General features: G+C 35.8%; 3 protein-coding genes across 9 annotated transcripts; 2 read left to right on the forward strand and 1 right to left on the reverse strand.

Moving 5' to 3' along the window:
* Positions 1-2,662: 2,662 nt before the first annotated feature.
* LOC114270286 (putative calcium-binding protein CML18) lies at positions 2,663-5,796 on the forward strand. Its single transcript, XM_028211735.2, has 2 exons — positions 2,663-3,487; positions 5,584-5,796. Exon 1 carries the CDS (start codon positions 2,972-2,974, stop codon positions 3,464-3,466), a length of 495 nt encoding a protein of 164 aa, XP_028067536.2. The 5' UTR covers positions 2,663-2,971; the 3' UTR covers positions 3,467-3,487; positions 5,584-5,796.
* Positions 5,797-11,076: 5,280 nt separating this feature from the next.
* On the reverse strand, positions 11,077-16,591 carry DPMS2 (dolichol phosphate-mannose biosynthesis regulatory protein-like protein). 2 transcript variants are annotated; one of them, XM_028211733.2, is made up of 3 exons: positions 16,374-16,591; positions 11,586-11,700; positions 11,077-11,499 (listed from the first exon to the last, which is right to left on the reverse strand). In XM_028211733.2, the coding sequence occupies exons 2-3, from the start codon at positions 11,673-11,675 to the stop codon at positions 11,347-11,349; spliced, it is 243 nt and encodes an 80-aa protein (XP_028067534.2). In that variant the 5' UTR covers positions 11,676-11,700; positions 16,374-16,591; the 3' UTR covers positions 11,077-11,346. The 2 variants fall into 2 exon arrangements, with proteins under 2 accessions (XP_028067534.2, XP_028067535.2); XM_028211734.2 differs by lacking the exon at positions 16,374-16,591 and adding an exon at positions 14,606-14,749.
* Positions 16,592-45,779: 29,188 nt separating this feature from the next.
* LOC114270283 (F-box protein CPR1) lies at positions 45,780-52,404 on the forward strand. 6 transcript variants are annotated; one of them, XR_014344809.1, is made up of 4 exons: positions 45,786-47,064; positions 48,517-48,599; positions 51,277-51,384; positions 52,074-52,404. XR_014344809.1 is itself a non-coding variant. In XM_082895887.1 (3 exons), the coding sequence occupies exons 1-2, from the start codon at positions 45,920-45,922 to the stop codon at positions 48,554-48,556; spliced, it is 1,185 nt and encodes a 394-aa protein (XP_082752013.1). In that variant the 5' UTR covers positions 45,780-45,919; the 3' UTR covers positions 48,557-48,599; positions 51,277-52,404. The 6 variants fall into 6 exon arrangements, 4 of the variants coding, with proteins under 4 accessions (XP_082752013.1, XP_082752016.1, XP_082752015.1 ...); XR_014344810.1 differs by having other exon boundaries at positions 45,801-47,064; positions 51,260-51,384; XM_082895887.1 differs by having other exon boundaries at positions 45,780-47,064; positions 51,277-52,404.
* The last annotated feature ends 19,685 nt before the right edge of the window (positions 52,405-72,089 follow it).

Here is a 72,089-nt window from a genome sequence, read left to right on the forward strand (position 1 = left end):
TGATGTTTGTTATGTGTTAAGCCTGGAATATAATTTTGATTCTCAAAAATGATTTTGTTTTTATTTTGATTTTTTTCACGGTAGGTTTGATATTAAAAGTATGTTAAATTATCTTGTTCATTGATAAAATTTCACAATATACAAGCAAGGGAAGGAAGGATATATGGTGTGTTAAGAGCCTATCATGTGATCCCAATTCATAACCACAGCTACACAAATCTTATGTTACACTGGAGGCGAGAAACGGTTAGTAATGGAGACGGATTGTGAGGGAAAAAAAACAAACATTCTTAAGGCCAAGTTTGGCTATTATAAATAAGTACGCACTTTTTATTTTTTTATCTTTTTTTCATCACATCATCTCTTTACTTTTTTACACATCTTTTTTGTAAAAAGACAAAAAATGTACTTATTTAGGTCATTTTAAACAACCCTTAAAACTCATATTTTGGTGAGAAACAAAAGCATAAAAAATACAAAATATTAAAAATTGTCTAAGGTACTTTAAATACAAAATCTTAAAAATAAAATGACACATCTGGTTTCTTTTTAATGTTTATAATATACAACACTATAAATAAGTTGTTTATTGACTTATTTTATCACACCACCTCTCTACTTTGATGCATTGTTTTTTTGGAAGAAGAAAAAAAAATTAATTTATAAACTATATCCAAAACAATTCATAATAATAAAAAATTATAATTATTTATTTTCTTCCCCTAAACTAAGTGGAGAAATATATATATATATTTTAAAAAAATTTCTCACCTACTTTACAAAACGGATTATAATATGAAATTTGATTTTTCTTTTTAATTCTTTCATATGTTTCGTTTAGCTTATTTTTATTTTAAATCAAATATTCATCATAATAATTGATAATAATTATTAAATCATTCAGCGCCGGTTGTTGTGAGGAGCACAATGAACCCTACTGGACTAACTTTAGTTGAGTTCTTTACTCAATAATAGTCACTTTTAAAGAATTTAATTATTTTTAATAATATAATTATTATATTTTAAAAATATTAATTTTTTAAAATAATCCTTTACTAATACATTTTTTTTGAAATATTAATTATTTTTATATTATTAATAAATTTAAAAGAAAAATATAATAAAAAAATTTATATTATTTTTTAAAAAGAATTTAATATTTTGAGATAATAAGAAATTAATATTTTAAAAGGAGGGGTATGATTTTTGAATAATTTTTGCGATAATTATATGCCAGCACGACAAGACAACCACCGTCCCTTGTGGCTCTACTTCTCTGCGAATCCTTTTCTGTGTACCCCCCAGGCCTTCGAATATTCCCCAATCAATCCACGTCATCGCACGTCACTCTCCTTGAGAACCGTCCTTTCTAGGATGTGGCAGATTCTGATTGGCTAAACAACAGGATTAATGATAAATGAAAAGCAATTGCACATAGCCAATTCCCACCCAAAAATTTAAAAAACAGTTGACAAAAAGTCTGAACGGTGACTGGGACCAAATAGGAACTTAGGTAGTAGGACGGTGCTTGGTTCATGGAATTCGCGCCTCTTTTGTCGCATCATTGGCCTTCTTTTTGGTATTTTCTCGCGAAAATATTGAAAGAAAAAGAAAATTTCACGAGTCAAGGTTTCTGACCCTAGAAAATAAAAAATAATTTTTTTTTTTAATTTTTTATTATTACGTTATTGATGTTGTTTTTGGTTTTGGTGTTGGACTCACATATAAATGATGCATGGTATTAGGTTAATACTATTAGAAAAATTAATTTTTTATTTTAAAAATTATATAGAATGATTTGACTATTTGTGAAACACTCCTCATTGTATCAATGCAACATTTTCATGTTGAACAGAAATCTGTGTCTGAATAAGTGTTTTATCCTGAGTCATATTAATGATTTAAAGTGGTCATTTTATAAATTTTGTATAACTCATATGTGACAATATTTCAATTGATTCAATAATTATAATCATATAACTTTAATATATTTATTCTTAAAAAATGGACAGCCATTTGTATCTTATTTTCCAAAAAAAGTTTTTAAAAATTATTTGACTACACTAATCTATCGAATCAATTTGGACTTATACAATATTGTTTGGTTTGATTTTTAAATTTAATTTTTAATTTTTTAAAATAATAGAAATTAATTTAACAAAAATAAATACTAAAAAATTGAGATTTTTAGTTTAAAGTTTCAAATATTAAGATTTTATAAGATAAAGAATAGACGATATTTTTATAGTAGTTGGAATCCTTCAACATTTTCACAGACGTAAATTTTTAGTTCTTCACAAAGAATAACTCTTCAGAGAGAAATTTCACAAAAAAAATCAACTCATCACAGAAAAATTCAAAATAATTTAAATTTCGAGTTGAATTTTTTTTAATAATATTATTAAGAAATCTTAACTAATAAGAAAAGATATATGGACGTGTTCTACTACCCAAATTAGAGAGGATGTTTTACCAATTTTTCCTAAAATCTATTATCACCCAAAAATAAAAATCATGAGTGTTTTTTTTAAAATTTTTGTAACATTTTCTTCAAACTAATTTCTAATTCTTTTTTTTTTTTAAATAAATTTTGAAAAGGAAAGCAAGGGAATCCCAATTCCTCAAGTTGAGTAGAAAAAAGTCTCTTCAAGCCCCCCAGTCCAATTCCTCATTTCCATTCCTAATACTTCGTCAAATCTTTATTAATTTTCTCTGCTTCTACTTCGGATCTGTCATTTCTCTAAACAACAAACAATCATTACAATACTAATCTCACCGTGTCTCTCTACATTGATACACAAGACAAAGAGAGGGTGGCACGAATCCAATTGTTTGTTCGGTCTAATTCACTGACTGTTTGGAAGCCGAGAAAATAAATACAAACACCCATTTTCTTGGATCCACCGCCAGAAATTGATGAGAAAATACAGAATTACATGATTGAAGAAAATTTTCTTTTTGTTGATAGAAAATGATGAACAGCAAGGAATCAGCGACACTAGACGACGAACAGCTCTCGGAGCTCCGAGAAATCTTCCGATCATTCGATCGGAACAACGACGGAAGCCTAACTCAACTCGAATTAGGCTCGCTGTTGAGATCGCTAGGTCTGAAACCGAGTCCCGATGAGATCGAAACCCTAATTCAGAAAGCGGATAGAAACAGCAACGGTCTCGTGGAGTTCTCAGAGTTCGTGTTACTGGTGGCGCCGGAGCTACTTCCGGCGAAGTCGCCGTACACGGCGGAGCAATTGAAGCAGCTGTTTCGGATGTTCGATCGGGACGGGAACGGATACATCACGGCGGCGGAGCTGGCGCATTCGATGGCGAAGATGGGACACGCGTTGACGGCGGAGGAGCTCACTGGGATGATCAGAGAGGCCGATACCGATGGCGATGGAAGGATTAGCTTCCCGGAGTTCTCTCAGGCAATCACTTCGGCGGCATTTGATAATTCTTGGGCTTGAAATTTTGCTTCTCAATCTCAGGTATGTTTGTTAATGATTCATTTATAATTAGACTACTGCTACATCACTCAAATTTTCTCCGCCCGAATTGTTCAAATTTTTACCGGGTTGACATGAATATTCACTGAATTGTCTAAATGAATATCTTACATCTAATATAATCTTTACCAGGTTGAATGAATATCCACCGAATTTTCCTTTAACCGAATTGGCCGAATGAATATCTTACTGTTTCTTTATCCAGTTGAAATGAATATTCACTAAAATTTTCTCAGCCTGAATTGCTCGAACGAATATCTTACATGTAAAATATCTTTACCCGGGTTGAAATGAATATCTTACACGTAACATATTCATTTAGATAATTCGGGCAGAGCAAACTTCAGTGGATCAAATATTTTTTTTTATAATTATAGATAGATTTAGGGATTTCAGGTATATATTTGTCTGGTTTTGGATTGATGATTGATGAAATATTGGGTCTTTGTTTATGTTTTTGTAAGGTTTGTGATCAAAACCAGTGACTGAATTTTGCTGCTTTTGTATCTTATACCTTGGGGACCCTGTTCCAGAAAGTTTGTTCGGAGTGTAAGAATTTAGTCTGGTGCACATAAGTTAGTTCAGAATACGTTACATAATCAAAAAAAATAAATTTATTTCCGATGTATTGAAAAGAAAAAAAAAAAAAAAGAATCTTATAAAATTTTTAGAGAGATTCATGAAGAAAGAAAAAAGGAATGAGAAAATAGAAATGAATAATTTTTCTCTTTTCACTTCTATTTTACTTTTCAAAAATCACTCACTGAAAAAGAGTTCACAAATATTCATATGGTAATTATTTGAGTCGTTGAAATTATTTTGGTTTCAATTTTTGAACTTAAATTTTTTGAAAACTAAGTTTTTACTTTTTGGATTTTTTTCTTTTTATTTTAAGTGAATGTTTTTAATATTTTGAACAAAATTTTTACTTTTTGGATGTGTCTAATCTAGATATATTTAAAAAGTAAAATATTTTTTTAAAATTAATAAATACATAAGAATATGAAAATTTACAGATTTTTTTTTTTCTATTTTTAGTATTTAGTAAATTTTTAAATTTTTTTTTTCTACAAATATTATTTTTTTTAAGTGTATTCATGTTAGCTGTATCTAAAAATTAAAAAAAATGAGAAATCAAAAGTAGGCCATATACAATTAAGTATGTGATAAATTAGAAATTGTCACATCATTGTAAATTAATTTGTGAAAAAAAAAAAATTGTGATTCTTTAACATTTTCTGCAATATAACAGGAAAGTAATGATGGTAAATATTGGTATGGTATAATGATTGTAAATATTAGCATTGTAAGGGATGATGTTGCACAAATTAATGGTCTTGATGAAGTAATGATTGTGGTTGAATCTTGAATTTGAGGAAGACTTTGTTAAAAGAAAGAAAAAGGAAAAGTGACAGAGATTTAACTCCAATTTTTTTTGCATTTCCATCCTTTGTTTTTTTTTTTTTTTCAAGTTCCAAACACAGGCATTAAAAACTACTACTAAACTTTGGCATGTTTTATGTATGTTTTACTTACTACTTTTGCCTCCGAAAGTTCAACGTTGAGCAAACACATGAGAGCTCTTTTAATGACTAGTTAAAACACTTGCTATTGCTAAAATTGTAGATTGAGTTTTCAAATGGCTAGATAAAAAGGTTGCCAAATTTGAAACAAAATTTAAGAATAGGGTAAAGTTTCTCTCAAGTTCAAAATTTAACTTGAAAGAACTTGAGAGGCCTATGGGGACTACTATAGTTCTCGTTTTGATAATTTGAACCGTTTATTTTATAGAGTCATCTGTATATATTATCCTTGAACAAAATAGTCGATTTGATAATCGTAGCACTTGTGTTTTAGCGTGTTTGTCTCTAAAAAAATAGATGGCGTATTTTCAAAAACATACTTGTCTATATTTTGGAGACAAACGTGATAAAATAAAATGGTTATGAGTGCTTTATAAAATAAATGGTTCAGATCATCAAAACGTGATTCATGGTGAACTTGAAACAAAAACTAAATTTTGGCAAGATCTCTTCTCTTTTTCACTCATAATTTTGAAACTATGCATTCTTTTGCAGATTTCTATCTTCCCAAACACAGTTTGCCAACAGATAATTCTGTTCTGTTCAAGACATGCACATAATGCAGAAGTTTGATAATGCAAGGATGGAGTTTCTTCCTGTACTCACACACATAATCCAATTTTCTCATCTTCTGCATTGCAAGACTCAAAATCATTCATCCGTGAGCCATTTTTCTCCTTGTGAAAATTAGATTTTCCTTCTTGGTTATCCGAGTTTTTTTGGGTTTGTCTTTGTATTTTTCTTCAAATCAGATAAGAACATCCTTTTGTTTTGAGGTTCTCAGTGCTTTGAATGTCCCAGCCACCTGTTTATAGCTTTGATTTTATTGAGGCCGGTCAATCAATTTTTCACAATGGACCATTTTCAACATCTTGTGTGTGATCTTCTTATGCTTCTTGAACACAGTTTGCCATGGCAATTGGCAGGACCCGGATCCACATCAAAAATTTTGAAGTCCCTAGAGAGCTGAAATTACTTTTTGTCAAGATATGCATAGGGTGAAAGGTGTTTTTATCCAAATCTTTTCTATCCCTTGTGCCAAGTCTTCTCTAACCACATGATCAGGTCCGAAATACCCATATGATAGAGATGTGATTTGAGACAAGGGGACAAAAGAGGATCCAAATAGAGAATCCACGCTTGTTTTGGGTAACATGGATCTTCTGTCCGCACCTCTCCTATCCCAAGACCCCATCTATCTCACGATTAGGCTAAAGAGACTCATCATATGGTAGATAAGTGTTTTGAGACAAAAAGGACCTAGACACAGGATCCAACCTCGTTTTGGGTGGTAGGTGTTTCTCTGTATCAATTTTTGTTGTTCCAAGATCCTTCTACACCACACAATCAAGCCAGTGAAACCCATCGTATAGTAAAGATGGTTTGGAATGAGGAGGAGACAAGGACCGAACGGAGGATCCACCCTCATTTTGGCACTAATGGAAGCCTTCTATTAGACCAAACTCTCATTGTATATCTAAACTAGTTCCCTAATCAGATCCTAACAAGGTTTTTTTTTTTTTTTTTTTTTTTTTTTTGGCAGAAATAAAAGCACCATTCATTCATAAGAAACAAAAATACAAAGCATCATAAAAATTATCATACAAGCCAACAAATAAGAAAGCTAAAATTTGGGAACAAGAGATTGAAGAAAAAATAGTGCTGCCCATCTGCAGAAGAGCTTGAAAAACTTCCAAAAGTTTTCGACAAAAAAATAAAATAAAAAGATGCTCAATTCACTTTATTAAAGAAAAGGGGAACAAATAAAAACAATTTTGTTGTGGTCATAATTTTTAGCAGTAGATGCTTTAGATGACATGATGGATATAGAAAAATGAAATGTAATTTGAATCCATTATGTTGCTTGTTGATGGCCTTTTATCTATTTCCAAACCAATTGCGACTTGAATCGATCCACTAAAATTCTCTCTCTGGATTTGAATTCAAATCAAGGGATTTGTCTTTGGGATGAATAATAAAGCCTTCATTCTAGATTCGACTTCTGCTAATGTTGTGTTTTGTTTTAATTGATTCACATGATTTATAAATAACGGGAAATATCTAAAGTTTACTCTACAAAAGTGAATAGTGTTTTGAGAAGTTGGTAAAAAAATTAATTTTTTTGACTTTTTTCTGACTTTTCTAGCTTTTTGTGTAAAAAAGTTAGAGAGGTAATGCGATCTAATTCAAAAAAGCTAAAAAATCAAAAATTTAACTTTTTACAGACTTGTCAAAACGCCACTCAAACCAAACAAGCATTAGAAATGAAGTAGCCCAGTGAAGGATGGACAAGAAAATGTAGAAGAAGAAGACAGAGTGGAAGGAAGACCTCTTTTCTCTTGCCTTCCCTTTCTAAAATAGATTGGCGCTGTTTGGGAAGCTGCCAACGAGGCTATTATAGCCTCATTTGATAAATAAGCCAAAAAGTGGCACTGTTCACAGTTTTTTAAAAAAAAAAAATTAAAAAAAAAAAAAAATTAATCACTGCGCTGGACAGTGTAGGCTGTGCCTACACTGTCACAGCCGAAATTGATACATCAATGGGAAAATTACCATTTTACCCCTTTATATCAATTTAAAAAATAAAAAGTTAGAGACAAATTTGTCATTTTAAATTTAAATATCATTTCAACACACTTTCCAATACAAGAATCCAACTAAAAACTCATCTCATCTTCCCAAACACAAAACTAAAATAGTCTAATAAAATAACCAAAAATCAAATAGCCTACTAAAATAGTCACTTTCCAAACGAGGCCATTGCGTGAGTTTCTTCATCAGATAGACCCCCAAGTATTCATCAATTGTTTGGTTGTCTCCATGTATGAAACAAATTGTAGTGTGGTGGTCATAAAGATACAGCATAACTAAAAGCAAGGGTCAAATAATCTGTGTCCCAAGTCTCTTTGCCCCTTGTCTCAATACATTTCTAATATTAGAATCATATATGAGAATTTTAAAACAAGTAAATTTCGAGACATAATTTAATGGTGAAAAGTGTATTGATTCGGGGTTGTTTGGGATGAACTACATAAATGTATTTTTTTGATTTTTTAATTAAAAAAATAGAGAAAAAAAAATGATTGTTTGGGATAACTTTTTAACTTTTTATAAAAAAAAATGTGTATTGAAATATTGTATGAAATATCAAAATTACCGAACTACCCTTCTAACATGCACATTTGCTTTCGTGCATGTTAGTGAATTGTGTCCATCACTGTTCAGTGCACTCTGTTTTTTTTTTTTTTTATAATTTTTTTCACCTCTACATATCAAAGGAAGGGACAAAAGCAAGGGTAATTCTGCCTTTTTACCCTCTGATTTTAAGCCACAGTTTCTCGCCCAATATTTGTGAATAGCATAAACTTTTTTACTTTTTTAGTGACTTTTTAACGTTTTATCTTTTTTAGATTATCCCAAACAAGCACTTAATTGGGAACACAAAACCCTGTGTCAAGCAGGGTCGGTTTGAGCACAAGGCAACTAAAACTAGTGCTTTAGAGCATCTTCAATGGTTCAGTATTTTTTTAATCAAATCTGAGTAAAAAAATGGCGATTTTCTCAATTTGATATGAGTTGTTCCAAAGGTGCACTGTAGCTTACATCAAAAAGGCAAGGACGTCCAGCAGGACGACCGTACGATCGACCAAACAAGGCACTGAAATTTTTTTTCCCCTTCCATGAGCAAGCTCTCATCACTGCTTCATATGTGTGTTTCTCTTGGTAATTCATGTCATGGATCTTAATATGTTTGATTGAATAAATATATTATTAATAGCAATATTTTGGATGTGAAAACGATGAATAAATGAGATAAATAATCACAATTAGAGAGGAATGAATAAATTGAATTTTGTATCCAGGCTTCTTTGTAGGAAGAGGGAATGATTTCTTTTCAAAGCTTATGAATGATGTTCCTGTGACTCTCCAATTATTTTAAGCATGTCCTTCAAAATGGATGCAAGCTCAGATGTTTGTCCCTGAAGCCGGAGTCTGTTGCTTTTGGAGGTGAAACACTAGGGAAGAAAGCAAGTAAGAAACAAAACGGGGAAAAGACAAAGGTAGTCGACAGGGTGGTCAACCTCCTAGTGTAAATTTTTTACAAAATTTTGCTTGAAGTGGTCATCCGGTAGGACATCCGACCAGACATTCGGCCGATTGTCCAGTGGGTCCACACTCAACGGCTACACGCAGTAAATTGGTGAAAGGAGCCAGAGATCTTTAGTTTGGTGAAAAGTTTTGGACGTTCTCAATTTGATACCATTTTGCTGAAACTGTTGAAGCATAAAAAGTGAAACTTTTTCACAAAATTTAAATTTGATGATAGATTTGGTGAACAGTTAGAGATGGTCTTAGGCTTCAAACTTTGGAAAGGCCTCAAAATTTTGGAATATTTTTAAAGGGCCGTAAATTTTTAAAAATTAAAATTTTTTACTACTAGTTGTAATTCAATAATCTATAGAACTTATCTTTATCTCATCAACCAAAAAAAGCAAGACCATCTAACGTATCAAATATAATCAATTTTTTATATTAACACTAAAATCCCTTTTTTAGTATAAAAATTGAGCAAACACTATTTTATCTCTTATAATTTATTTCATGTGTGGTTTGCTTCTTATTAATATTTGAAAATATTGAAAATATGTACATGACTTCCTATGGCTAGTATACTGAAGTGCACCGTCATTAAGGGGTTGTTTGGGGTGTCCTAAATAAGTACACTTTTTATTTTTTTGGACTAAAAAATTGAGGAAGAAAATATAGATGTTTGGGTTAAATTTTTGACTTTTTATGGAAAAATGTGTAATAAAAAATTGTAAAAATTGATTTATAGGAAAAAATTAGAATTGAGAGTTGTGCAGCCGTAATTGTTGACTTTTGGTGAATAGTGTTAACTTTTTAACTTTTTGAGTAACTTTTTAACTTTTTGATTTTTTTGTAATATGCCAAACTTGACCTAAGTGTGAAGCACGTGCCTCGACATAGAAGAATAATTTACTAATCTCCAAAAGTCTGGATAAACCACATGTAGAGTAAAACCACGAGTGGTATAGTGCATTTTGAATTCTAAAAAAAATAACAAAAATAGCCATAATTTCAATAATAATGTTACTTATATATAAAAATATTTTAATTTTTTCACATAAGTTGCTAACGGTACAAATAGTACATATTAGTCCACACACCGTAAATGTTACGTGCTTATTTTTAAATGTCAAATGCCAAGGAGATGATCGTACATAGAGATAAAGTGAAATTTGATTGTAAAAATTCATCGACCTCAAAAATCTAATATTAATGAAGAAAAAAGTGTTGGTTCTATATTTTTCTTCTTTTTTTGGTTTTTTGATATAAAAAAAAAAAAAAAAATGAATTTGCAATTAGTCTTACAATATATCTTCTAGTTTTACTAATGCTACGTGCTTATTAGTTTTATCCCTTAGGCCCCAAAATCTCTTGAGCCGCCCCGGTCCCAAAAGTGAATATTAATCCCACCAGCCCCATATGGTATATTAGCCTGATGAACTTGCCTCCTAACTTCGCACCACCCATTTAAACTAGCCAAGACATTTGAAACAAATTTGCATCAACACCCATGCGTGATCCTTGCTTGTTAATTACATTCCTGCATCAAGATAATGCAACTATTTGCAGAGTTTCATGGTAAAGCATGTGAAGGCACAATGGGTAGCCTAATTCTCAAATAAACCCAAGTTGTGAATCTTATGACATCAAACTAATCAGACGAATTCCATTCAAGTATAGTACTATCCTATAAATACAGAATTACTCAAATCAAGCATTTGATTATATCTATGCTCCAAAATCTCATCAAAGTTGGTCCTTGTCAAACTAATCTGGAAGAGCTATCCGAGTTTGAAGTAGAAAACCATACTGTAACAAAAAACAAAAACTAACAAAAAGTAGAAAACCATACAACACTAATTCTGATCCTGAACATGCATGTTCAACTAAACAGATAACTTTGAACAGGAAATAAGAGTGATATGCTATCACAAATCATAATGATACATAACAGTCAGAGTCACCTACACGTCAAAGTAACTACGACAACTGAAATAAAAACAATTCGAGAAGACTCAATGGTACTCAAGAATCAAGATAGTATATGAGGAAAAACACATGCACTCGCACACACACATCCTAGGAGCTGCTCTCATCTTAAAACTACAAGATGTCAGATAGCTAAAAGCCGTCTTCAAAACCAATTAAAAACTGCTGTCATAGTAAGCATCATGCCGCCTTCTTTTTGGACTTGAGCATCACAAACCCAACAAAGACAGACAAGAAGCAGAGAAGTGCCACACCAGCAAGTACAGGAATGAGAATGGCAAATTCTTGGGGAAGAAAGTACTTGTGGATAAAGTGATCGTCGTCAACAAATGGCTGAAATTGCATAGAAATAGAAAGTAAACAACAAATTTATTCAAGTTTGAAGCATAAATTTTGAACTGGATGGAATGTAAACTGACCAGGATGATGACCCAAAAAGTATAATAAGTGAATATGGATAGGCTGACAACTGATAACAGAAACCCAACGGCTTTGTCTGCTAATTCCATTACAATAATTGTGGGATTTTGCTGCCTGTAATAGAATTCAGCGAATCAGCATCTAAACTCTGTTTTTTATTCAATTGGTACAAAAGAAACTGTTCCATACCATCAGCATGCTGCTTAAGTGTGTGAATCAACATGAATCAAATAAAATTCACTAGTAAAGCAAATCCCAGTCATATATGTATATTAGTCTATAAATGACAAGTACCCGAAAAAATAAAGAATAGGCATTTACCACTGCTATACAATGGAATCTAAGCACCCTAATGACATACTATTCTGCTTCCCCAACCCCACTAGTCAACAAAAACAAGTAATAAATTTTTTTTTCCACAAAGTACAAAACTATTGTGCATAAAGAACTATCCAGCACTGCAGTAAACAGAGAATTTAGCCCATTATAGGACAGGGAATTGAACCTTGCAAAAGGAAACCTCATTCAGATTCCAACCACTGCCTTCCCATCATAACATATTGGATCCAATCCAACTACATTATAAACTTTTACTTTCTTGAGAGCATAGCAAAACTCCCCTAATGAAAAAATTTATAAAATATCCAAGCATCACATAACATTCATCCTTAGCTCAAGTGTCGTCTTACTAGTCATGTGAAATTATTCACCCTTCACCTGTACAAAAGAGCATGATATTACTAAACATTATGGAGAAAGATGCCAAATATCCTTTAGCTTATCTTATTTTATTTTATTTTCTTTCCTTCAATTGAGAAATCTATCTCCTAATCAAATATTCTACCATTAAAGCATGTGTAACATTTTGTTCTAGGTGACCGCTCGAGCGGTCATTCGGTCGCTCGAGCGTAGATGCAAAGCTCTCAGTATCTTGCCTGTTTGCAGGCGAGACCACTTGAGCTATGAAGTGGTTGCTCGAGCATAGAATTTAGGCTCCCCGTATTTTCACTGTAATTCTACAAAGCTTCTGGAACCTTGCGTTTACCGCTTGAGCGGTGAAAAGTTTGCTCGAGCGGTCTCTTTGTATTGTGTCTATCACTCAAGCGGTCTAGTCGGGACAACACACTTAAAAGTCCATCAAACTCTTTTCTCTCTCACTTTTTCCAACCCCTCTCTCTCTCTCTATCACCCTTTTCCGAACCCTAACCCTAAAAACACTTGATTTCCTCAAGTTTAACTAAAAGATTCATCTTAAATCCTTCAAGAAAAGTGAAGAGCAAGTTTGATTCAAGATTCTCACCGATTGGATCGTGTTTTTATCAAAATTTTTTTGTTGGGTCTTCAACTCTTAGCTATCATTTCGAGGTAGAGGTACTTTTAACTTGTTATATTCTTGATTTGAGATACATATGTGGTAATATCCTAGTTATAATAATGCATGAGATCTTTTTGTTAAATAAAGTGAATTTGTTAAACTAATGGGGGGGCTTGTGCCTAATGATTTTGAGAAAGATTGTAAATGTTTCTTGTGGATTTTGATGTTGATGATGAATATTGACTTCCTATATGCAAATGAAAGGAAAGCCCGAAATTTTATGAAACCCTAGTTTTCAAATTCAATTGATAAAGGGGATTGTTCAATTGACTCTTGAATAGTGAAATTGAATGCATTGAGTTTACTTTGGTATTGAAATATGGACTTTTGATAACTTGTAGAAAAAAATCCTTAAGATTGAGAAATGATGAAATTGAAGAATTTATAATGTGATAAATATTATTATGTTGTTGCGAGTTGAATAAACCATACGGAAAATGTATTTGGAAAATTTATGCATTGTATGTAGCATAATTTTTCTTATGATCCAACGATTACATCAATAAGTGGGAAGTTTTGGAAATGGGGTAAATAGCGTATGAGTTTGGATAGTTGAGTTGGGTCGTTGGTAATGGGTTGTGTGTTGTATTTGGTACCCAGGCGGGGAGTCAAGATGCCCAATTGCCCTGTCTTGTGCATATCGCCGGACAAATGTGGAAAAGATTTTAGAGTGTCCATGAGCCTACCGTTTTTAGAGTCGGCGAATGTGAAAAATGTGATTTTGGGTGTCCATGAGCCAGCCGTTTCTGGAGTCGGTAAATGTGGAAACGTAAAATCTTGGGTGCCCATTGCCCCGCCGTTTCTGGAGTCGGCAAATGTGGGATAGTATTTCTAAATATATATATAGATAATTAAATGAGTGTGGGTTATGACTTGGTATCGAGACGTCATAACGTATTTACACTCCGTGTTTTGGTTGAGAATTGTTATTATCCTTGCCTGCTTTGGCATTTTGATTTGAAAGGAAATGGACTTGAAATTTTCTTTTCTTTCAACACTTGCATATCATGATCATATGTATTTCAATTGATTATATAACTTGTTAAATGTATTTCCTACTGAGCACTAGCTCATCCAAACTAACCACCTTTTAAGAAACGATGTTGACACGCCACCTCAATGATTGGCTTGGAAAAAGATTTTGGATGGGGCCACAGAGGCTCTCTTTTGATGTTATATGTTGAAGCCTCGGGCTATTTTTGTGTATGGGAATTTAGAATTCCATTTTTTTGTATTCAACGACAGACCTTGAGAAAATGTCTGCCTTTTTGGCCCTTTTGTTATATACTACCTCCTGTCTTTTGAACTATTTTATTCTATTGATGAATGTGAACAAATAATGATGTAATTACTGGAATAGTTCAATGGGGAAGAGGTAGTCTTGGAATTTATTTATTTATTATGGATTCGCTTCTCTCTCATATATTTCTACATTGGGTAAAAACCCAAGTAAACATGATTTAGAAGGTTGATTTGCGGGGCGTTACAACATGAGATTTTAATTTTCTAATAAGTATTCTAATTAGCATCTGTTTTACCATTTGATTATTTGTTTAGCATTGGTACTCATAATGTGTCATCAACATCATCAACTTTTTAACTTCAAAAAATAAATAAATAAATAAAATAAAATTCAGATAAAACCTGTGCCAAAAGATACTCCTAGGGTTTGCAGTACAGGTTCCCCATGTAATCTTTCCCTTTCTAGTCTTGTCATTCACTATTACACCATTAATTATGCATTCTTCAAATGTACACTTACATGCTTTAGTATCATTGCCAGCGCCCCCACTTCTATAAAAAAGAGAAAAGAATAAAGAAAAGGGCAACAAGTGAAAAAGAAGTCAAAAGGGAGAAACAGGACAATGAAACCCATACTTTCAATGGCTATGCTGCTGATAAAATCCAGTGAAAGTAAACGATCCCTGCCCCAAAAATTCTCAAAAAATAGCCCATACTCCAAAGGTTGAAAAAAATAAATAAAAATGATAACTATAATGACTAAAACAGTAGGGAATAACTCCTTGGCGATGAAGGCCTGTAAATGTTATTTACTCTACTCATTCTTTTTCCTTTTGTCACATTTAAAGATTCAACAGAATATCTCAATGACATTCTATAGATATGTTCACTGAAAAACTAGCGAAAGCAGCCATATCAGCTGTCTTGTAATAACGCTTTATCCCAACAGTGAGATGAAGACGACTACCCGTGCAATTTGGTTAAAAAATCATTGGTTTGGAGGACAACGGTGAAGCTCAGACGATTGAAACTTTTGGGGTTTTAAACAATTTGTAGCATCCTTTCAGCTTCTCATTGATTGGCACCACAATCAGAAGAAACTATGCCATTAATTGTATGACAAAGTTCCATCACATCATGGTGATAAAACTTCCAACCCACCCAATAACAATTTTCCAGTACATAGTAAGCATGATTATATGACGCAACAATCATATGTAGCACTATCAATTAGGCATCAAAAACAAAATTAGCATTCAAATGCCTGTAACCAAAATTTCAAGCAACCACAAAGAAAATTGTCAAAGCAAGATACTATAAGACTGTATTGACAACTATAACTAAAAATATTATAACATTTAGCTAATGTTTGGTTCACGAGAATAAGGTGGAATAACTTCCCTATGGAATGATCATTCACTTACAATAATGAATTATGATTTCATTGGAAATGCATTTTAAATTTTTTACTGGACAAAATATTATAGCGGACATTCTGATCATTCCATTCCACTCCATTCTCATTCGAGTGAACCAAACACTACTTAAGGGCCTGTTTGACTAAACGGATTACGGAATAGGATTGGGATTTTTAATCAATGGGACTCGCATTCTAGAGTTTGGCTGCAAGTTTTGTTGTCCGGATTAAATGTCAATAAACATTCTATTCAACAAAACTGGTGAATTTTTCAATTCTACAACTAAAAATGCATAACAAACCTATAGTAGAAATTATATATTTCCATATCTATTGCAAAAGAAACATGAATAAGCGTGGATTATTTATTCCACTAATCCAGTTGGATAATCAATCCTACACTAATTCTATAACTTATTAATCCCCTCACTATTAATTCTGCTAATAAAACAAGGCGTAATTCTCAGAATTTTGGTATTAAAAAAATAAAAACAATTGTAAAAGTGTGTGCTTACGTTTCTTTTGTATACAAGTAAACTCGGTGGAATCAAGTAACATTCTATTGAATCAGTAGCTGATATCAGCTTCTATCTATCCACCATCAATCATCCATATCAAAACATATATGCATGTGTATAGAAACCACAAGGTTAATTCAAGTATCTTGCAATTTATGGAATTCGAATCGCATTTGGTCAATCAAAACCCTAATTTGAATACATCAATTGTGCTTCAATTGAAGGAATTCGATACCTTTTTGGGGCAATCAGAGGATGGTGACGACAATCCTTTGCTGAACGCTTCAGCCCCTACAACTGACCTTTAACTTCGTTTCGGGGATTAGGTTTTATCCGTAGAGATAGAGTACTGGGGAAATTTACCCTCCGTTTGGATTGTGAAGGCATCTGAGAAAGAAACGACTGTGTTTCATATTTAGGTGAGAAAGGAAATAAATGATTATGTTTCTCATCAAGAAAATAAATGATTATGTTTCTTATCATATATTTTGATGAATAAAAGAAAAAGTGAATGTGATTTTTTATTTATTTTATTTGGATAATAAAATAAATTTGTTTTGTTTAATTTTAGAATAATAATTTGAGTGTGAAATTGTATTTTGAGTTTTGAATTTTTTAATTATGATTTGAAAATAAAAAATTTGTTTGGTTATAAGTTTTGAAAATAGTTTTAAAATGATTTGTAATTTTTATTATTTTTTTTTTATTAATTGATGTTGTACGGGGAGCAAATATTCCGGTAAGCCCGTACTCCTTTCTTCCGAGCTCCGTTTCCGTCCGATTACCTGCGAGCAAATAACGGTGAGCTACCCGGCGGTGTGTGGCCGGAAAAACCCTCCGACGATCAAGTTAGAACACACACCAGGGGATAGATAGAGAGAAGGGAGAGTGTTGAGTGTTTAGTGTATGTCTCACCAAATGTTCATCTGTCCGCGTATGGGGGCGCAGATGTAACAACCCTCGTTACTGTTTACCGAATAACCGCCGATTACCGTTAAACTGGACTGATTATGACTGATGATTGAACTGATTAAAAGTACTGAACCGACTGACTGAAATTGAACTAAATTAGCCAAGTATATCTATTGTGTTGCATATTCTATCTGTTTGATTGATTAATTATCTGTTCATGTCTTTGTGTTTAAACCGCTAATTGAATGCCTTATCGACGGCCGAATTAGAAACCGATTGGTGTCCTATGATCGTCATAATTAATGTGATTTTATGGTATAATTATTTGAAAACTGATTAGGTAAATTAAATTAGATTAAATATTGATAAAATCAGAGTTGGCCTTAATTACAACCTTGCCCTTGAGTGGGCCACTACCTATACACTTTTGAGTTCATTACACTTGAGCCAAAAATGTTTACCTCAGCCTTCTTCCTTGCCTTGCCGACTAGAGAGAGACTAGAGGAGAGAATTGAGTTCATTTTGTTGAATTGGCTTGAATTGCTTGGTGTATTGCTTGCTAATTGAAGTGTGGATTGCTAGATTGAACCCCTAGACTTGCATTCAAGGAACTTAGGTATGAATTTCACCTTCTCATTCTTGTGTTTGAACTAATTCTTGCATGGTCCATGTTAAATTGTAGAGCTAAGTCATGTTTTAGTTCATACATGTTGATATAGGGCGTAATTCATGCTTGCATGTGTTCTTGGTTGAATTTGGAGTTGAGTTCATGGCAAAATGGTGCATGTATGTCCATAATTTTGGAATGGTCCATGTTTTCACCTTGTTTTTGGATCAATTGGCTCCTTAGAGCATCAAATTAGAGCTTCAAAATGGTTTGAATTCATGCATGTTTGCATGTTCATCTTGTGCTTGAAAAATGGTTTAAATTGAGTTTGAATTAAACACCCTTGGGCTTTGATTTCTTAAAATTGAGTTTTGAAACATGTTATTCTATGTGTTTATAAATGTTTTCCAGAAAATGGGCCCAAGAGGATCGGTTTTGATGCATTTGAATGCGAGTTTGAGCTTGGAGGTGCAATCTGGAATTCCCAGATTCTGCACTTCCGCTCGAGCGGGGGAAGTGCCGCTCGAGCGTGGAATCCGAGCATCCTGTATCTCTGCACTGTTTTACAGTCCGCTCGAGCGGAGGATTGGGTGCTCGAGCGGAGTCATGTCTCAAGCTCGAGCGGGCGTCGAGCGGAGATTTCACCCATCCAGTACTTTTACAGTACGCTCGAGCGGGAAAGTTGACGCTCGAGCGTGTACCTTTGTCACATGACCGCTCGAGCGGGGAAACCTGCGCTCGAGCGGGACCCTGTTTTTCTGAAAATCTTGAAACAGTCTTCTGATCACATCTTTGCATCCTCATTCCATTCTAGGCATTCTTAGGCCTAGTTTAAGACATCCTGTTGAGGATAGATGTAGAACACACCGAGGCATTAGGGGTTAAATTATGTTATCTCCCAACTGTGTAGCTTAGTGTTCAATCTGTTAACTGTGTAAGGTTGGCGACTGGGGAGGCACGCTTTAGCATACTGTAACCCAAACTCTGTGAGTAACAACTGTGTAAAGATATGTTCAAAATGATTATCTTCTGAACAATTGAACTGCACTGCTTTCTGAACTGTTACTGTTAATTGAATGAATGTATGTCCTCTATTCTGAACTGTATTGTGGCATCCTTAGCAACTACTGTTACTGACTGTCACTGTTACAGAGATCTCTGTCGGTTCCCTCGTGGAACCACTACTGTTTACTGATTGATGGCCATCATTTACTGTTCGGTCTTTTAAGACCTACTGTTTACTGTACTGTTATGCTAATGGATGTACCACATATGACTGTACTGACTGAAATACTGATTTGATTTAATGGGCTGTTTTCATTACTGTAAGGACATTCATTCTTAAACCCTATACACATCATGTTATTCACTGGGCTTTAGCTCACTGTTTATATATATATGTAGGTGCTCAGCCACCAGATCGGAGCTAGGAGCGCGGGTTAGACTCCAGTTTTGTCAAGCCAGCCTTTGTGCCTCACTGCGAGGTTCCGAGCCTATCGTGCTAAGGCTTCGGGGTGTTTTACAATTCCCCCTTCTATACCGTCTACTGTTCTGTATAGACTGAATGTTTACTGTACTGTTATCAAGGGATTAGGTCCCTGCACTGTGTGACTGTAAATTATTGTATAGACTGTACTGTTGTATGTATGAATGCATGAAAAATCTTTTTAGCATGCAGACTATCACAGCTCAATGGACATTATTTATTTACTGTATTGGCTTCCGCCAGGCCCTGTACTCTGTTTTATTATTCTACTGTTCTGCAGGCCTTCGGTAATCTCGGATTACTGGCCGGTTACGGTGCTAAACCCATAGGGCCGGGTTTGGGTCGTGACAGAGTGGTATCAGAGCGATACTTAACCACGAGTTATACCGCACACACGTGTCCAAATGAGCTATAGGGTGTCATAGAAAAGTAATTAGGGCATCTCATGAACTTGAAAAGTGTGTGGCTATGTTCTGACTGAATACGTGTTGATGTGATAACTGTCTAAATATGCAACTGTTTATGTTACAATTTATAACTGTTATAACTGCTTATAGTGACATGGACAATGCAAATGAACCTGAATCCTCATCTACTGAGGCAAGAATGGAAAGAATGATGGAACTGATAACCGCTAGACTTGAACAACAACAGAACCAACAGCCCCCACCTCCTCCTCCTCCTCCGGTACAGCCGGAACCTAATGCGAATGTGAATGATGGGGATATTATTGCACTCACCCATAAATTCAACAAGATGAAACCGCCGTCCTTTCAGGGAGGACTGGAACCGCTAAAGGCTGAAGCTTGGGTGCTTGAAACAGAAAAACTATTTGAGGTATTCCTATGCTCAGAAGCGAATAAAGTATTGCTAGCTACCTTCACCCTACAAGAAGAAGCTAGAAGGTGATGGATGTTGATCCGCGATACAAATATTGTTATGACTTGGGCTCAGTTCAAGGAGTCCTTTTTTGAAAAGTATTTCCCTCAGTGTGTCAGGGATAGAAAAGTGACTGAATTTGAACAGCTGAAGCATGACACAATGTCCGTTGCGGAATATGAGACGAAATTCACCGAACTTGCTAGATATGCACTGCATATGGTGGATACTGAATATAAGAAGGCCAGGAAGTTTGAAGGCGGCCTTAATGTTGCAATTCTCGACAGAATCAATGTTTTGAAGCTACCGAACTATGTAAATGTTCTTGACCGAGCCTTGATGGCTGAATCAAACATTGAAGCACTGAAAACTGAAACACCAACGTCGGAATGGCGTAGTAAGAGGCAGGGTTTCAAATTCAAGAAAGGCAAGCACAACCCGGCCAACAAGAAACAGAATACGGGGTCGACAACTAGCCCCAGCCAAGGGAGTGGTTTCATACCACCCTGTTCTGAGTGTGGCAAGAAGCACAAAGGGGTCTGCTACAAAATATCTGGAGCCTGCTACAGGTGTGGCAAGGTGGGCCACATGGTTAAAGACTGCCCCTCTGCGCCACAAGCCAGTAGTAAAGCTGCACCAAGCGCAGCCGCATCAACTGTAGCACCAAAGCCTAACCCCAAAGCTACTGGGAAGTGTTCGCCCTAGTACCGGGAGACGTGCAAAATACAGAGACCGTTGTGTCAGGTATCCTCTCTATTTGTACACAAAATGCATATGTATTGATTGATTCGGGGTCTACACATTCTTATGTATTGCATGCTTTCTTACGGAAATTGAATAGACCCTTAGAACCCATGAACTATCTGCTAGCTGTATTATCACCCGTAGGAGGATCCATGACATGTGCTTATATGTACCCCGCATGTGAAATCATTGTTGGGGATATGCATCTGTTTATTGATTTACTACCATTGAACATTGATCATTTTGATGTAATATTGGGGATGGATTGGTTACAAAAATATCATGCCACTATTGATTGTGTGACCAAGCAAGTTGTTTTCCGTCCACCTGGTTTGCCTGAATTCGTGTTTAATGGGAGTGGAGTAGTACCTCCTCCATATTTGATTTCGTCAGTGAAAGCTGTTAAATTAATTAGAAAGGGGTGCAAAGGATATCTGTGTTCTGTGTTGACTGTGTCTACTGACGATAGTGTTAAAATTGATGTGAATTGCATTCCTATAGTCAGGGAATTCCCAGATGTATTTCCAGATGATCTGCCAGGGGATTTGATTGACAGGGAGATTGAATTTAACGTTGATGTGATTCCCGGTACACAGCCGATATCAAAAGCTCCTTACAGAATGGCTCCAACTGAACTGAAAGAATTGAAAATGCAACTGCAGGAACTGCTGGATAAGAAGTTTATCAGGCCTAGCACTTCACCGTGGGGCGCTCCTATTTTGTTTGTAAAGAAGAAAGATGGCTCATTGAGATTGTGTATAGATTACCGTGAACTGAACAAGGTAACTGTGAAAAATAAATACCCATTACCGCGCATTGATGACTTATTTGATCAGTTGCAGGGTGCTCAAGTGTTCTCTAAGATCGATCTCAGATCGGGATATCATCAACTGAAGGTTAAACCGGAAGACATTGATAAAACTGCTTTTAGAACAAGGTATGGCCATTATGAATTTTTAGTTATGCCATTCGGAGTCACGAATGCCCCTGCTGCATTTATGGACCTTATGAACAGAATTTTTAAACCATACCTTGATAATTTTATTGTTGTATTTATTGATGACATATTGATTTACTCCAAGAGCATAGAAGAACATGAATATCACCTGGAACTTGCCCTACAAACCTTAAGAGAACAGAAACTGTATGCTAAACTGTCTAAATGTGAATTTTGGCTTGACCATGTTATGTTTTTGGGGCATGTTGTTAGCAAAGATGGAATTTCTGTTGATCCGCAGAAAATTGAAGCTGTAGTGAACTGGCCTAGACCAACAAACGTGACTGAAGTCCGAAGCTTTTTGGGATTGGCTGGATATTACAGAAGATTTGTCAAAGATTTCTCCAAGATTGCTTTACCGTTGACTCAACTGACTCAGAAGGGGGTACCATTTGACTGGACTGACCAAAGAGAATCTGCTTTTCAGGAGTTGAAAACTCGATTAGTGACTGTACCTGTTCTGACTTTACCTTCAGGTACGGATGGTTATACTGTCTTTAGCGATGCTTCTTATAAGGGTTTGGGATGTGTTTTAATGCAGAATGGGAGAGTAATTGCCTATGCTTCCCGACAACTGAGACCGCATGAAAAGAACTACCCGACCCATGATCTGGAACTTGCTGCAGTAGTATTTGCACTGAAAATCTGGCGTCACTATCTGTACGGGGTGACATGTGAAGTATATACCGACCACAAGAGTTTAAAATATTTCTTCACACAGAAAGAACTGAACATGAGACAGCAGAGATGGCTAGAACTGATTAAAGACTATGACCTGCAGATTTTGTACCATCCGGGAAAAGCCAATACCGTTGCCGATGCATTGAGTCGGAAATCAATTGGAAACGTGGCATGTTTGCTCACCAGACAGAAAGAGTTGCTTTGTGACCTTGAAAAATCTGAAATTGAAATTGTTTTGAGAGACCAAGGTGGAACCTTAGCTGCTATTTCTGCCCAACCGGCACTGATTGAAGAGATTAAAGAGAAACAACAACTGGATGACTTCTTGAAGAAGATCATCGAAGAAAGAGAATCTAAACCAAGACCGGGATTCAAATTTGAGAACAATGTACTAAAATTTCAGGAAAGACTGTGTGTACCGAACGATATTGAACTGAAAAGAAGAGTTCTGCAAGAAGGCCACAATTCAAAATTGTCTATCCACCCGGGGAATACGAAAATGTATCAAGATCTGAAACAGAATTTCTGGTGACCAGGGATGAAAAAAGAAATTGCCGACTTTGTGTCCAAATGTCTTCATTGCCAACAGGTCAAAGCTGAACATCAACGACCTGCCGGATTATTGCAACCCCTACCCATACCAGAGTGGAAATGGGAGCGTATCACGATGGATTTTATCGTTGGGTTACCTCGCTCCAGAAAAGGTATGGATTCAATTTGGGTTATTGTTGATAGACTGACCAAATCTGCTCACTTCTTACCTGTCAAAACAATCTATAATGCGGACAAATTGGCCGTTATCTATATTGATGAAATTGTGAGACTGCATGGAGTGCCTGTGTCTATTGTTTCTGACAGGGATTCGAAGTTTACATCGAGATTTTGGCAAAGTCTACAGACCGCATTGGGTACTGAATTGAGGCTGAGTAGTGCCTATCATCCTCAGACAGATGGACAGTCAGAAAGGACCATCCAAACTCTAGAGGATTTACTGAGAATGTGTGTCCTTGATTTTCAGGGAGATTGGGAAAGTCATCTGCCATTAGTTGAATTCGCCTACAACAACAGTTACCATTCGAGTATTGGTATGGCGCCTTTCGAGGCATTGTATGGCAGAAAGTGTAGATCTCCGATTTGCTGGGCAGAAGTTGGAGATGGGCCTTTGCTTGGGCCCGAGATTGTTTATGAAACAACTGAGAAAGTGAAACTAATACAACAGAGATTAAAAATTGCACAGAGCCGTCAGAAAAGTTATGCGGATGTTAGAAGACGAGACAGAGAGTATGAAGTGGGTGATCACGTTTTTGTGAAAGTGACACCAATGAAGGGCCAGACTCGTTTTGGAGTCAAAGGCAAGTTAGCGCCAAGATACGTCGGACCATATGAGATTATTGAGAAAATTAATCCGGTGGCGTATCAAGTCGCGCTTCCTCCTGAAATGGAGCACATGCATAATGTTTTCCACATTTCGATGTTAAGAGATTATCTCCGGGATCCCTTCCATATGATTGAGCCTACTCGAGTAGTGTTGAGTGATGACTACACTTACGAGGAACGACCTATACAGATTGTAAATAGACGAATCAAGAAGTTGAGAAACAAAGAGATCCCGTTGGTGAAAGTTGACTGGCAGAACCATGGTGGCGTGTATGCCACTTGGGAAAGGGAAGATGACATGGCCAAAAGATATCCTGAACTGTTTCCACTGAATCCTGTTTTCTTCCAAAATGAAGGTAACTCGAGTTTAGAGGACTAAACTCTTTATAAGGATGGGAGACTGTAACAACCCTCGTTACTGTTTACCGAATAACCGCCGATTACCGTTAAACTGGACTGATTATGACTGATGATTGAACTGATTAAAAGTACTGAACCGACTGACTGAAATTGAAACTGAATTAGCCAAGTATATCTATTGTGTTGCATATTCTATCTGTTTGATTGATTAATTATCTGTTCATGTCTTTGTGTTTAAACCGCTAATTGAATGCCTTATCGACGGCCGAATTAGAAACCGATTGGTGTCCTATGATCGTCATAATTAATGTGATTTTATGGTATAATTATTTGAAAACTGATTAGGTATGATTAAATTAGATTAAATATTGATAAAATCAGAGTTGGCCTTAATTACAACCTTGCCCTTGAGTGGGCCACTACCTATACACTTTTGAGTTCATTACACTTGAGCCAAAAATGTTTACCTCAGCCTTCTTCCTTGCCTTGCCGACTAGAGAGAGACTAGAGGAGAGAATTGAGTTCATTTTGTTGAATTGGCTTGAATTGCTTGGTGTATTGCTTGCTAATTGAAGTGTGGATTGCTAGATTGAACCCCTAGACTTGCATTCAAGGAACTTAGGTATGAATTTCACCTTCTCATTCTTGTGTTTGAACTAATTCTTGCATGGTCCATGTTAAATTGTAGAGCTAAGTCATGTTTTAGTTCATACATGTTGATATAGGGCGTAATTCATGCTTGCATGTGTTCTTGGTTGAATTTGGAGTTGAGTTCATGGCAAAATGGTGCATGCATGTCCATAATTTTGGAATGGTCCATGTTTTCACCTTGTTTTTGGATCAATTGGCTCCTTAGAGCATCAAATTAGAGCTTCAAAATGGTTTGAATTCATGCATGTTTGCATGTTCATCTTGTGCTTGAAAAATGGTTTAAATTGAGTTTGAATTAAACACCCTTGGGCTTTGATTTCTTAAAATTGAGTTTTGAAACATGTTATTCTATGTGTTTATAAATGTTTTCCAGAAAATGGGCCCAAGAGGATCGGTTTTGATGCATTTGAATGCGAGTTTGAGCTTGGAGGTGCAATCTGGAATTCCCAGATTCTGCACTTCCGCTCGAGCGGGGGAAGTGCCGCTCGAGCGTGGAATCCGAGCATCCTGTATCTCTGCACTGTTTTACAGTCCGCTCGAGCGGAGGATTGGGTGCTCGAGCGGAGTCATGTCTCAAGCTCGAGCGGGCGTCGAGCGGAGATTTCACCCATCCAGTACTTTTACAGTACGCTCGAGCGGGAAAGTTGACGCTCGAGCGTGTACCTTTGTCACATGACCGCTCGAGCGGGGAAACCTGCGCTCGAGCGGGACCCTGTTTTTCTGAAAATCTTGAAACAGTCTTCTGATCACATCTTTGCATCCTCATTCCATTCTAGGCATTCTTAGGCCTAGTTTAAGACATCCTGTTGAGGATAGATGTAGAACACACCGAGGCATTAGGGGTTAAATTATGTTATCTCCCAACTGTGTAGCTTAGTGTGTGTTCAATCTGTTAACTGTGTAGGGTTGGCGACTGGGGAGGCACGCTCTAGCATACTATAACCCAAACTCTGTGAGTAACAACTGTGTAAAGATATGTTCAAAATGATTATCTTCTGAACAATTGAACTGCACTGCTTTCTGAACTGTTACTGTTAATTGAATGAATGTATGTCCTCTATTCTAAACTGTATTGTGGCATCCTTAGCAACTACTGTTACTGACTGTCACTGTTACAGAGATCTCTGTCGGTTCCCTCGTGGAACCACTACTGTTTACTGATTGATGGCCATCATTTACTGTTCGGTCTTTTAAGACCTACTGTTTACTGTACTGTTATGCTAATGGATGTACCACATATGACTGTACTGACTGAAATACTGATTTAATGGACTGTTTTCATTACTGTAAGGACATTCATTCTTAAACCCTTTACGCATCATGTTATTCACTGGGCTTTAGCTCACTGTTTATATATATATGTAGGTGCTTAGCCACCAAATCGGAGCTAGGAGCGCGGGTTAGACTCCAGTTTTGTCAAGCCAGCCTTTGTGCCTCACTGCGAGGTTCCGAACCTATCGTGCTAAGGCTTCGGGTTGTTTTACAATTCCTCCTTCTGTACCGTCTACTGTTCTGTATAGACTGAATGTTTACTGTACTGTTATCAAGGAATTAGGTCCCTGTACTGTGTGACTGTAAATTATTGTATAGACTGTACTGTTGTATGTATGAATGCATGAAAAATCTTTTTTGCATGCAGACTGTCACAGCTCAATGGACATTATTTATTTACTGTATTGGCTTCCGCCAGGCCCTGTACTCTGTTTTATTATTCTACTGTTCTGCAGGCCTTCGGTAATCTCGGATTACTGGCCGGTTACGGTGCTAAACCCATAGGGCCGGGTTTGGGTCGTGACAGCAGACGTGCTTATATATCTTCTGCACCCCAAATCTACTCCCAGTGACCTCTCAACACGTGGCACTGCTATCCCATCTGTCAACATAAACCTTGCTGAGCACCACCTAACCCAACTGCCTGCCCATTCTCCTAGGAGCTCGGCAATCGGGCAGTTCCATCTCGGCCATCGTCTGCCATGCTGCGCTTCATGCCCAAGTACTCCAACAGCTAAGCTCAGATGAGGACCGGACTCGGCGGCATCTCGGCAAAGCCGAGCTCGGGACAACTCACGCTTGTCTGCGGTCGACCTACCTGCCGAGCAAATAGGTACCTCGGTCCAACCTTGCCTTTCCTGGCGCTGGACCTTTCACCTGACCGGCTTCGTAACCACGGATCCTTGCAGCTCGGTCAATCCACGCGCTGCCTTAACCGAGCAGCTTCCTTCAAGGCCGAGCCACACAACTTGGCCCAACACCTGTTCGGCCCAAATCTGTCTGGCACAACTCTGTCCGGTCCAAATCTGTCCGACCCAATTCCACGGCCCAATCCAGATCATAAACCTCCCTCTCAGATGTATAGAGATAGGAGAGAAAAAATGATTGACTAATTGGTTAATAATAATAAGTAATAAAAAAAGAGAAAAGAGGATTTTTTAAAATAATTTTAAATTGTATTTTAAAAATATGTTTAATTAATCTGTTTTATTCAAATCATGATTTCAAAATTATTTCAAATGCTACCAAAGTGTTTTGTTCCATTTTACTAAAATAACTTTCTACATTAATAAGTTATATTTTTTCATAAGGGTACTTTGGGTATATTAAATAAATTTTATTAATCCTAATTTTTTTCTCATCAAATCTCATGACTTTTGGTGAGAAATAAAACACAAGTTTTGTGAGAGTTCGTTTCTCACCATCTATGATCATTTCTCACCTTACTTAACCATATAAACAAGTAAAGAGTTTTCAATTCTCACCATTTTTTTTTTTCCTTACCGAATCCCTCCATCCAAACAGATAATTATAATTTTGGCAATTACAATGTGTGTTTTTATTTAATTTAGGGAAATTGTACTCCCATCCCTTGAATTTTGAAAAAATATAATTAGATTCACAATTCTAATATAATTATATTGGTTTCTTTTAAAATTTTAACTAACATATAATAGTTGAAGTTTTTTCATTAAGGAAATGGAGACCAAAGTGACAAACAAAATATTAATGAGAATGATATATTACAAATATATTTTCTGAAATTTGTATAAAATACGAATTATCCCTATGGTATGGAAAATTACAAATATTCCTTTGTCATAGTTTTTTTTATTTATTTAATAGAATCAACGAAAAAATTAAAATTTCCAACTAATTTTATATACAATAATAAAATTATCTAAATTGTTAATGAAAATATATTTCTGACATCAATAAAAATTATTAATTAATTTAATAATTTTTAACAAAATAAGTAATTTGTTATGCGATAAGCAGGCAAAATGTAATTTCAAAAATTATAATAAGCAATTTGTATTTTAACACAAATCTCAGGAGTCTATTTGTAATTTACTCTAATGGAAAAAGGCCCAAATCAATTTTTTTTATCTTTTAAAATTTTTATGAAATTCAAATTTAATCAAAACAATATTTCCCTTTTGATTTCATAAACAATTGATGAAAGAATTAAAAATATTTTTTAACACTTTATATATATAATTTAAAAATTGAGGACTATGATACCCCTTACTACTTTTTTTAATACAAATTTTAAAATTAAGTTTAAACACTTGCAAGAACTATAATAATAATTTATATTTTAAATAAATCATATATTTATAATTTATTAAAAAGGAAAAAAAAAAAGGGTTAAAAGGAGTTGTCAGAAGTAACTTTTGCTGACCATGGGATGGAAGTAGACTTGGGGTAGAGGGTAGGTCTAACTATGGTAGCCAAAAGTGATATTTAGGTACCATACAAGAAAATGATTTTCAACCTTTAGATCAGAATCTTAAATCTTGACCATCCAAAATCACAAAGATTCAACCGGTCACAAGTCTAAATCAAAGCATTGAAACATGAGGGAGGAAGAGAGAGAGAGGGGGAGGATGTAGCGAATAGAAAGAAGACCACAAAGGCACCGAACCAAGAGACAAAGAACACCTCGTCGGACGAGAGTTCTCCACCGCACTCAGTGAGAGAGAAGACGAACGACAAAGAAAAGGTGAATAAATCTAAGAACTTAATCATCACTAAAATCATACATATAATTGTTGGAAATGGTTAATTTTTTCCTCAAGGTTGGTCTATTTTTTAGGTGGGCCCCGAGTGTCGATTTACTCGGGTCAAAGTGGTAACGCGTTCTATGCCGCGTTGTGATTCACGTGGTATATTTGGTTGCTCAAAACCATTACCGAGTGAATGGGAAATTGAAGCCAAAGTGTGCTCCATGGAAATGGAGTTTTGGTGGAAATTCCTTAAGGTTGTAAATTGGCTTGTCACACATTGATTTGGTGGGAAGTTTTGAAAGGGTTTATAAGGCTTAGGGTGAGATACTTGGGGTGTGCCCCAAGGGGTACCCAAGTGTTTTAGAGGGAGAGGTTATGGGCAAAATGGGCTAGACCCATTGGACCCAAAAATTACCACACACGCGCGCGCGCCGCCGCCGCCGTCCGTCCGGTCGGGCGGGCTGGGCCTGGGCTTGGGCGCGGGTGCGTGGTGTGTGGTTGGGTTGGGCTTCTAATCTTTTTGGGCCAAAAACATTTGAATTTAATTTTATTTTTTTATTAAAATAAAATCCAGAATTCAAATTAAATTGGTTTGGATTTTTTGTACATCCAAACAGGGCCCTTCCCGTTTTCAAACAGAAATAAACTGTTTTGGAATTAGTGTACATCCAAACAGAGCCCTTCCCGTTTTCAAACAGAAATAAATTGTTTTGGAATTAATGCACACCCAAACAGGGCCCTTCCCGTCTTACTATCTGTTTGAATTAATTCAAATCTGTTTGAATTCAAAATCCAACAGGTATGATACCTGTTCAATTCAAAACCAAGAGCCACATACCTGTTTAATTCAAAACGAAGAGCCACCTTCACATCTATAAATAGGACATCCCTCATTTGGATTTTGTAACTCTAATTTTCGTCCTTCATAATTCTGCAAACTTCCTCTTCATTTTGCTGCATTATTTACTTGTCAGAAAGAGTGTAAACACTTAGTGTGTTCGTAAGGCAAACAATTTGTAGTGCTGCTATTGTTTGTAGTAGATCATTTTATCCTGGGAGATAGACGTCCAAATTCTGAAAGCACCGTGGAGAGGACGAATCTGTCTTAAGGACACAGTGTCAAACACTGGACTTGATCAGAAAATAATTCAAAGAAATTAAATCAAGTAAGTTAGTTAATTTATTTTCGGTGTTGTTTTTATTTATTTAAATCAGATTTTAATTTTGTTTTTGTAACAAAATAAAATCTGTTTTTATTTATTTATTTTTATTTCGAGTTTGATTTTTGTAATCAAACAAATTCTCTCCTTTTCTTTATTTCTTTAAATTCTATTTGTTGTTGTGTACACAATAGAATTAAATCTTTTAAATACAGTGAAGATTGTCTACAATCTTAAGACAGACTGAACTTAGATTGTAGCACAATCTTCACTGTATTTAAAAAGATTTAATTCTATTGTGTACACAACAACAAATAGAATTTAAAGAAATAAAGAAAAGGAGAGAAATTGTTTGATTACAAAAATCAAACTCGAAATAAAAATAAATAAATAAAAACAGATTTTATTTTGTTACAAAAACAAAATTAAAATCTGATTTAAATAAATAAAAACAACACTGAAAATAAATTAAATAACTTACTTGATTTAATTTCTTCGAATTATTTTCTGATCAAGTCCAGTGTTTGACACTGTGTCCTTAAGACAGATTCGTCCTCTCCACGGTGCTTTCAGAATTTGGACGTCTATCTCCCAGGATAAAATGATCTACTACAAACAATAGCAGCACTACAAATTGTTTGCCATACGAACACACTAAGTGTTTATACTCTCTCTGACAAGGAAATAATGCAGCAAAATGAAGAGGAAGTTTGCAGAATTATGAAGAACGAAAATTAGAGTTTTTAAAATCCAAATGAGGGTGGTCCTATTTATAGATGTGAAGGTGACTCTTTGTTTTGAATTGAACAGGTATCATACCTGTTGGGTTTTGAATTCAAACAGATTTGAATCAATTCAAACAGATAGTAAAACGGGAAGGGCCCTGTTTGGGTGTGCATTAATTCCAAAACAATTTATTTCTGTTTGAAAACGGGAAGGGCTCTGTTTGGATGTACACTAATTCCAAAACAGTTTATTTCTGTTTGAAAACGGGAAGGGCCCTGTTTGGATGTACAAAAAATCCAAACCAATTTAATTTGAATTCTGGATTTTATTTTAATAAAAAATAAAATTAAATTCAAATGTTTTTGGCCCAAAAAGATTAGAAGCCCAACCCAACCACACACCACACACCACGCACCCGCGCCCAAGCCCAGGCCCAGCCCGCCCGACCGGACGGACGGCGGCGCGCGCGCGTGTGTGGTAATTTTTGGGTCCAATGGGTCTAGCCCATTTTGCCCATAACCTCTCCCTCTAAAACACTTGGGTACCCCTTGGGGCACACCCCAAGTATCTCACCCTAAGCCTTATAAACCCTTTCAAAACTTCCCACCAAATCAATGTGGGACAAGCCAATTTACAACCTTAAGGAATTTCCACCAAAACTCCATTTCCATGGAGCACACTTTGGCTTCAATTTCCCATTCACTCGGTAATGGTTTTGAGCAACCAAATATACCACGTGAATCACAACGCGGCATAGAACGCGTTACCACTTTGACCCGAGTAAAACGACACTCGGGGCCCACCTAAAAAATAGACCGAACTTAGGAAAAAATTCTGGTTTTATCCAGAATTTTATAACCATTTCCAACAATCCCCCACATGAATGGAATTTGATGACAACGGAAATGCAACAATATGCAGACTATAACGAAAGAGTATAAGTCGAAAATATCTTGCATCAGGATAGGTAGTTTTCGGCTTTGAACCTTCCCTAGTGATAACCTATCGGACTTACTGGCTAACCAATGGACGCGATGCCTTGAATTGTTCAGCCGTTTGTGTAAGCCAAGACAATAGATTTCACACAAAATATCTTCTAACACATCGTGGTTCTCACTGTTGTGTTCATTTTGGCCTTGAACGCGCCTGGTTTTCATAAGTGTTTCTAGAGAATTTAGCCTTTGCATTCTCATAGAACCGGCCCCAGTTCAACACTCATATAGGTGATTCTTATTGTGAGTATCTCCTTATACTCGTCTTGATTTTATGCCTTAATCAAGATATAAGTAATCAAATGGATGTTATTCAGAAATTTCGTATTTCACTTCTGTCTTAAGATTGTAGCACAATCTTCACTGTATTTAAAAAGATTTAATTCTATTGTGTACACAACAACAAATAGAATTTAAAGAAATAAAGAAAAGGAGAGAAATTGTTTGATTACAAAAATCAAACTCGAAATAAAAATAAATAAATAAAAACAGATTTTATTTTGTTACAAAAACAAAATTAAAATCTGATTTAAATAAATAAAAACAACACTGAAAATAAATTAAATAACTTACTTGATTTAATTTCTTCGAATTATTTTCTGATCAAGTCCAGTGTTTGACACTGTGTCCTTAAGACAGATTCGTCCTCTCCACGGTGCTTTCAGAATTTGGACGTCTATCTCCCAGGATAAAATGATCTACTACAAACAATAGCAGCACTACAAATTGTTTGCCATACGAACACACTAAGTGTTTATACTCTCTCTGACAAGGAAATAATGCAGCAAAATGAAGAGGAAGTTTGCAGAATTATGAAGAACGAAAATTAGAGTTTTAAAATCCAAATGAGGGTGGTCCTATTTATAGATGTGAAGGTGACTCTTTGTTTTGAATTGAACAGGTATCATACCTGTTGGGTTTTGAATTCAAACAGATTTGAATCAATTCAAACAGATAGTAAAACGGGAAGGGCCCTGTTTGGGTGTGCATTAATTCCAAAACAATTTATTTCTGTTTGAAAACGGGAAGGGCTCTGTTTGGATGTACACTAATTCCAAAACAGTTTATTTCTGTTTGAAAACGGGAAGGGCCCTGTTTGGATGTACAAAAAATCCAAACCAATTTAATTTGAATTCTGGATTTTATTTTAATAAAAAATAAAATTAAATTCAAATGTTTTTGGCCCAAAAAGATTAGAAGCCCAACCCAACCACACACCACACACCACGCACCCGCGCCCAAGCCCAGGCCCAGCCCGCCCGACCGGACGGACGGCGGCGGCGGCGCGCGCGCGTGTGTGGTAATTTTTGGGTCCAATGGGTCTAGCCCATTTTGCCCATAACCTCTCCCTCTAAAACACTTGGGTACCCCTTGGGGCACACCCCAAGTATCTCACCCTAAGCCTTATAAACCCTTTCAAAACTTCCCACCAAATCAATGTGGGACAAGCCAATTTACAACCTTAAGGAATTTCCACCAAAACTCCATTTCCATGGAGCACACTTTGGCTTCAATTTCCCATTCACTCGGTAATGGTTTTGAGCAACCAAATATACCACGTGAATCACAACGCGGCATAGAACGCGTTACCACTTTGACCCGAGTAAATCGACACTCGGGGCCCACCTAAAAAATAGACCAACCTTGAGGAAAAAATTAACCATTTCCAACAATCCCCCACATGAATGGAATTTGATGACAACGGAAATGCAACAATATGCAGACTTAACAAAAGAGTATAAGTCGAAAATATCTTGCATCAGGATAGGTAGTTTTCGGCCTTGAACCTTCCCTAGTGATAACCTATCGGACTTACTGGCTAACCAATGGACGCGATGCCTTGAATTGTTCAGCCGTTTGTGTAAGCCAAGACAATAGATTTCACACAAAATATCTTCTAACACATCGTGGTTCTCACTGTTGTGTTCATTTTGGCCTTGAACGCGCCTGGTTTTCATAAGTGTTTCTAGAGAATTTAGCCTTTGCATTCTCATAGAACCGGCCCCAGTTCAACACTCATATAGGTGATTCTTATTGTGAGTATCTCCTTATACTCGTCTTGATTTTATGCCTTAATCAAGATATAAGTAATCATTAAAAGCAAAGCTTATCCTTATACCCCTGCAGACAACATATGTTGCAGATATCACTCTCACCATAGGAATGGGTAGGAATTTTAATCCCTTGGTGATTTCTGGCGAGCCATACATAACTTAGTTGTCCCTTTGAACTTAGTTCTTGGGATCTCCAGTCATATAAGTAGGGTTACCATTATGACGACTCTTATGTAATAGGCTTTAATCCCATCCCCTTCGATGAACTATACACTAGCTCTTTTGTCAAACCTTTTGTTAACGGATCCGCAATATTCTCTTTAGATTTTATATAATCTATTGAGATTATTCCGTTTGACAACAATTGCCTTACGGTATTATGTCGACGACGAATATGTCGTGACTTACCGTTATACATGTGATTCTGTGCCCTGCCTATTGCAGATTGACTATCACAATGAATGCAAATAGCTGGCATAGGTTTTGGCCACATTGGAATGTCTTCTAAGAAGTGACGAAGCCATTCTGCTTCTTCACCTGCTTTGTCTAAAGCAATAAACTCGGATTCCATTGTGGATCGTGCGATGCAAGTTTGTTTCGTGGACTTCCAAGAAACAGCAGCGCCTCCTAGAGTAAAGACATATCCACTAGTGGATTTTGAATCTTTAGTATCTGATATCCAATTGGCATCACAATAACCTTCGAGTACTGCTGGATATCGAGTAAAGTTCAAACCTTGATCATGAGTAAATCTTAGATATCTAAGAACTCGAATGATCGCTTTCCAATGGTCTTCTCCAGGGTTACTAGTGTACCTACTCAATTTACTTATAGCATAAGCTATATCAGGACGAGTACAATTCATTAGGTACATTAGGCTTCCAATGATTTGGGAGTATTTTAACTGAGACACTGCATCACCTTTATTTTTCGATAAATAAAGACTGATGTCTACAGGTGTTCTAGCTAAATTCAAATCATCCTTGATAAATTTATCAAGAATTTTCTCAATATAATGAGATTGAGATAATGCATATCCGTCAGATGTTTTAGTAATTTTCATTCCTAATATAACATCTGCGACCCCCATATCTTTCATATCAAATCTCTTGTTAAGCATCTGCTTAGTTGATTTGATCATGTTTTGACTGCTTCCAATGATAAGCATGTCATCCACATAAAGACAAACTATGACATATCCTTGGTCAGTGTTTTTAACATAGACGCATTTGTCACATTCGTTTATCTTAAACCCATTAGTAAGCATTGCATGATCAAATTTTTCATGCCATTGCTTAGGTGCTTGTTTTAATCCATAAAGGGATTTTACAAGTCGACAAACTTTCTTTTCTTGCCCTGATACTACAAACCCTTCGGGTTGTTCCATATAGATCTCTTCATTTAGATCACCGTTTAAGAAAGCTGTCTTAACATCCATTTGATGTATTTCTAAATTAAACAACGCTGCTATAACAATAAGCATGCGAATGGATGTTATTCTTGTCACAGGGGAATATGTGTCAAAATAGTCCAGACCTTCCTTTTGTCTGTAACCTTTAACAACAAGTCTTGCTTTATACTTGTCAATTGAACCATCTGCTTTCATTTTTCTCTTGAATATCCATTTATATCCAAGAGGTTTAGAACCTGGTGTTTGGCAAAAGTTGAAGTACCTGTTCCTAAAAAGACTAAAATTGGACCAAAAACAGTAGATTGTGTGTTTGTTGGTTATGCTCAGAATAGTAGTACATATCGGTTTCTGACTTATAAATCAGATATACCTGATATAAATGTGAACACTATTATAGAGTCAAGGAATGCTGTGTTTTTTGAACATGTCTTTCCTTACAAGAAAGGACAGGAATTAAGTTCACAGAAAAGAACTTATGATTGTACACAAAGTCAAGAGACTAATGACAATCAAACACAAGAGACTAGTAATAGTCTCGACCAACAGGATTTAACTAATGATGAACCAAGACAGATATAAATGGATATTCAAGAGAAAAATGAAAGCAGATGGTTCAATTGACAAGTATAAAGCAAGACTTGTTGTTAAAGGTTACAGACAAAAGGAAGGTCTGGACTATTTTGACACATATTCCCCTGTGACAAGAATAACATCCATTCGCATGCTTATTGCTATAGCAGCGTTGTTTAATTTAGAAATACATCAAATGGATGTTAAGACAGCTTTCTTAAACGGTGATCTACATGAAGAGATCTATATGGAACAACCCGAAGGGTTTGTAGTATCAGGGCAAGAAAAGAAAGTTTGTCGACTTGTAAAATCCCTTTATGGATTAAAACAAGCACCTAAGCAATGGCATGAAAAATTTGATCAAGCAATGCTTACTAATGGGTTTAAGATAAACGAATGTGACAAATGCGTCTATGTTAAAAACACTAACCAAGGATATGTCATAGTTTGTCTTTATGTGGATGACATGCTTATCAATGGAAGCAGTCAAAACATGATTAAATCAACTAAGCAGATGCTTAACAAAAGATTTGATATGAAAGATATGGGGGTCGCAGATGTTATTTTAGGAATGAAAATTACTAAAACATCTGAAGGATATGCATTATCTCAATCTCATTATATTGAGAAAATTCTTGATAAATTTATCAAGGATGATTTGAATTTAGCTAGAACACCTGTAGACATCAGTCTTTATTTATCGAAAAATAAATGTGATGCAGTGTCTCAGTTAAAATACTCCCAAATCATTGGAAGCCTAATGTACCTAATGAATTGTACTCTATGCTATCAGTAAATTGAGTAGGTACACTAGTAACCCTGGAGAAGACCATTGGAAAACGATCATTCGAGTTCTTAGATATCTAAGATTTACTCGTGATCATGGTTTGAACTTTACTCGATATCCAGCAGTACTCGAAGGTTATTGTGATGCCAATTAGATATCGGATACTAAAGATTCAAAATCCACTAGTGGATATGTCTTTACTCTAGGAGGCGCTGCTGTTTCTTGGAAGTCCACGAAACAAACTTGCATCGCACGTTCCTCAATGGAATCCGAGTTCATTGCTTTAGACAAAGCAGGTGAAGAAGCAGAATGGCTTCGTCACTTCTTAGAAGACATTCCAATGTGGCCAAAACCTATGCCAGCTATTTGCATTCATTGTGATAGTCAATCTGCAATGGGCAGGGCACAGAATCACATGTATAACGGTAAGTCACGACATATACGTCGTCGACATAATACCGTAAGGCAATTGTTGTCAAACGGAATAATCTCAATAGATTATATAAAATCTAAAGAGAATATTGCGGATCCGTTAACAAAAGGTTTGACAAAAGAGCTAGTGTATAGTTCATCAAAGGGGATGGGATTAAAGCCTATTACATAAGAGTCGTCATAATGGTAACCCTACTTATATGATTGGAGATCCCAAGAACTAAGTTCAAAGGGACAACTAAGTTATGTATGGCTCGCCAGAAATCACCAAGGGATTAAGATTCCTACCCATTCCTATGGTGAGAGTGATATCTGCAACATATGTTGTCTGCAGGGGTATAAGGATAAGCTTTGCTTTTAATGATTACTTATATCTTGATTAAGGCATAAAATCAAGACGAGTATAAAGCGATACTCACAATAAGAATCACCTATATGAGTGTTGAACTGGGGCCGGTTCTATGAGAATGAAAAGGCTAAATTCTCTAGAAACACTTATGAAAACCAGGCGCGTTCAAGGCCAAAATGAACACAACAGTGAGAACCACGATGTGTTAGAAGATATTTTGTGTGAAATCTATTGTCTTGGCTTACACAAACGGCTGAACAATTCAAGGCATCGCGTCCATTGGTTAGCCAGTAAGTCCGATAGGTTATCACTAGGGAAGGTTCAAAGCCGAAAACTACCTATCCTGATGCAAGATATTTTCGACTTATACTCTTTTGTTAAGTCTGCATATTGTTGCATTTCCGTTGTCATCAAATTCCATTCATGTGGGGGATTGTTGGAAATGGTTAATTTTTTCCTCAAGGTTGGTCTATTTTTTAGGTGGGCCCCGAGTGTCGATTTACTCGGGTCAAAGTGGTAACGCGTTCTATGCCGCGTTGTGATTCACGTGGTATATTTGGTTGCTCAAAACCATTACCGAGTGAATGGGAAATTGAAGCCAAAGTGTGCTCCATGGAAATGGAGTTTTGGTGGAAATTCCTTAAGGTTGTAAATTGGCTTGTCACACATTGATTTGGTGGGAAGTTTTGAAAGGGTTTATAAGGCTTAGGGTGAGATACTTGGGGTGTGCCCCAAGGGGTACCCAAGTGTTTTAGAGGGAGAGGTTATGGGCAAAATGGGCTAGACCCATTGGACCCAAAAATTACCACACACGCGCGCGCGCCGCCGCCGCCGTCCGTCCGGTCGGGCGGGCTGGGCCTGGGCTTGGGCGCGGGTGCGTGGTGTGTGGTGTGTGGTTGGGTTGGGCTTCTAATCTTTTTGGGCCAAAAACATTTGAATTTAATTTTATTTTTTTATTAAAATAAAATCCAGAATTCAAATTAAATTGGTTTGGATTTTTTGTACATCCAAACAGGGCCCTTCCCGTTTTCAAACAGAAATAAACTGTTTTGGAATTAGTGTACATCCAAACAGAGCCCTTCCCGTTTTCAAACAGAAATAAATTGTTTTGGAATTAATGCACACCCAAACAGGGCCCTTCCCGTCTTACTATCTGTTTGAATTAATTCAAATCTGTTTGAATTCAAAATCCAACAGGTATGATACCTGTTCAATTCAAAACCAAGAGCCACATACCTGTTTAATTCAAAACGAAGAGCCACCTTCACATCTATAAATAGGACATCCCTCATTTGGATTTTGTAACTCTAATTTTCGTCCTTCATAATTCTGCAAACTTCCTCTTCATTTTGCTGCATTATTTACTTGTCAGAAAGAGTGTAAACACTTAGTGTGTTCGTAAGGCAAACAATTTGTAGTGCTGCTATTGTTTGTAGTAGATCATTTTATCCTGGGAGATAGACGTCCAAATTCTGAAAGCACCGTGGAGAGGACGAATCTGTCTTAAGGACACAGTGTCAAACACTGGACTTGATCAGAAAATAATTCAAAGAAATTAAATCAAGTAAGTTAGTTAATTTATTTTCGGTGTTGTTTTTATTTATTTAAATCAGATTTTAATTTTGTTTTTGTAACAAAATAAAATCTGTTTTTATTTATTTATTTTTATTTCGAGTTTGATTTTTGTAATCAAACAAATTCTCTCCTTTTCTTTATTTCTTTAAATTCTATTTGTTGTTGTGTACACAATAGAATTAAATCTTTTAAATACAGTGAAGATTGTCTACAATAATCATATAATATATATGTACTGAAGCTTTGATTGGGGGCTTAATGCCTATTCACCACTAAAATCATATATATATATATATATATATATATATAATATTTACACACATTTGTAAACATAGATGAGTACAATATAGATTTACATGTGGTAAGAGATGGAGAAAGTGATAGGTTATAGTCTTCTCAGATTTGTGTTTCTCTCTCTTGGTTTGGTGCTTTTTTCACTTGAGTGCTTTTTTTAATTATTTTTTTCCCTTCTTTTTATAGCGATTCAGGTCTTATTTCAAGTAAATCTGAAGTTTCCAGAAAAGATTTTCCAAATCAGTGTTGCCGGCCGCAAAAGATTTGTTTTCATTCATCATTGTAGTTCCGACCCTATTTTTCACTTGTAATTTAATGTTTTATTTTCTTAAGTTGGTTGATGATGAATGTAGGAGAAAAGGAATGAAGAAATCACCTGTTATATTCTTTCTTTATTTTATCTCTTTAAGTTGATTGTCATTGTAATTTCTGACTTTGTTTTCACCTGAATTTGTTTCGTCTTTTCCTGTTGTAATTGTTTTTGTTTAGATTTTTGAAAAAAGAAAAAGAAAGAGGTGGTTAAATCTTTTTTTTCCAACTCCAAGATCTTTTTTCCATATTCTTTTTGTGGCCTAATTTTGCTTGACGGTGCTGGAATTGTTATTCTTGTCCAGTATTGCGGCAATTTCGTTGTTCCTTCTTTTAGTGAAGTACTTGTTTGGCTGTTACATCAATAAACTCTTTTTTCTCTTTGCTGATAATGAATGGTATGTATTGTGGTCATTAATAGTAAGTACTTAATAATTTTTTACTTAGGCCCGTTTATTTTAGGATATAAAGGATGGAATGGGATTAGGGCCCTGTTTGGTAGGACTTATTTTCAGTTTATTTCAGCTTTTAGCTTAATTTAAGCTATTTTGATGTGTTTGGTTCAGCTTAACAATACAGTTTATAGCTTTTTGTAAGTCAAAAATCAACTTATTCTTTGAGTGGGGGAGGAGAAACTTAATTTATAAGTAAAAAATCAGCTTATGTTCACAGTTATAAGTTATAAGCTGTTAAACTATAAGTCATAATCACTTTCCCACAGCTCTACCAAACAGGGCCTGGGATGGAAGTGAGGCTATTTAGTGTTGTGTTTGTTGATATAGTTAGGGAAGGGATTAGGATGGAGGAGAGGATTAAGATGGAGGTTGGAAGGAGGATTGAGATGGAGGAGGTGGAGGGTTTTTTTTTAACATTAATTTTAATTTTTTGTATTTTTTTTATTATTTTATATAAAAATAATTTAACAATTCCTACACTAACAACTATCATCAAAACAAACGCAATTTTACTTAATCCTCTCACTATCAATCCCCTCACTAACAACCCTTTCACTATTAATCCCCACACTATGAATCCCCTTCATTCTACTTCTGAAAACAAACGGGGCCTTACTACTCAATGAAACTGCATTTTACTATTCCATCATGTTTAACTTACTACTTATTTAAATCACACTTATTATTTTATCATATTTGACTTATTATTACTACTTAATGAAACCTACTTACTATTAAATCAAATCCCACTTACTAGTCAATGAAACCCCTTAATTAGTTGTAAATATTGTTATAATAAGTAGTATTGTCACAATTAGTTATAACCAAGTTTGCATGTTCACTTACCATTTTATCAAATTTGACTTACAACTCTATCAAACTTCATCTACTACACAGTCAGACGCTACATTCCTCATTGAGACTCTACTTACTACTACATCATACTTCACTTATTACTCAATAAGACCCCATTTACTATTAAATCAAACTGCACTTACTACTCAATAACACCCCTTAATTAGTTGTAAGTATTGTTATAATAAGTAGTAAGTATTGTCAAAATTATTTGTAACTATGTTACATGTCCACTTATTATTTCATCAAATTTTACTATTTATTTAGACTCTACTTATTACTCCATCAAATTTCACTTACTACACAATCAAACCCTACATTTCTTAATGAGACTCTACTTTTTACTTCATCATATTTCACTTACTACTCAATGAGACCCCACTTACTATTAAATCAAACCCCACTTACAACTCAATGAGACTTCTCAATTAGTTGTAAGTATTGTTATAATAAGTAATAAGTATTGTCACACTTAATTGTAATTAAGTTTATATGTTCAGTTACTGTATCATCAAATATGGCTTACTACTCAATGAGATTCCATTTACTACTCCATCAAATTTCACTTATTATACAGTCAAACTCTATATTTCTCAATGAGACTCTACTTACTACTCCATCATACTTGACTTACTACTTAATGAGAACCCATTTACTATTAAATCAAACCTTACTATTCAATGAGACCCCTTAATTAGTTGCAAGTATTGTTATAAAATATAGAATGAAATTATAAAAATCTTAAAACCAAATCAAATTAAAGAAGTAATTTTATAACATAATCACAAAATAATATTACTCATAACTTATTCAAACATTAAGCAATATGATATCATTTTACAAATAAAAATAATTTACATGACTTACTACTCAACCACCGTTACTACCACCATCGCTACCACCACCACCATGCTACTATTACTACCACCACCTTTATAAACATTGTCATTGTTTCCATAAACATCACTAAAATTTTACTACGACTACCACTGCTATCTCTACCATCACTGTCCCCAACACCACCACCATCAACGCTATCATACCATTACTGCCACCATCATGCCGCTACCACCACCACCATCACCATATCACCACTACTACTCAATCAAGCTCCATTTATTACTCAATCAAATATGACTTACTACTCAATAAGACACCACTTAAATAGACTTGGCTACTACTTAATTAAATTTCACTTACTACTTAGCTGCCTCTTGGTAAGTGGGTTAGGCTTGGGTTGAGACTAAAAAAAAACACAAAAAGACAAAATAGACTAAGTAAGTTAATAAGGCAAAATGTCATATTTAAATCATAATCATTTCATTTTTTTTCTCACAAAAAGGCCAAAAAACCAAAGAGTTACTCAATGAAACTCTACTTACTACTTTATTAGACTTGACTTATCAGTCATTTAAACTAAACTTAAGACTACATTTACTATTTCATCAAACTTTATCTTTTTTTTCTTACCACTTGAATCTCATAATTTTTCTTTTAACTAGGTGAAATGTTGTTCTAACAAAACATAAAAATTTGTAAATTCAATATATAATGGAAGTGAAAGTAAAAAGAGAAAAACTTACCTAAGGAGTTCCAGATCAACAACAATTCTATCTTAAAACCTTCAATAGTTTTAGAAATGAACATCAAATTTTATTTATGGAATCCTCAAATGAATTTGAAATTTTCCTATATTTTGTTAATCATATTTCTCATTAATTGCATTTATCGTGGTAGATGAAAAAGATACTAGATTTCATTTATTGCCATTCATTGCCATTAAGTAGATAAATAAAAAAAAAAAATCATATTCCATGAAATGTAAAAAATTATAATAAAATTTATAAATTTCATATTTATTTTGTACAAACCTTTTTTTTTTTTTTTTTACATTCTATTTTATAAATTTTATATTTATTTTAGAGGTTAGGTGCATTTTATTAATGTTTGAATGGTAAGTGTAGTTATGTGGAATAGTAAGTACAACCATATCAAGTAATAAATGTGTTTAGTTGTTGTAGTAAGTTAGAAACCACTCATTTAAACCATGCTTACTATTTTATCAGACTTATTTACTACTCATTTAAATCACACTTATTACTCAATGAGACTCTACTTATTATTTTATCAGACTTGACTTACCACTCATTTCAATAACATTTACTACTCAATGAGACTCTATTTACTACTTTATCAAACTTGACTCATCACTTGAACAACACCTACTACCCAATTAGATTCTACTTACTGCTTTATCAAACTTGACTCATTACTTAAACAATACTTGCTACTCAATGGGACTCTATTTACTATTTTAGTAGACCTGATTAATCAATCATTTAAACAAAACTTAAGATTGCACTTACTATTTCATCAAACTTGATTTTTTTTTCCTTACCACTTAAATCTCATAATTTTTCTTTTAACTAGGTGAAATGTTGTTCAAACAAAACATTAAAATTTATAAATTTAAAGTATCATGGAAAGTTAAAGTAAAAAAGAGATAGAATCTACAGAGACATAGATTCTTATCTAAGGAGTTCCAAATTAACAACAATCTTATCTTCAAATCTTCAAAAAATTTTAAAATAAACATAAAATTTTGTTCATAGAATCCTCAAATAAATTTTAAATTTTCTTATATTTTATTAATTATATTTCTTCATTAATTGCATTTATTATTTTCAAGTGAGGTAAATGAAAAGGAAACTAGGTTTCATTTATTGTCATTCAGTAGATAAATAAAAAAAAAAAATCATATTTCATAAAATGTAATCAATTATAATAAAATGTATAAAATTCAAATTTATTTTGTATTTTTTTTTCTTAAATTCTATTTCATAAATTTTATATTTATTTTAGAGGTTTTGGAAATTTATTATAACTTAATTTTTTAAGTTTACCTGTTACCTGAATATCAATTTAAGTATATTTTATTAATAAATGAATGGCAAGTATAGTTTTTAAAAATAGTAAGTATAATCATATCAAATAATAAGTGTACTCAGTTATTGTGGTAAGTTGAAAATCACCTTTTGATTTCAAAATCACTGAAACTACCTTGTTTTTTTTATGAAACTATCTAGATTTCTTAACCTAATTTTAATTATTACCAATCAATGATTAAATTTATTTTACCTTTAAATTTAATGATCTAAATTTATTTATATAGGGTACATGAAAACCACCTTTATATATCATAGAAAAATCAAAACCATCTTTTGATTTCAAAATCATTGAAAACTACCTTGTTTTTTTTTATGAAACTATCTAAATTTCTTAACCTAGTTTTAATTATTACCAATTGATGATTAAATTTATTTTACTTTTAAATCTAATGGACCAAATTTATTTATATATGGTACATGAAAACCACCTTTATATATCATAGAAAAATCAAAACCACCTTTTGATTTTAAAATCATTGAAAACTACCTTGTTTTTTTTTTATGAAACTATCTATTTCTTAACCTAGTTTTAATTATTACCAATCAATGATTAAATTTATTTTACTTTTAAATCTAATGGACCAAATTTATTTATATATGGTACATGAAAACCACCTTTATATATCATAGAAAAATCAAAATCACCTTTTGATTTCAAAATCATTGAAAACTACCGTGTTTTTTTTATAAAACTATCTAGATTTCTTAACCTAGTTTTAATTATTACCAATCAATGATTAAATTTATTTTACTTTTAAATCTAATAGTCCAAATTTATTTATATATGGTACATGAAAACCACCTTTATATATCATAGAAAAATCCCGTAGGGTGCAATCCATAGACATATAAAAAAATAATAATAATAATTCTTTTGTTTATTTTCAGTTTTTGGAATTCACTTTTTAAAAGTAACCTTTTCATTTTTTATATTTTTTGTTTTTACTGATTTTTTTTAATATTTTAAGCATTTTTTTAATCTTTAGACACACTTAATATAAATACATTTAGAAAGTATAATATTTGTGATTTTTTTTAAAAAAATTCACTAAATACTAAAAATATAAAAAATATAAAAATTTAGTACATTTTTTATATTTGTGTGTATTTATTAATTTTAAAAATTATTTTTCACAAATGATTTACTATTTAGATATATCTAAGTAATGTACATTTAAAAAAGTAAAAAAATTGTTTAAAATTTTAAAAATATTCACTAAAAACAAAAGACACGAAAAATAAAAAACTCAATTTTCAGAAACTGAATTCAGAAAACTGAAACCAAATATAATAGAGTTTGTTTGGGATGTGAGTTGGTTTTTTTTTGATTTTTTGACTATTTTTATTTAGGACTAAACGTCTCGTTTAGAATAAGTTTTTTGATTTTTATAAGAAAAAAATAAAATAATTATGAATTAAATATAATATTTTATCTTATTTAATTAAAATAAATTATTTTATCATATATAACTATTTTAATCCGAACATTCATCGCAAACGGGGCAATAATAATGATAAAAAAAAGTTAGAAAGGAGTTGTTAAAAGCGATCATTTTTGCTGACCATGTGCTGGAAGTAGACTTGGGGTTGAGTAGAGGCCAATCCATAGACATTTGGCGGAGACCAAAACCTCTTTTCCACACAACATTTATCATATATAAAAATAATAACACTGTTATATTTACATATATATATATATATATATATTTTACAATTTTTTTAGTAAGATATTAAAACATAATGTATAAATATTTTTAAGGGAATATTTGAAAATGGATTAATTTTTTAAATTTTATTATTTGAAAAAAAATTATGTAAATGAATCATTTTCTCTTTAGTTTGAGATAGGGTTAAAAAATACTATTAGGCTTGTAAGACTCATCACAAATCTTATTTTAATAATTCGATAAAATAATTATTAATATTTAATTAATATAATTTTTACAAAAATAAAATATTTGACAAATTTTATACATATTAAATAATTTAAATTATTAAAATAAAAAGGACTATGAACCCAAACAACACGGCGGGAGAGAATCTGTACCCCTATATAATAAGATCAACCATCCCACTACACTCTTCACCTTTACTCCGCCGGGGAGACACTACAGACACAACACAATCCATTTGTCATCACAACCATTGATAACTCAAAACCCTAATCCGATGTCTCACCTCCCGGAGGAAGTTGTCTCCGACATCCTCTCCCGATTACCCGTCGAGCCTCTTCTCCGATTTAGATCCGTATCCATTCCATGGCGTGCCCTAATCGACAGCTCCGATTTCGTCAAACTCCATCTCAATCGATCGGTGGAAACCAAGTCCAATCTCTGTCTCGTTATGAGAGATGATCATCTTTTTGCTGTTGATTTCGATTCGCTCGATGGCACTACCGTAGAGGCTGTGAAGCTCGATCATCATCCCTTGAGGTGTCAGGACTATGAGACCGAGGTATGGGGTTCATGTAATGGCTTGATTTGCTTGTCGAACGCTTTGGATACTATGGTTTTGTGGAACCCATCGACGAGGAAGTCTCGAAGATTGCCTTACGCTTCGATTGAGTTCCAAAACCATTCTAGGTTTTACGAGAGCCGGGTTTATGGATTTGGGTATGATAGTGTTACTGATGATTATAAGGTTGTGAGGATTGTGGTGCTCAAAGGGAAGGATGGTAATTCTTTTCATTATGAGGTTAAAGTTTATAGCTTGAACTCGAATTCATGGCATAGGGTTGAGAAATTCCCTCATAACCCTAATTACCCTATCTTGAAAAGAACAGGTGGTGTACTAGCTAGCGGTGCTGTGCACTGGGTTGTGACTCAAGAACCCGAGATTCGAAAGGCCGGGTTGATTGTTGCTTTTGATCTTGTGCGCGAGGAATATAGGATGGTGCCACAACCCGAGTATTCGGATACAGATTTTGTAATGAATGTGGAGGGACTTGGGGGCTTCCTTTCGGTGCTTTGCAATTATTACTTAACCCGTGTTGATATATGGGTGATGAAGGATTACGGGGTGAAGGAATCTTGGACGAAGTTAATTTCGTTGGGGCAACTGGGTGTGATTAGGTCTTTTCATTACGTGAGGCCTGTTGCTTTTTCAAAGAGCGGCGAGGAAGTACTCTTGGAGCAAGACACTGAAATGCTTATTTGGTATGACTTTAAAAGGAAGATGACTGTCAAGAAAGTTAAGGTTCGTGGTATAAAAGAATTGTTTCAAGTAGAGATGTGTGTGGGAAGCCTTGTTTCACTTGATGGTGGTGGTAGTGAAGGTGATGGTAAAAAGCAACAAGAACTTGAAGAGAGGAATATGTACGTTAACATCCAAGTCAATTAGCTTTTTTAAATTTTAAATTCTAATTGCTTCCTTTGTCGTGCTTTTGTCTTGTTTATTATAGACATATTTGTGACACGAGGATATATCTTGCAATCACTGCTGGTTTTATGCAAGCCACATTTAAAAAAGTTTAAAGAAAAAAAAGAAGTTAACATGGTAAAAATTATGCTATTTGCAATTAGATTAAGTTATATCCCTTTGTTATTCTCCCTTCCCAACTAACATCTAACCCCCACAAACTTTTTTTGACATATACCATGCGACAAAAAAGAAAAAAGAAGAAGAAAAGATTAAGCTATATTTATGTATATATATTCATAGGTAAACAATTCAATTAAAGGTTCTAGAAATGGGGTTCAACATCTACATAGTAGGAGTATTAAAGAAAAGCTAGCTATATCACATCAACAAAAGAATTTTTATTTTTTTATGAAATCAATAGAAGCGACTAAACAGTCACAAAATTTCTCATGTAACCAAAAATGAGAACAATGTAATCGTAAATGAGCTTTTTTGAGACCATGCATATCCAATTCTACATCCTCAAAGGTGCGGCGGTTTTGTTCCTTCCAAATGTAACCCTTGAAGCACAAAGGCACCACCATCCATGGCTTTTTTACCCTTTTATGGCCTATTGCTCGACTGTCATAGAGATGAATCATTGTGTGCAACATGACCTAACAAACTTGAAAAATAGAAAATAGTAAACTCCAAAAGACTAACCTTGTTGGAATGCCACTACACATGTAACACCAATTAGGAAGCATCTCACCCGCTTTCCCAAGGTGTCCAAAGTCAATATGGAATCTAAGGTTGCAGTCCATACAAACACCTTCATGTGAACCCCAACCTTCGTGATATTGTTCCATGGAATGACTCGTCGGTAGTACCCGTTGAATCCCATTTTAGCGATCTAACAGATAATCTCTCACCATTAGCTTTCCACACCATCCTATTCTCCCTTGGCCATGCACCATTCTCCTCATAAAGAATGTGAATGAGTAACCCACTGCCTCCAAATTCTAATAATGTAAATACAATGATGTATTAGTGATCCTTATGTAGTTTGAGACCCAAGGCATCCTTATCCACTGCAATCTGAAACTAGTCGGGAAAAGCCCCACCGATAAGGGAACATCCCCACATTAGGTCATGCCAGAATTTAACTTTCCTACCATCTCCAGGGATGATTTCCCACGTCTTCTAGAATACATATAATGTGTATGGCTTTTCAAATAACAAAATGTGTATAAGGCGTATATGGAGTGCTACTGCATTTATTCAATATGCATTTCAGTTGCTTGTGGAAGCCTGGAGTTCTCATCCAGTAGTATTATATGCAGTAAGACATGAAAATTCTAATTCCTCTTTCCTAAGTGACCTTCATGTCACTTGATGCATCATATGTTGGATTTTGCTTTTTGCAGGGATAATTTCCTGTCAAAGGGGTTCAAACTGGTTCTGTAAGCTACTGGAAGAAGAAGTAGAAGAGGAGCTATATGTTGGAGAGGTATGTTAATAAATTATTTTTGTATTTTACATTAATGCTCTTAATTGGTCATAATGCTTATTCGTAAGTGTTATATGTCTAGATGATATTCTGAATACATAAATTACTTATCCAAAAAAAAATTATGAATATAAATGGAATTAGATGATTTTGTCCAATCTGATGCTAGAGAAATGTGGCGTTCTTTGAGCATATGAAGAAGGTCCCCCTCCCCTTCCCCTTCCCCTTCCCCTTCCCCTTCCCCTTCCCCTTATGTCCTTACTTTCCATCTTTTAACAGTACTGTCTATTTACCTATTTAATTACCCAAGCCCTTCATTATTTAATATAAGAAATCTTGTTTCCTTTAGGGTTGAAGTTGTACTATGGGGCCAGAGTTTTGTATTAGGAAGGTTATGTTTGCAAGGAGTGAAATAAGATGTGAGGTGTTTTTTTTATAATATCTAAATTCTTTGTGAAAAAATAGAGTAGATTAATTTTAGTGGTGAAAAGAGTAGCATCTTTACTTATGTCTTCAAAGGTATGCTAACTATGGTTTTTGCCCATTTGAGCCATTGTCTAAGATAATAGCGTGCTTTCCTCCTGCTTAGTTCCTTTAAGTCTATTTAATTTGCTTGTTTTGTTGTTCGTCCAACTTTTTGCTTTGATTGGGAGAGATCAGGAAGAAGGAATAGGTGATTGTCATGTTAAAATACTTTTTGTGCTGTATGCTGCAAAACATTTCCATTAGTATGCATCTCTTAAATTTATTTTGCTGGGTTTCACCATAAGGGAATGTGAATGAACTTTTGTAGACAGTTAAACAGTATATATTAATGATCCTCTTTTGATTTTCTATTAACTTTGGATTTTGGCAACAACTTTCAGATTATATATATTGTGGGAGTAGTACTATGTTTGATTATGGTAGGATATAACATTGAATTATTTTTGACAATCAGATTGAGTGATGTGACTGATCCCATGGCTATGAAATTAGCAATACCATTGTGCTAGCAATCGCACTTCTTTTTCCCAATCAAATGCGTTATAGTAAACAAGAAAAAAACATGTGGATCCATGCGATTGACAATCCCCCTCCCCTCTGGATCCCCGCTCTATAACGTGTATCAAACATGGTCTAACAGTGTGCATCTAAGAGAATTGCATCAGGTAGTTGCTTTTGATGTTAAACCTGATTTTGGAATTTATGATGAGTAGATTTATTATTTATGCATTGTAAAATTGTTTTTGCACATCCATATTTATTTGAAAAATTATTCATAGTTGTCAAATTGAGAATCATATTGTGAATCAAATCGAATGGAGAATCATTAAGTTCAAACTTGTTATAAAATAGTTCTTAATGATAACTCCATCTAATTAGGAAGACATTGTTTTCACAACAAGAGATATGAGTCCAAATTCTATCAATCATTAAATTATTCAAAAATTATCATATAATCTTTCTTATTATTATACTCTATATAGGGTTCGTAAATCCATTTTTTGAATGTCAAGAGCATGGCTATCAGAATCATGATCTAGATTTTACGATCCTACCATCTTACGACCCATTTAGGCATAATCAATCCGGATTATTTAGAAAATTTCATTTAGAAAATTTCTTGTTTAGGATCTTTCGATTCTAATAGTTGAATCTTATAGAATCGTGGAATTCGGATTCACTCTTACCTGATCCAATTTGTAAGTCTTGTTTTGTACTGTATGAGCTATCTTGTGGTAAATTTTATATTTGTTGCTTAAATACCAATTTGACGTGGTCCAAATGAATAAAAAAAATAAGCCAAATTGAATCAATTAAATTAAGGGAAAAAAAGAGTGGGGGAAATAGACACTCAAATATTGCAACTAGCCAAAAGAACATGCTTCTTAGGGGGTCTGGGGAGGGCAACAATTTTTGGAAAGGCTATTTTTGTGAATTCAATTAGTGCCACCAGGACTCTAATGACACGTCTTATCGTTGGGCCAAGCTGCTCTTTTGAGTTTTCAATCTATTTTAAAATTTAATTTTGTTAAATATTCTAACTTTCTTTTTAAACTTTGTTGTAGATTGCAAAGCGTTCTATTATAAAACTCTTACTCTTCACATTATTTTTTTTTATGAAAGGTAAAACTTTTAGTATCGAGTTTTCTATTGTATAATAATATATTTACATTTTACCTAGAGTATATATTTTTCACAATATCTTCACTTCTTGTCATTATAATTTTGGCTTATTTTGTGTATACTTTTTAAGAAGTGTTTATTTAAATTTTTTTGTTTTCAATAAGATCTTAGGACTTTGATTCGATTCTATGATCCAATCAAATAGACAACCAACCTTGTTGTATTATACAGATGGAGTAGCAAAATAATCTTGTGAGAGTAGCCTAAATCCCGATTTATTGAGTCCACAAACTAAACAATAGGATATATATAAAATTCGGACTTGCCTTCCTGTGAAAAATTTTCAGCCTGGTTGCCTTTCATGATTTTGGAGATAGGGCCTGTTTACAAGCTGATAGCAGAAGCTAAATGCACCCCTTTCCCTACATCTAAATAGTCAACTTTTTTCAGCTTTTTTAAGCTATATTTCGGCTTCGTAAGGTATAAGAAAAAGTTGTATGCCATAGTTGCGCACTGTACTAATTCTTCTTGCTAATAAAATGTGAATCCAGTTATTCTTTTCTTACAGATGATTTCTATTGTGAAGCAAGTCAAAACTGTTATGCCAAGCTAAGCTAGGAATCAGCACTATTTGGTCACGGCTGGGGTGAATTGGTTGTCTGAAATCCAAGGAAATGTATGCACATATCACCTGTAGTGAGGAACTTGTTAAGAACCACCTAACTATACAGTTTGTTGTAAACCGGACCGGAGGACTTCTAAAAGACCTGTTTGGTATTGTTGCCATCAAATTTTTTTTTTTCCTTTTTCTGCTTCTCTTTTCTGAATCTTCCAGAAATGAAACTAAAGAAAACATTGTGAATACATTTTGTTTTCAAATCGTTTTCATTTTCTTATGTATCAGAATTTTGCTGAAACCTCAGAAGCATTTTGTGATAGTTTCCTGGAATAAGGGTTGTGTCAGGAAATTTTTTCATGAATTGCTTTAAAAAAACAGTTCAAGTGAGCATTTGATGTTTTTATCTTTTTTTTGTATGTGTTTTTGAAGACTGAAAATAAATTTCAGAAAACAATACCAAACAGGTACTTTCTTCGAGTTCCCCATGCAGCAGTTGTTTGCCTCCGCCCGATCTGTCTGGGATAACAATGCTATGCAATTGGGAGCTGGTTGCACAGAGGCTCTTGTTGTAGATGATCCATATCGTACTCCTTATAGTACTTGTATGGGGTTTTTGGACACCAGAATAAGCTGTGTTTTCTATAGGAGTTGGTGTATTTGTGAAATGTTTTTTGCCAGATGTGCTCCAAGATCTGTGAGCAATTTTGATTGATGATACTAAGCATAAACGGGTTTTCGTTTTGTAGTTTGCGATATTCAAAGCAGGTTGGTTGCAGCAGCTGCTCCTAGATAAGGAAGCTCGCAACGCCATCTCTCTGTACACACAAGCTCAAGCTTTGCGTGAAGATTCTAGTTATATAGGACCCATCATATGCTTGTTGCTGTTTGGTATTACTATTATATTACCAAACTGACTTCTTGTGTAATAGTTGGAGTGCATAGAAGTGCATGGCCTTGTCTGGCTGCTTATAGTTTTTTTTTGTGTAAATCCATGTTAGGATGCTTGGTGCAGCTTTTGCTTATGATTTATGAAGCAAAAATAGTTTAATTAAGTTGAAAAAAATTGATTATCTGAAAGTTTGATGAGGATGCTTTTAGTTTTTGTTGTCAACAACTGCTATTGTTGGATTCAGATGCAGTGTGCACATATGCTGTACGTTTACAGATTGCTGCAAGCGTCCTCTTCCTTCAAGAGTCAGAGAACAACAGAAGTTACAAATGTTGTTTTAGAAAGTGTAAAATATGTTAGTTTTTTTGTTTATTACGAAAATACATGTAAAAAGTAGAGAAGTAATGTGATTTAAATAAATTAAAAAGTCAATAAACTGGTTTGTAAACTATTTCTCAAAACAAAATTGAAGAAATTACAATAGGCGAGGATGGAGAATAAAATCTGAACTTCCATATGAATTTTATTGTATGTTCTCTGTTAAATAAACACTGCGATTTACAAACCCTTTTTCCCCCATTTCAATGGAGGGTTCGGCCCAACAAAATCACAACATAAAAAAAAAATATATCCATGTATTTATTATCTGTTGTTTTTAATTTTTAATTTTTTTTAATGTATCATTGTTGACGATGGAGATCGGGAGCCACCATTGGATCGTATTGGCAGCTGATGAAGCTTGGATTGCAAAACAGCTCTTTCAACAAATGACGAGAGGAGAAAAATGAGGGAAGATGGAGGAACTGTAGAGAGCAAGCAAAACAAAAACAAAAACAAAAACAAAAAAAAAAAGGAGAGAGAAAAGTAAATACAGAGACAAAATTGACGGAAAAAAACTAAAAAATGAAATAGTAATATTACAAATGCAGATTTAACTACTCAGAAATTATTTAAAGCTATCATTTGGTGATTCAGATTTATTTTACATATAAATTCACACTACACAAATTTAATCTCTGCCATACAATTACCTATTTAGAAAAATCTCGGTACATAAATTTGAAAATAGACAGAGTTTGCATACATAACGGTCATCTCCTCTAGTTAGCCTATCTAGCTTCTTAAAAATGTGGCTGTCTTCGATTTGGCCACATAAGCGACTAGAAGCAACAACATAATTAGCAACAGCAGCAAAACTGTGCCACTCATTTTGACTCTGTGATCTTCTGAAACTAGAAATTAAGATAATACCATTCATGTTTTAATCAAACCAATATGGTTGTTTTCACTTGAAATATCAGACCATTTGATCTATTACTTTAGGCTTTGACTATTATTGATTACTTTTTTTGTTTTTTCTTCCTTTTTTTAATAATGCTTAATTGAGAGTTGTTGCTAGATGAGCTTACCAGCGGGCTAAATCACTATGGGCCGTAATCTTGGGCCGGACAGATTTAAGCTTGGGCTTAAGGTTATGATTAGGCAAATATGTCTCACGTTTGGATCGGGCTAAATTCTGTGTTGATGAAGCTTTAACCAGGCTTATCCTCGTATGGGCTTTGACCGGCCTAAATTGCCTAAATTGGGACCAACGTTTCGGCCAGAAAGACGAACTTAGAAAGCTTGATAGGGATTTGGGCCAGCTTAACCAGTGTTTGACTAGCTTAGTTAGGTTTTGACTGGAAGAATGAATGCGATATTTGAGCGAACTGGGCAAACATGGCATGCTTGAAGTAAAACTTCAATTGGGATAAAGTAGCATGGTGCTAGTGCTTGTCTTCGTCAAGGTTTGGCTATAAGCAGTTACACAGTTGACATGCAACCGGACTGATGGTTCCTGGTTGCCGGCTAGAGAGTTAGGCAATTTCACTTGGTGTTGATGATTAGGGTATTAAAAGATGAGCATTACCCTTAAGAAGATGACTCATAGTAGGATTCTACGAATAGGAATTAGAGTTCTACTAGGATTCTACCGTACGAATTATAAAAAAGCTCACAGATAACCTAAAACCAGGTAATGGAACTTTGACTCCATATTGATCTTGTGAATTGATTTAGGCATTAAAGGCATTTTCCGGTACACACCTTCCGGTAAGCTTACCTGAGTTGAAAATGCAAGTCTTACGACATCGCTTGGAGGAGGTTTTAGGTTGATCACAAGTACGTGTGTGACGAATATTTGGCATTTTTTGGTGATCCAAAGAGGTGTTTTCCGGCGATCTTTCTGGGACGTTTTAGCATCTGGTGACCTCACCTTCATTGATTCTCATTTTTCTTTAATGTTGTGTTTAGTTGGAAGATTTGAGAACGGATTTTGAAATGAAAATAGAAAAGGTAAGTGAAATGTAAATAAAATATACCTAAATTTCACTTAGTTTCACACACCTTTTCTCTTTCCTTTTTCAAATCTCTCTTTAAATCCCTTAACCAAACACAGCATAAGGGATGGGGTGTTCCTAAGGTAAGATTGTTTATTCTATTGTGTTTTTTGTTCGGTAGTGTTTCGATCTCCCTCTCCCCATCATTTGTCTTCTTTTTTCTCCAATCCTGTCCTTAGTCTTATGCCAATCTCCCTCTCTTTGTTCGTTCTTTGTGGTTTTGCTGTCTTAGAAAGATTGGTGAGTGGTCATGTTTCTAGGGTTCTTGTTATTGTGTTTTTTTGAGTCCTCTTGCTATGCTTTTTCAGTTTAGTTGTTAGTGGTTTTACTTCCCTCTATTTTTAATTTTTAATTTTTTTTTTTTTGTAGTTTGGTTGTTGTTGTTTATGCCAATAAAAAGGGGTTTCTTGTGTTTTTATTATTTTCCTTTAAATTTTTTGGGATTTTTGGAGTGTTATCATCATGAAAAAGGCGTTTCTTCTCAACTCTAGGCTGGTTTTTCAGCGATTATCCAGGGAAGAAAAAGGTAAAGATATTGCTCTAGACAATGACTCGATTAGGAACGATCCAAAAGGTTCATCTCCCCAAGACATGTTTTCTAGCTTGAACCCTCTTGAAATTGCTCTAATGAAAGATACCCTTTGTGATGATTTCGTATTTGATTGGGAAACTGTTGCGCAAACTCTTACGCCCCGTTTGTTTGGAGAGTTAGAGAGGGGATTGAGATTGGTAATGAGGTGAGACTCACTAATATTGTGTTTGTTTTGAGAGATGGGAGGGGATTGATAGTGAGTTTCGGATTAGGATGGGCAAAGGGATTCAAATGGGCCTCCAGGACTTGGTATTAGAAAAATAGTACGGCGGATTAGAAATTTTTTATTTTATTTTTTACATGTCGGACATTTTTTTTTGAACATTAATGTTTAATTTTTTGTATTTTTTGTTAAGTAAAAATCATTATTTTATTTGTTTTATTTTTTTCTGGAAATTTTTTTATTTTATTTTTATTTTTTTAAAATTTTTTACATGTTAGGCATTTTTTTTAAAACATTAATGTTTAATGTTTTTGTATTTTTGTATTTGTTTTATTATTTTATATTTATTTTATATAAAAATAATTTAACAATTCCTACACTAACAATTATCATCAAAACAAACACAATTTTACTTAATCCCCTCACTAACAATCTCCTTGCTATTAATCCCCTCACTATCAATCCGCTCAATTCTACCTCTGAAAACAAATGGGGACTTAGAGACAAGGACTTAGATGATATGGATAAAGATCTAATCCCTAATATCGCCTCACCGGAGCACTGCCAAACAAGGCAATGGGTACCAAATAATGAATTGTATAGTAGGGTTGCTTCTGATCCATCTTCTAGTTCCCAATCAAGTTCTTCGCTTAATTGTGACGAAGGAGTTGTTTTTGGAAAGGAGGTTCCAACTTCCAACAAGAATTTGTGTGAAGGCAATGTTAGTTGTTTAAAAGGGGGCACCACAAATGCAACTCCTTGCACAAAGTGTCTCAAGCAGAAGAAGAAAGTGTTTTTGGATAGGAATATTCTACTAATTGATCGTAACTTGTGTCAAAACCTTACAACCACTAGGTCTTTTCAGTTTTTACATCAACAAAGTTTGTCAGTTGTTAAGGTTCAGACACGAGATTCCCCTAACAGAGGAACAAGTTGACATGCCAGACATTCATGATTTAAAGGAATAACTTGATGTACTCCACCCCAATGTCAATGAATCATCATCACAGCATGTAGAGAATATTTCTATGTCTGTAACAAATTGTGGGTGTTCATGACGTGCCATCACTAGAACAGGTTTTTATGTAAGTAATGAAGTATTGTGTGGGGAGATTTAAGCGAATCCAAGCCCCAAGAAATCGCTATGTGGAGTGGGATGATATGACAGCTAGTGTGGAAATTCCTCAATCCTATGACCAAGATCAAGGCAAGCGTAACAGAGAGCCTCAGATTGAAGATAGTATCAACAACCTAAGTCTTTTCCGACCACCTCGACGCAGAGCCCTTTAACTCGATTGTTTCAATGTCGTGCTTATATTTTGCTAGATTTTGGAAAATGTGCTTATTTTGCTTTCATTTGCAGGGTTGGTAAGTTGGGTGTTGATTATTGTATTTTGTTTGCCTTTTTGTTTGTTGATAGTCACAACTAGAAAAAGTACTTTTTTCGACCGCTATAAGCCGTCGCAAATAATAAAAATACAATTGCAAAAGACCTTTTGCGATGGCTCATGTGACTGCATATGGGGGACGCAAATATGGGGGTGGAAAATACTTTTTGCGACGACAAAACAACAATCGCAAATTATTTGTAACTGCCAAAATTAGTTTTTGCAGCAGCTATCTTGTTGTCGCAAAAAAAATAAAAAAATAAAAAACACTTTTAGCGACCATTTTTTTATCATCGCAAATAATTATTTATTATAAAAATCATATATACGATTACTTAAAAAAAATAAAAAAATCAATTGCAAGCACCTAACAATTTTTTTTAAACGAAAAATAACATAATTAACAAATTAATTAAATTTGTAATAAAAATATTAACCTATATTCACATATGTAAGTGTGAAACAAAATATAAACTTTCATACATGCAAAACAAATATCCATTAACTATCCTTAAAATATATCATACTAAAATATTCAAGTCTTCAAAAAAAAAAAAAAAAAAATAGCAATATAATCTTGGTTTGGTTCCCAACATCACCCGCTTGATCATATCAACTACTCCTTTAACAGAACCTGCAAAAACATATATCAAACTTGACATGAAAATTTAATGGACTTTAATGTTTTAGTTTAGCTTGAAATAATCATGTTAGGTCCCTTTATTGTCAAATCCGGATACAAAACTTCGTGTTGAACAAGTTGTAACTTTCTCTATGTTTTTGTCTTTCCCGCTCGAGCGGGACCATTGGCGCTCGAGCGGATATTTTGGTCTCTCAGTATTTTGTCAGGTCTGTAAAAGTACTGGAAGGTGTGATTTCGCGCTTGAGCGGGTTATCAAGCGCTCGAGCGGAACTTTGTTTTGTCACACGCATATTTTGCTGAAGCCGCTTAAGCGGGATGTTGGGCGCTCGAGCGGAGATTGCGGACTCAGGTTGCCTATTTATACCTGTTCAGGTTGATGTTAGGTTTTACGTTTTCCTAGATCTTATTCAAGAGTCCTAGGGTTTTGTTTGAAGTTTTCTTCTGAGGTTTTGTGAGTTTTCCTTGATGTTCTTGAGAGAGTTCTAAACTTATGAGTTGAGATTCATACATCAAGGAGTTTGTGACTTTATATTCAAGAGAGTTCTTTTTGATGGATTCCGAAAATTCAAACGTAGAGTTTCAAAGGAGGTTGATTCTGTACGTAGTCGTTCATTCGACAAACGAAGTTGTGGATTCAACTTCAAGATAATCAATTCCGAGACGAAGGCGTGGTGAAAGAGTTACAGAAGATTCGAAGACAAATTGACTGAGTTGGGTAATTTGTGTGTTATCTTTGTAATATTTCTTTCTTCAGTAGTGGATTGATTAGTGGCGGTTTGCCCGTGATTTTTGATTACAATTGAAGGTTCTTTAATTGTGGTTTTTCCACGTAAAACTCGTTTGTGTTGATTTATTGTTTATTCCGAAAAACAAACAATCTAAATCACTCTCGTAAGTGCTTGTTGATTTAGATTGAGTGTTTTGGATATTTGGGATTTGGAATATCTTAATCTTGATCTAATCACGAATCACTTAGGATTTTCAATTGGTATTAGAGCAGGTCACTCTTTTTTAAAAAAATATAGGAGTGTGATTTTGTGTGACTAGTGATATGGATTCTATTTGTGAAGGTAACTCGACCTATAGACCTCCTTTACTCGATGGTACAAACTATTCTTATTGGAAAGCTCGTATGAGAGCGTTTTTAAAATCCATCGATAAGAAAGTTTGGCACAGCGTAATCTATGGGTGGAGTGAACCTACTGTCACCGTTGGTGGTGTTGATATTCCTAAACCCCTTGATAAATAGGACACAACTGATTACCAAAACTCGAGTTGGAACAGTAAGGCTCTCAATTCCTTGTTTTGCTCCGTCACACTTGAAGAGTTTCGTCGTATCTGCACGTGTGAGGTAGCAAAAGAGGCATAGGACATTTTGGAAACGATTCACGAAGGTACTACTTCTGTCAAAAGGTCAAAACTTCAACGTCGAAACCCTTTTTATGCGCGATGATGAGATGTTTGATGATTTCTATGCAAAACTTAGTGATATTGTGAATTCCTGTTTCACACTCGGGGAAAAAATCCCGGAAGCTAAAGTTGTTGAAAAATTTTGAGGTCCTTACCTGAGAGGTTCCAATCAAAAGTGACAGCCATTGAGGAGGCTCAGAATGCTGATACCCTCAAGCTTGATCAGTTGGTTGGAAACTTGTAGACTTATGAAGCCCACCAGATTTCAAAGAAAAAACAAAAAGATAGTGTGGCTTTCACTAGTGCTCATGAGACTGCAAAAACTCCGGAGCCTGAATTTGATTTAGAGTCTGAGATGACGGCTATGTTTACTAAACAGTTTAAAAAATTTTTGAAGAAAAAGAAGCCTAATTTCAGAGACCCTATTTCAAAAGACAAGAGTAATGAAAAACTCAAAACTTTTCCACCAAAACTTGCTCCAAAAACTGAAAAGAAGATTGTAAAGGAGCAAGGGGTCAAGTGCTATGAATGTCAAGGGTATGGTCATATTGCCCTTGAATGCCCTTCGAAAAAGAATCGAAAGAAAGTCTACACTGTGACCTGGGATGATGAAAGCGAGTCGGAGCAAGAACCCGAAGAACCTGAATCCGGTGAAGATGGGGATAGTGCTTTTATGGCATTTTGGTCCACTTTCACTCAACCTCTTCCAAAACCAGCAGAATTAGCTCGTGGTTAGAACCTGCATCATGTTCCCACCTTTGATGGGAGTAACTACCTGTATTGAAAGATCAGAATGAGGGCGTTTCTGAGAGCTTTTGACCTAGAAGGCTGGCAAGCCATTGAAAAAGATACAGAAAGTGCTGACAATCCGAGCAATCAGAGAGCCCTAATCACTATTCGTGGAGCAATTTCTGCTGAAGAACAGCAATGGGTTGTTCATTGCACAAAGGCTAAAGAGGCATGGGAAATTTTGAGCCAATTCCATGAAAGGGGAAATTCACCTTTGTAGACGCACCCCGCGAGGGACCCCGCTACAGTTCGGACTCGATTTGTGTCACGGTTCTAAATCTGAACCAAAGAGTCCAAATCTGGCAAATCGTTTTGAGAAAACAGATTTTGGGAAAGAAGTGCCAAACATGGACTGCTTTGCCAGATACAGAGTCGCCACCTAAATATTTTTTTATGGGGGGGAATTTAGGAAACCCTGACTCGGTGCCGAAGGCCACATGTCTGTCATCACCAGAGTTGCCTCGGCTCGGGAGCTAGGGTACGATTGGGGAAGGTCAGCTATGAGCACCCCCTCTCGCCCGATCCGAAGATCGGCCTCTACTAACCGTGATATCCGTTTTTGAAAACTTTATGTGTTCTTACCCCAATTGTTAGCCTAGAATTACTATGTTATGCGCACAACAAACAAGTATAGACTAGATTGCCTAATTTGGAAAGAAACATTGCATATCCGTTTCTTTTGAAAAGCGCTTTAGAATTTGCTACTCGTAAGTAGGCTAAAACACGGATTTCAACGAGTTTTTCCAACTCAAACAATCCAACCTTCACCCACGGGCATTCAAACGGTTTATCTCATATAAGCATCTAGCCGCATGGCAAACATACTGTCATGGCAACACTCACACGCATACGGTATGCTAAAGCATAAATACTTACATCGTACTCCGTGCCAAAACAAAAAACTAGTTAGCAAACATGCGTGTCCTAGTTCATGTCAAGTTGACTAATGCAACACATGCAAGATGCAATTAGAGTAGGCTTGGCTAACCTAAACATGACATGTGAAATACAATCAATTGATGCACGTATTCAATTTGGAATTTGAAATACAAATGCAGTTAGCATGATGTACCAAGCCCGGTGCATGCAGGACAAATGTATGAATGTACGCATGCATTGCATAAGGTATGCTAATTTTAAATATGCCCTAGTCTACCATTATAAGCAGGTAAATAAAAGGGAAGAAAGAAGTGGGGGTTGGAAGACATACACACACTCATCCACACTTATTACAGATTTGCCCTCGCTCGGAGGGCACAAATAAATATTACAGTCCGAATAACAAATAAATTAATTATTACAGAATTTCTATTTAATTAATAGAAAGAATGCAAAATAAAGGAGAGAGATGGCCACAGCCTCCGCCTCGAGATGCGCAAATGATGTATGCTCGAACCCGCCTTGCCCGGAAAGTCCGCACCATACCAAGGCTGTCTCTGTTTACACTGCCCTATCCCTCTGAAAAATTCCAAAGTACTGGGACAGGTTCATTGCACACTGCAGAGTACCACCGGCTGAGGGAAGTTCCACCGGCTGCTTCTGGACTTATCGGCCCTTCACCAATGGCCGGTCGGCACTGAATTCTGCCGGTCGGCAGAAACTTCCTGCAGGAGACAGTTTTGACAGCAACAGAGAACAGACAGTATATGGCATGGGATTTTCAGGCACATGTGAGCATGGTCATGTTTCCCATCATGTGTTGAACTCAGGGGAACATAGCCCTCGATTCTCGAGCCATCAATGGCGCATGATAGCCCAAGAGATCGAGCTTGCCATTTGATGAAAAGATGCATGCAACACACAAATGAGGACCGAGGCCTTATCATGTTGAAGTCAAAGGCCCCGGTGACCGAGAGTTAAGGCACGTTGCATCACTTATGGTATGAACGCCCCTTGACCCTCACACTTGGTTTGACACCCCAAACCAAGTAATGCAATGCATGTTATGCTAACATGGCTCAAAATGCAACATGATATCAAGATGCAAGGCATGCTAAGTATCATGCAACTAGTATGGCAAGCATGCGATGTTAGGTATACAAGATGCAAATGTAATGTAAATATGGACACTTTAAGCCAAAGGGGCATCATGATACAACACCTGATGAAGCAAACATGCAACAAACATGAAACAAACATGCAATGGTGGCTTAAAATGGTAAAGGGGCAGACCTTAACCCAACTCAAAACAGTGGCCAAAAGTGTCCAAAAGGTGGACCAAAACTCATGCCAACAAGCAAGTCAATGGTCCTAAGGTTAAGGCACAAAAAGGAGGCACTTCACTCCCACCAAAAAGATCACTCATGGCATGACTTGGACAAGCCAAAACAGAATTTTAACATGCAAGAATGGACTCCAAAACCCATTAATATGGCAGCTAAAGTGACTCCAAAGAGGTGTGTGCACCAAGGCTCATATCTAGGCATAAAAGGACACACCCTCAAGGCATAAAAGAGGTCACACATGCACACATATAAACATGATTTATGGACTGAAATGTGGTCCTAATGATGCCAAATCATGAGGATGATCATAGTTATGCATGCTAGAGGTCAATATGCTCAAAGCTTACAAGCCAAAACATAAAGAGACGACACCAAACAAGGCAAGTATGACTGAAATGAATGGCCAACAGACCTTAAACATGGTGAAATAATGCCAACATCTTCATGGAATCAAGCCAACACATGCAAGAATCATGGCCTAAACACAAGATACAATTCTAGGCCAAATGGAGGAATGTAAAGCAAGCATATTAAGCATGCAAATGGGTACAAATCCGGCCAAAAACAGAGATCACATATGACCCAAAACACCCAAAAAACTTCTGAAATGAGGCCAAAAATGATCAAGCATGCATGTTACCCTTTAAAGCCAAAAAGCAAGGAAACAAGACAATGAAGGGAGAGGGGTGTCCCTCCCCTATGCAAGACTTAAAACCACCTTCCTCACCACTGAAAATCCACTGGTTTTCAATAGTGAGAAAACCAAAACACTTAAGCAAACAAAGCCTTACCAAAGAGGCAACAAAAGGGGCCAAATAAGGCCTAAGAGGGTGAGTTTGAACTCAAACCATGAAAGACTCTTAATGAAAGTTCTTAAGCATGAAAATACAAGCCTTTTTTATGTTATGCACAAAAACTAAATCAGCAAGTAAGATAGGTAAAAGACTAGTGCAAGTTTGGGGAAACTAAAGTAAAATGCTCACCCTTGAAGCACACTTCAAGAACAGCCAAGGCAGCCTCTTTCTTTTGATCAAAAACAGCCCAAAAACTCAAGAATCAACCCTCAAAGTCCTCAATCTCGGAGCAAGGTGTAATAGTGTGTGTATTGGTGCAAAAGTAAGGTAAAATCACACTTTTAGGCCAAGAAACACACACAAAAGAGGAGAGAGGGGGAAATATAGAGATAGAGTGTATCTATAGGTGGAAGCTCTGGTTTTTGCCTTCAAAGTTTCTAACCTAGAGCAAAGAGAAGGCCTCACCTCTTATAGAACTCCCTTTTGCAAAGCTTATACAACAAGCTTGCTTAGAGGGAGATCCCTCCATACACGTGTATGGAGGGAAGCAGAGTTGGTGCCAGCTATCACAGCTGGCACAAAATATCTACATAAAGTAGATGAACAGTGGTCGGCTGCCTAAAAATGTCATTTTGACAAAATTTAGTGCCGACCGGCAACAAACAGTGCCGACCGGCAACAAAAAGTGCTGATGGCATCAAAAACCAGCCGGTGACCTCTAGCCACTGCCGGTGGTGTGTGGGGATGCCTCACAAGGCATTCCCTGTCCCTCCAAGGCAAAACACAAGTGTTTGGTGCAAAACCAGACACAAAACGGTCAAGTTCGGAGATCCTGAGGCAGGGCGCGTAGCCGAGACCTCCGGGAACTCCAAACGAACACAAACCTGGATGATCACCGAGTGTTCAAGCGGTGACGTCCAAGTCTTGAGGACGGTCAAAAATGGGGTGTCTACAACCTTCACCACCATCCAACAACTTTTCTGTCTTAGTTGCTAGATTGGATGAGGTCAAGGAGAATGAAGAGCAAAAAGAGGATGATGAAACATCTGAAGACAATGATGAGATTAATGGGATAAACTACAACAAGCTTACGAAAAGCTATACAAGGAATCTCTGAATTTGTCCAAAATCAACGACAAACTCTCTCTCAAGCTCAAAACATGTGAGAGTGAGAATGTTAGGCTGAAAGGAGAACTTGTAGCAGCAAAGCAGAATATCATCAAGATCTCGAGTGACAGGCAAGACTTATGTGGAAAACTTCTATCTTGTGAAACTGAAAGGAATGAACTTCTGAAGGTATATTCCACATATGAAGAAAAGCTTGAAAGTCTTGAAATGTCACAAGCTACATTGGAAGAGATAGTCTGTCAAAAAGATGAAGAGTTCCGTGTTGCTAGAGCCACTATTGCCATGTGGAACAAAGGTTCCAAATCTTTAGAAGACATCCTCGGGTCTCAACAAATGGGTTGTGACAAAAGCGGGCTAGGCTATGGTGCGATAGCTCACAAAGGACAGGCCTGTACTTCACATGACATGGAGGCTCAAGCAAATGGAAAGTTGAAGGTAGACCAGGCTGATCTCTCTCTTTATCTACCTAAAGTTGGTAAGATCAACAAAAATGAGGTAAAACCTGTTTTTATTTGTCATCACTGTGGTAGGTATGGCCACATTCGTCCTTATTGCTATGAATTGTTTGGTAAGGTGTCTCAAAAGGGTAGAAATTCGAATACTTTTTGGGTTAGGAGACAACCTTACATGTCTAGGCGGAATACCAAGATCCATGAGGGTGTTCACAACGCCAAGACATTTACCAAGACTAAAAAGATTTGGGTGAGAAAAGAAGATTTGACTTGTCTAGTTGTTCACACTGCTCTAAAAGCACGTGACTCACACATGTGGTATCTTGATAGTGGGTGCTCTCGTCATATGTCCGGTAACAAATCCTACTTCACCTCTCTTGAAAAATATGAAGGAGGAATTGTTACCTTTGGAGATGGCAGCACCTCTAGAGTCATTGGTAAGGGCTCTATAAGTGTTGCTGGTCTTCCCAAGCTGGATAATGCTCTACTTGTTGATGGTCTTAAAGCAAATCTTTTGAGCATTAGTCAGTTGTGTGATTCCCATCATAAAGTATTGTTTTCAAAAAATAAATGTGAAATTTTGGATAAAAAGGGAAATACTGTCTTACATGGGGTTCGCACATCTGATAACTGCTATGGGATTGTCACTACTAATGATCTCATTTGTCACTCTGCCATCATAAGTAACATTGATTTGTGGCATCAAAGATTAGGTCACATGAATTTCAAAGACCTAACTAAGATAGCCAACAAAGAGCTTGTGAGAGGAGTACCTAAACTGGGTAAGAATTTGAGCCATGTGTGTGGACCATGTCAACTTGGAAAGCAAACCCGTGCCCTTCACAAATAGGTGAACAACTTTACAACTAAACGTCCTCTTGAATTGGTTCACATGGATTTTGTGGGTCCTACTCACACTGAAAGCATTGGAGGTAAAAGATATATTTTTTTAATTGTTGATGATTTTACTCGATTTTCGTAGGTAAATTTTTTAAGGAAAAAATCTGATACGTTTGATGCTTTCCAAGCCTTAGTCTTTAAAATCCAAAATGAACAGGGTGTCTCCATTGGGCGTATCATAAGAATCCGAACTGATCATGGTCGTGAGTTTGAAAATAGTTCGTTTTTGGAGTTTTGTGATATGCATGGAATTAAGCATGAATTTTCTGCACCTATTACTCCACAACAAAATGGAATTGTTGAGAGGAAGAACAGGGTTGTTCAAGAAATGGCTAGGGTCATGCTCCTTAGTAAGAAACTTCCTCCAAAATTTTGGGCTGAAGCCCTAAATACTGCTGTTTATGTCATAAATCGCGTGTATTTAAGGCTCGGCACTTTACAAACTTCATATGAATTGTGGAAGGAATTGAAACCTAATGTAAAATACTTTAAAACTTTTGGGAGTAAGTGTTACATTTTCAAAGATAGAGAATCTTTGGGCAAATTTGATTCCCGAAGTGATAAAGGTATTTTTCTAGGGTATTCAACCACTAGTAGGGCTTTTCGTGTCTATAACCTGCGAACTTCTTCTTTAATGGAATCTATCAATGTGGTTATAGATGATACAGGTTCCCTTACTTCAGCAACAAATGAGAATGACAATGGTGAGTCTCCAATCTTGGATACTGAACCACAAAATCAAGGAGAAGCTACGGACCAATCACAAGAAATTGTTACAACACCATCCTCACAGGTAAGTTCAAGTCCAAAGAGTGCTTAAAGGGACATCACTCCTGTTGCTTCTGTCACCGCAAGTCCTGAGCTTAAACCATCTGCAAGGGTGAAACTGAATCATCTAGCTCAACAAGTGATTGGAAATGTCTGGGATCGAATGAAAACCCGAAGACAGATTCGGGATGAGGTATCACATATGTGTTATGTTTCATTAATTGAACCTAAGAACTTTAAAGAAGCCTTGCTAGATGATAGTTGGGTCAATGCTATGCATGAAGAATTAGGTCAATTTGAACGTAACAAAGTTTGGACTCTAGTTCCCAGACCTAGAGACATGAATGTGATAGGTACCAAGTGGATCTTTAAAAATAAATCTGATGAGAATGGTATTGTTATTAGGAATAAAGCCAGGTTAGTTGCTCAAGGCTACACACAAGTAGAGGGTGTTGACTATAATGAGACGTTTGCCCCAGTTGCACGTCTCGAATCTATTCGTATTTTGCTTGGTGTTGCATGTTTTCTTGGCTTTAAATTGTTTCAAATGGATGTGAAAAGTGCTTTTCTGAATGGGTATTTGAAAGAAGAGGCATATGTTGAGCAACCAAAAGGGTTTGAGGACTCTAAATGTCCTAATCATGTCTACAAGCTAGACAAAGCTTTGTATGGGTTGAAACAAGCCCCTCAGGCTTGGTATGATAGACTTACTACCTTTCTTCTTGATAATGACTTTCAAAGGGGTAGTGTGGATAAGACTCTATTTGTGAAACATACTAAGTTTCATATTCTTGTTGCTCAGATTTATGTTGATAATATTGTATTTGGATCCACTGCTGAACATCTTGTGAAATATTTTTCGGATTGCATGACACATGAGTTTGAGATGAGCATGATGGGAGAGTTGACTTATTTTTTGGGTCTTCAAATTAAACAGTCTCCTTCAGGTATGTTTGTTTCTCAATCTAAGTATGCCAAAAATCTTGTGTCAAAGTTTGGTCTTGAGTCTGCCAAACATGCACGCACACCCATGAGCACCAGTCTTCACCTCTCCAAAGATTCCTCTGGTATTGATGTTGGTCCAACCCTTTATAGGAGTATAATAGGGAATCTTTTGTACCTCACAGCCAGTCGTCCTGATATTACTTTCAGTGTACGTGTGTGTGCCCGTTACCAAGCTAGTCCTAAAGAGTCTTATCTTCTTGCTGTCAAACGCATCATTAAATATGTTAATGGGACATTGGGGTATGGGGTTTGGTTTTCTACTGATACTACTGCTGAAATTACTGGTTTTTCTGATGCCGACTGGGTAGGGTGTGCGGATGATAGGAAGAGTACATCTGGGGCGTGTTTTTACCTTGGGAATAATCTGGTTTCCTAGCATAGTAAAAAGCAAAATGCCATATCTCTTTCGACTGCTGAGGCTGAGTACATTGCTGCAGGGAGTTGTTGTGCACAAATGCTGTGGATCAAGCAAATGCTTCATGATTATGGGATAGAACAGAACACTCTCACTCTTTTTTGTGATAACACAAGTGCCATAAACATTTCAAAAAATCCTATCCAACACTCTCGCACCAAACACATTGACATTCGTCATCATTTTATTTGAGAGTTAGAGGAAGAGGGCCTTGTTGTTCTTGAGCATGTTCCCACTGAGCATCAAAAAGTTGATATTTTTACAAAATCCTTTGATCTTCTTCGGTTTGAGTTCCTTAGAAAGACCTTGGGTGTCATGCTCGATCACTAGAGTGTTGCTTGTTCCTTGAGTAGGTGTAAGTGTTTTGCCTTATATGTGCTTGGATGCCATAATCTCATTGTTATTGATATCTGTTTTTCTTGTATCCAACTTTTTAATGTACACTACTCATGCTGCTTACAAGATCTCATTGTTCACTGTTCATAGCTCATTTTGAATGCCCATGCTCATTAACCTCATGATCTCATTCTGTACACATCCTTGAGATAAATTGCTCCAGGGGTTTCCGCACAAGTGATCAAAGTTCTCTATGGACCACTAACAGTGTTTTTTGTACTTTTACAGTGGAATTGACCGATACTAGTATATCATGGGTGATGTTGAGTCTCTTAACCATCTACCATCTATTTTCACTTCCACGGTTTCTCCCTCAGTTCCTTGAAGTCCGAGCATTAGGAAAAGGCTACCTCAGAGGCACCAACCAGGCCATCATTTATGATTTCATTCTTCTCTGGTTTGGTTTCCATACTCTTGAGAGTGAATGCCACCAGTGAGTGCCCACAAGAAAGAAAAAGTCAAAAAAAAAAGAAAAAAAGAAAAAAAAGGGGACTCATTGATTGAGGAGGAGCCTTCGCATTTACTCAACAAATACCCCGTGATTCTTAGTGGTTTGTCTTTTCTCTGTGTTGTTAAGTTACTCTTGGTGGAGGTCCAGCCATCCGATCACTATGAGGATTAACTCTAGCTCAGTGGACTCTCATGGATTGCACACACACACTTTATTTTGTGAGCTCTCATGTTGGATTTTGAGTTGTCCATTCTCATGTAACTTATGACCACTGATTACATTTTATCTGCTTTGCTCATGATTTCCAGTGTCATTGTTTTTTAAACATTGCAAGTTTACAGAATTCATGAATTGCGGATTATTTCATCTGAGTATTCTTTTTGGCCAAATGTGATCATCTATTTTTGTTCCAGGTCTCTCTTCTAGATATTGAGTATCTTGTTTTTATTTATTTATTTATTTTTTAAAAAGAATGTTTTTTCCCCCCACTTAAGCGGTTATTCCCACGCTCGAGCGTGATTTTGAGACTTGCAGTAGTTTGCTCTTTGCTTTACAGTTCTGAGAGGGGTATTTTTGCGCTCAAGCGTCCTTCTTCGAGCTTGAGCGGGTGTCAACTTGCCTTGACTCACGCTCGAGCGTTAAACTTTAAGCTCGAGCGGACCTATTTTGTATAAAACTCCCTCCTCGACTCTTCCGGTCATTTTTTTTCCCTCTTCTTCAGTTTCTCAGACCTAGGGCTTGGATAGTGGTCTTTGTGTGCTCGATTCCACCTTCTTTCTTCCTCTTCCTTGCCGATTTCACCTTTGGTAAGTTTTTCCCCTCTCTTCTCCTCTGTTTTTTTCTGTAAGGGGATGTATTTCGGGTTATTTTGGGTGTATTGTGTTTAGTTTCTTTTCCCTTCTCTCACACACTTTCACTGAGTCATAATGTTCTTTTCATGGTGGTTTTCATGTCTTTGTTCTGTGTCTTGTTGTGTCCTAGACCTAGGGTTTATCATTGTTCTTTTTATTTGGTCTCATGTTGTTGATGGGCTTGAGTTCGATTGTGTTACCTTGGGTATCCCATAGTGTTGCTTTGGGGGTCTTGGTTCTGATTTACAAGGATTTTGATTCTCAGTGGCTTTTGTTTATCATAGCTTTGGACTCATGCTTGGTGTTTGACATTGCTATTATGCCCTACATTAGTCTTTTTGTATGTGAGTTGCATCATATTTTAAGTGTCATACTTGTTTTCATTATTCTCAATCTCATTGTTACTAATATTACTCATGTTTGCTTTGTTCTCTATTCGGTTTGTTTTTTTTTGGAATTGTTGGGTTTTTGGGTATTAGTTGTGTCTCACATCATCATGTCTGCCCCTAAGCGCCGCAAGGCCACAGTGTCTCGTCCTGCTTTTAACACTGATCGGTTTCAGACTGCTAAACAAGCCAAATTGTTCCATAAATCTTTTGAGGCTTGAACTGTTCACATAGAACGGAATGTCCAGCCTAACACTTTCGAGTCCATTCACATCCGTCCATTGTTTGATCCCCTTGGTGGTGACTTGGTGTTGTCTTTTTCTGGGCGTCAAAATCTTGATTGGGTTCGAGAATTTTACTGCAATATTCAGCAGATTAGTGACATTGAGCCTTCTTTCTCTACCTGGGTTAGGTCTAAATCTATTTCTGTCACCCCTGATCTTATTCGCAGACTTCTTAAGATTGATCAAGTGTTCCCTGAACACTATCATTTTCCAGTTCCAAGCTGTCCTACCTGTGATTTCAATAATGTGGCTGAGGCATTATGTGGTGCTTCCCGTTCTTGGCCTACGGGTGCATTGATTAAACAGTTTGAACTCCTTCCGGAGTTTAGACTGCTTAATCTTATTGTTTGTGCCAACATCCTTGTGACCACTCACTCATCCGAAATTAATCAAGAGCAAGGATTTGTTTTGTTCTGTATCACCTGTCACATGTCTATTGATCTAGCCACCCTGATTGTTAAGAAGATGATAGGTGTTTCAGGAAATAAACAGTTAGGACTTCCTTACGGTTGCATGATCAACCGTCTTTTGTCCGAGCTTGAGGTCCGTGTCTTAGAGGATGATGAATTTGCCTTCCCCTCCCAACCGTTCACTAAAAAGACCGTGCCCCAAAGTCGTGCTCATGTTAAGGGGGAGTCTTCTCGGGCCGGTACTTCTGTAGGTACCACTGCTGGACTAGTTGAGGAGGCTGAGTTTGACGCTGCAGCAGCAGGGGGTGAGGAGGATGCTGTTCCACCTGTTCCACCTCGAGCTTTTCATGATCAACTTCAGCATTTTGAGGAGGCTATGACCCGGCGGTTGGACTTTCTAGATGCCCGCTTTGGTGCGTTTGATGGTCGCCTTGGTCAGTTGGAGCAGACTGCCGTCCACACTACTTCTCAGCTAGCCCACATCATTTCCTTACTTCAGCTTCAGCAGCCACCACCTCCCCCTGGTGCATGATTCATTGATTCCTTGATTCCCGATCAAAAATGGGGAGAGTTTGGTATGGATACAGTGGTTCATGGTGGTTCATTGTTCATTGCACATTGGTGATATTGGTGGTATACATTTTGGACATCTTTTGATGATACATATTTTGTTAGATGGATATATTTTGTTAAATGGATATTTTGTTCATATGGATATTTCATATTTGGTTATGTTGGATGGATACTCTTATTAATATTTGAATGGTTATCTTTCTATGTATGTTTTGATATATTCTTATACAGTTCCACAAGTTTTGTTTTTTCTGGTATGTTGCTAGCCTTTTCACAGGTGAATGTTGGATGAAGATTGGATGGATGGATTGATACGTGGCAAGATTGTTTGATTATAGAGCTGTTTTGAGTTTTTTTTCTTTGTTTTCAATCTTGTCTAGTGCGTGTGTTTAAGGACAATTGTTTAGAAATGTTTTGTTTGGGAATTGACAAAGGGGGAGATTGTTAGGTCCCTTTATTGTCAAATCCGGATACAAAACTTTGTGTTGAACAAGTTGTAACTTTCTCTATGTTTTTGTCTTTGCCGCTTGAGCGGGACCATTGGCGCTCGAGCGGATATTTTGGTCTCTTAGTATTTTGTCAGGTCTGTAAAAGTACTGGAAGGTGTGATTTCGCGCTCGAGCGGGTTATCAAGTGCTCGAGCGGAACTCTGTTTTGTCACACGCATATTTTGCTGAAGCCGCTTGAGCGGGATGTTGGGCGCTCGAGAGGAGATCGCGGACTCAGGTTGCCTATTTATACTTGTTCCAGGTTGATGTTAGGTTTTACATTTTCCTAGATCTTATTCAAGAGTTCTAGGGTTTTGTTTGAAGTTTTCTTCTGAGGTTTTGTGAGTTTTCCTTGATGTTCTTGAGAGAGTTCTAAACTTATGAGTTGAGATTCATACATCAAGGAGTTTGTGACTTTTTATTCAAGAGAGTTTTCTTTACTGGATTCCGAAGATTCAAACGTAGAGTTTCAAAGGAGGTTGATTCTGTACGTAGTCGTTCATTCGACAAACGAAGTTGTGGATTCAACTTCAGGATAATTAATTCCGAGACGAAGGCGTGGTGAAAGAGTTACAGAAGATTCGAAGACAAATTGACTGAGTTGGGTAATTTGTGTGATATCTTTGTAATATTTATTTCTTCAGCAGTAGATTGATTAGTGGCGGTTCGCCCGTGGTTTTTGATTACAATTGAAGGTTCTTCAATTGTGATTTTTTCACGTAAAACTCGTTTGTGTTGATTTATTGTTTATTCTGAAAAACAAACAACCTAAATCACTCTCGTAAGTGCTTGTTGATTTAGATTGAGTGTTTTGGATATTTGGGATTTGGAATATCTTAATTTTGATCTAATTACGAATCACTTAGGATTTTCAAATCAAATAAAATTATTTCAAAAGAAATTGTCAAAAGAAAAAAGGAGGGCATTCTCCAAATTCTTTTGCTTGGAGTAAATTACAAAAATATAGATGCCAATTCGTAATTT

Source organism: Camellia sinensis, chromosome 11 (assembly GCF_055761805.1).
Source record: "Camellia sinensis isolate YWXY chromosome 11, ASM5576180v1, whole genome shotgun sequence".
NCBI lineage: Eukaryota > Viridiplantae > Streptophyta > Magnoliopsida > Ericales > Theaceae > Camellia > Camellia sinensis.

Excerpts from the sequence above, each read along its gene's own strand:
- LOC114270283 (XM_082895887.1), top strand. The coding sequence starts at position 45,920 with ATGTCTCACCTCCCGGAGGAAGTTGTCTCCGACATCCTCTCCCGATTA. Across the intron at positions 47,065-48,516 it reads GAACTTGAAGAGAGGAATAT|GGATAATTTCCTGTCAAAGG; the intron begins GTACGTTAACAT and ends TGCTTTTTGCAG.
- DPMS2 (XM_028211733.2), bottom strand. The coding sequence starts at position 11,675 with ATGGAATTAGCAGACAAAGCCGTTGGGTTTCTGTTATCAGTTGTCAGC. Across the intron at positions 11,500-11,585 it reads CTTTTTGGGTCATCATCCTG|CCATTTGTTGACGACGATCA; the intron begins GTCAGTTTACAT and ends ATGCAATTTCAG.
- LOC114270286 (XM_028211735.2), top strand. The coding sequence starts at position 2,972 with ATGATGAACAGCAAGGAATCAGCGACACTAGACGACGAACAGCTCTCG.